A 69,479-nucleotide genomic window follows, 5' to 3' on the forward strand; every position below is an offset into this window, starting at 1 on the left:
AGCAACACAGCAATGCTGAACATTTCAATGCTGGCAAATTAATATTTTCCAGCAGGAAAGTATTCCACCCAAAAAATCTCAACTGGCTCCACAAAAATTTAAAAATGTCTTAATCCCAAAGGGAAGTCAGATAAGAGAGAGTGAAATTTATGAGCTCGGCAACACACCTCTCTGCTGATGGTTGGCAAATAGTAAAAGAAACATTTAAAGAATCAAGACTGACACAATCAATACCTACACTTAAGGCAGGGACAAGCAACTGCAGTCCCACTGAAAACCTGATGACTATCCAGACCAAAGCCCGAGTGAAACAGATCCCAACGCTGTATGGAAACCATTATTGGCTTAGCATGGCCTTTTTGGTGAACAGCCCAAAAGAGATGATAACCGATCTCTTTACTGAAACATCTCTTGTCTCCCTAAATAAAAACATATTTCTTGAAATAAAGTACAAATCGGGGCAGTGATTTGAAGACGGACGACCTGCATCTTACAAGAACACCCTGACAAGGAGGTCTCTCACTCGTGTGCTGATAGTTGCAAAGGTTTAAAGTAACCCTATTCTTCCAATGGGCTCTCTTTGGATGAACAAGGTTTCATAAAACATGTCAAATATGTACAAGCTATCCCTTTGACTGGTTAAGCATCCTTCATACCTATCCAGTCCTGCATTCGCAAAGGTAAACAGCACATACCCTGACTGCAAACTAAGCAGAATCCATGGACATCCAAGCCCACATCAAAGAGAATAATCAAGATGCTAAAGAAAGCTTTTGCTTGATTCAACAGCTGCTGCGCTCGAGGGCTGTTGATATGGAAAACTTAACTTCATCATTGTTATCACTCTTGATAAGTTGAAGAAAAGGCAGGTACCAAAAAGGTATTCATGGGGAACCAAAAATGCTGGATGAACCCGATCTACTGGTGTGGTATTTACCTCAAGGGAAGCATTCCATAAGGGGAGGAAAATAACTTGTTGCTCACATAAGATTAAAAAAAAAGGCAAAAAAATATGAGCTCTGTCACTCTTCACAGGTGCTTTTATTGAAGCTGATAACACAGCTTCCACTAACTTTAGCAACACTGATTCCTAAAAAAGGGAAAACACAAAATCTATGACTTGATTATGCTGCTCACAAACCCTTTTTAAAGTATGCAGTGTATTTCTTTACAACATTCCAGTTTGTTCCTTTCAGGAGCAGAAGTTATATTCTTGCAGGCAATGTTGCTGTGCTCTATTAATATTGCCAGCATATGAAATCTTAAAATGACTAAGAGAGCAACAAGAACTTGAAACAGTGACAGAAGAAAATTATAAAATCATTTTGCACTGCATCTTCCACATTCGACTGAGACGTTCTCCACGGCTGCTGCAGAAGGGCTGAGGTGCCTTTGCTAAGCACTCTCCCATTTTCTCAGAAACGTCTGGAATTTGGATATCACAGTAAATACCCTTTAAAGAGCAGGTGAGCTCTGGTATCTGTGCCACTATGGCACTTGTTTTTCCATGGATCCTTCCCTAAACAAATCACCCCATTTCAGAAAAGTTCCCAAGGGCAGTAGAAAGCCATGACATTATGGGGTCAAATATGCTGCTTGGTAAGCCAAAGATCTCAACAGTTGAGTAGGGTCACATTATCTCTGAGTAAGCATTCTTGCCTTCTGGCAGAAAGCTGAGAGCCCAAAGTTTTACAGATAAGAAAATACTCTTATCCGCTCTATCCTGGCAGAGTTCAGATGAGCTCCTTCCCACCTGACCTCTGTCAAATGACTCTCTATGGAAGGGAGACTAAAGTTATCTCACAAAACAGTGATAAACATGCATTTAGAAAAGTGATGGAAGAAAGAGACAAGAAAGGCAGGAATGGCAGGACATGATGCTGTTGGGACCTGAAAGCACGTGGAGCAAGAATACGAAGTAGAGCACGGAAATTATTGTGTTGATAAAAGCAAGAAAAATACCCAAGCCTACAGCTCTTACTAAACACACATCAGCTAATCCCATTTGTCTGTCTTTCCTCAGCAGAATAACATTGCTAACTGGCTTCTCCGGTTCATACTTTCCTGCCTGCTCTCAGATGCCAATCCCTGGCACTGTTGGTAACTGTGGACAAGGCTGGGGTGGCACGAGAGTTTCCACGAAAACAATGAGGCTCAGGGAGAAGCCCTGAGTGCACTTTTGAGCTGTAACACTGCAATCCACAGCTCAGGTGCTGCCAAGCCCACTAGACCCAGAATCTGCACAGGGGCTCTTCTGAGACAGCAGTATTGTGTCTGGCCTAAAATCACCACAATCAGCTCCATTTAGACTAATTACTACCTACTTGTCCTTACACAGCCAAAGCAAAGAGTAGCTACAACCCACCATTTCAATTTATGTCTTTCCAGTGAGTTATGGAGCAACCAGATGAGATCAGCTGAGGTGACCAAGTAGCTCGCTGCCACTGCCATGGCTCTGTTCTCGGCCATGTGCTCCCACTGTTCCCCCACATCAGCTCCAGTGCTCATCTGGCCTCTACTGAGGTGTTTTAATTCTTCAGTCTGGCAGGAAATGAAAGTTTCCTGCCACATCACCAAGTCATATCAGCTCCCCAGGAGGCAGTTAAGCATCACTGGTAACAGAAAAGAAAGCACAGGGGCACAGAGCAGAAGGAGAAAGGAAATCAAGACTGGTTTTTTTGGCTTGCATCTCTATTCTGTTAGTTAAGCTGATCAAATGATATTATTTTATCCATGCTCAGTCCATGGAAGTCACAAACCAATCTGATTTAAATTACATTGAACTACACTTCTCAAAATGAAAAATAGGAGCTTCTGTAAAGGCTTTTATATCCATTCAGATGTCAGAATTCAAATTTACATCCAAATTTACATAGCCAAAATTATAGTACCCCCTAATAAAGGGCAGTAAAATTAAGGAATTGTGTGCTGAGCCCTTTACTTTTCTTCACTCCTTCAGTTGGCACAGTTAACAGGAAGTCAAAGTGAAGCACTGAAGCAAAGTGGAAATTTTCTACAGAGGAATCAAGGGCTATACAACTTCATATTGCTCCCAGCTTACCGTGTTCTTATAAACTGAAAGACTGAACAGAAAAGACAAGGTATAAACCATCCTCTCTGTCCTTACAGCTTTAGATGAGCTACCTCTTATTTATCTACAGTATTTTCACTGCATTCATCTAATAGCATTACATTAGGCTACATTACCTAATGACTAGGTGTTACAGTACCTGCTTATTAAATAGAAAGCACACAATTCTCTTTGGAAGTTCGTAGAATCATAGAATGTCCTGAGCTGGAAGGGAACCACAAGGATCATCGAGTCCAACTCCTATCCCTGCACAGGACAAGCCCACAGTTCACACCATGTGTCTGAGGGCATTGTCCAGTCTCTTCTTGAACACTGTCAGGCTTGGGGCCGTGACACCTCCCTGGGGAGCCTGTTCCAGTGCTTCACCACCCTCTGGGTAAAGAACCTTTTTCTCATGTCCAACCTGAACCTCCCCTGGCACATCTTCCTGCCATTGTCTCGGATCCTGTTATCGGTCACTGAAGAGAGGAGTTTGGTGCCTGCTCCTCCTCCCCTTGTCAGGATCCACTCCTAGAAGATGACCATTTAAATAAAACAAAATCAGATCATTCTCTTCTACACATTGAAGTGGTTTAGAGCTGCCTTACTTGAGCAGTTGGATATTCTCCTTACACAGTGCACCTCTGGATTAATTTAGTCAAACAAAGTCACCTCTGAAATGTCTTTAGAAAGGAAGAAACATAAAACAGGTGACTTCTGTCAGCTTTCCTGTAAAGACCAACTCTCCACCTTTCTATTGGCCATGCATCATGGGTTAATTTCTCAACCATCTCATCAATTTTTCCATCATTAGCTCATGGAAATCACTGTCATCAGATTTTAATAAGGACAAAAACTTAACAGGATTCCAGAAGCGCTTAACACTACTGGAGAGAGACAACCCACATAAAGCTTACAATGATCAGAAACAAACATTGAGTTTGGGCCTTTGCAAACACCTCATTAACAACAGCTAGAAAGCAGGGTTCTCTGTGGGAAAATTGTCTCATAGCAGCTCACTACATCACTCCTTCATCCTCCCTGTGATAAAAGTGGACCTCAAATTTGCACAGAGCTCAAGTGAGGACAGCAGGACCTGTTTCAATTCTACCATTCCTAAGTTGCTCTACACTGAACTGTAGACATGACCTACAAAGAACACACACTCAAAGCACCAATTCCCTCTGACCTACCACAGGTACCTTAACTTTCCATAGCATCTTTCTTTCTCACAACCTCCTTCACCTCCTCTTCATGGCTCCCCTCCACCATCTCTGGCAAAACTGAGATAAATATTTTGAGACATCCCTCAGAGGCAGCTGGTTATCATTCTGTCATTTCACAGTCCCAGCTGTGCAATGATAAAAACTAATTCACCTTTAAAAATTACATTGGAGTTCTGGGAAAAAAGTGGCTGAGCCCCAAGTCGTGCTGAAAGTCTGGCCTGAAATCACAAAATATTATTTCAAATAGTCACAGCTTCTGATATGTAACTCAGCCTATCTTTAGCTATACACAAAAGATCCTGGCTTTCTATTTTTCTGAGATACTCCAGAAAACGCCAAGATTTGCTTTGTTGACAAACCAATCCAAACAAATTAGCTCCATGAAGCTTGCTGGAACATTAAGCATAAAATGTAGTCCACAAAACTCTTCTTCTTCCTGTGGAACTTCACTCTGAAAAAATAGAATGTTTGACTTTCCTTTTCTTGTAAGCTAATCTCCATGAGAATGAAGAAAACTCTTTGCAAAATACATATAAAGTACCTGAAGGGACATTAACACAGATCCTTTTCCCAAAACATAAATAGTTGTATCTGACACGAGATGCCTTAGGGCATTTACAACTCTCAGCTCACAAGAAAAGAATGAAATAGTCCTAGCGTCTTCCACCTTTCCGGAAAATCTGGTTCTTGCTACTAACATAAAAATAGCTTGTTTTTAAAACAGTAGTTTCTGTCTTGTGTTGTGCAATCTAATCTCACAGGTCTTCAGCAGTGAGTCTACTTGCAAAAATTAAATTATTTCCCAAATGACCTCCTTTGGCAAGATCGCAAGACTAGAAATTATTCTGCAACACCTTAAAACCAAACCAAAACAGTGTAAGATTTTATTGTTCAAACAGCAGTGAAAACAACCAGCTACATTTGGAGTTAAGTGTTCTGCAGCTGTTTCTGATACTCAAATTAGGATAACCAATATCTTTTCCTCCTATACTAGTCCAACAAAGGATGCTAGTCAATACGTTTAATACAACCCAGTCCAACCAAAGATCCACCCAGCCTACTGCCCTTTTTGCAAAGGCAGCCAGGAGGTGATGCCCAGAGAAAAGAATTTAGAAGAAAACTTATTATATGCACATAAACACGTCATATGTCAGCCTCCTATTGGTACTCTCTCACTTTTCAGCTATTTATGAAGGTTATCAAAAGCCAGTCTTGACAGTGGTACTCAATGGGACAATGAGAGACAACAGGCACAAGATGAAAAAAGGGAAGTTCAAACTGGATGTAAGGAAACACTTTTTCATCATGAGAACAGCCAAGCATTGGAGCAGGTTGATCAGAGAGGTTGTGCAAGTTCTGTCCTCAGAGGCTTTCAAAGCCAAAGTGAATAAAGCTCTGAGTAACCTCGTATGAGGTGGTGACCCTGCTTTGGGCAGGATCTTGGACCGTAGACCTCCTGAGATCCCTTCCAAGCTGAATTATCCTATCATCCTATTTTTTTCGTGTGAGGATCCCTTGGTCTGGATGTGGCTTCCATGGATTTAGTTACCCTCAGTTTTACTTTCACATGCAGTCTTTCTCTTCTGACAATTGGTTCCTCCATCATCTGAAAAACCACATCCCTTGCTTTGATCCTAGCTCTGCTGAGCTTCATCTCAGAGCCCCAGTTTGCTTTCAGGTGAAAAATATAAAAAAACATCAGCTGGGGAAGAAAATAAATACTTTTAAAAAACTGTATAATTCACAATATTCCTAGTACATTAAAACCCTTTTAATAAACACCCTGTACCACATTTCCCGGTTTGGAGGTGAGCGGGGAGGGAAGCTACATGTCACAACTTGCTTCAGTTACTATTACTTGCTGCCAAAACCGCTTAGGTGCCTGCACAGTACACCTTTGGAATACTTGCACTGGATTGTTAAAAAGCAAAATAAGATTTCACCCCCAGGCACTGCACAGGCACAGAAGTGTAAGAAGGAAGGAATGCAACAAGCAGTTCTAGTGGAGGTGCAGATGCCAGTCTCAATCAAGATACCTGGACTAAATGGGTACAGAGATGAGTGAAGTTGTCTCTCCACAGAGATGGTACAAGACAGTATCATAGAATCATAGAACAGTATGGGTTGGGAGGGACCTTCAAAGGTCATTTAGTGCAACCCCCTGCAACGAGCAGGGACATCTGCAACCAGATCAGGTTGCTCAGAGCCCCATCCAGCCTGGTCTGGAATGTCTCCAGGGATGGGGCATCTACCACCTCTCTGGGCAACCTGGGCCAGTGTTTCACCACCCTCATTGTTAAAAGTTTCTTCCTCATGTCCAATCTGAATCTCTCCTGTTCTAGTTTAAAACCATTACCCTTGTCTTATCATAACAGGCCCTGCTAAAAAGTCTGTCCCCATCTTTCTTATAGGCCCCTTTTAAGTATGGAAAGGCTGCAATAAGGTCTCCCTGGAGCCTTCTCTTCTCCAGGCTGAACAACCCCAGCTCTCTCAGCCTTTCCTCAGGCTATCACAAGGTATCCTGCTCCAGGGATTAGCAAACAGCTTCAGTCACTATCAGGTTTCTATCAGGTATCCTTTAAAACATGAATTCAGTTAAGGCAGAGTTCACCTTTTTTCTCATGACTAAAGATGCTCTGTGGGTACTTGCACAGCTTTCCATGTGCTGCACGCAAGTAAGCCAAACATCATGCACGAACAGTTTGTACACATGTGTCTAGCATGCTGCAATCTTCTGCATTTTAACAGTGACACCAGAGAGGAAGGTGGTGATCCATCTCCATAGTATTAAAGTCGTATTTGCTTCTCCCTAGGAGTCCAATATTGATAAATCATCTGGACAACTGAGACTCTAGAGACTACAAGGCTAAAAGGAACCACTGGATAATCATACCTAGGTTTTTGGGTTTTTTTTAATCCATCAGGTTTTTAAATACCACTCAGTTCCCTCATAGTAAGTCCAGTGGTTAGTACTTAAATCATTAATTTTGTTTTGGCATCTGTTTTGGCACAGTCTCTGGTTATGCCTCTGTCCTTGCCATTAATGACTGCTTTAGGACCTAGCATGTGGGGTTTTTTTCCTATCAAACTGCAAACCATAAGTGACTCTTGTATCCTTCTTTCTGATAAAATTAACAGACTGGGCACCTGAAATAATTTCTCCCTTCATAGGGTGGGATTTTTTCCAGCAATAAACAACTCTTAGCAGTATGACTGGCAGCAGAGAAAAAACAGCTCATCTAACTTTGTTTCCAAACAACTAACCTGCAACCCTGCCTTAAAATGCTGAAATTCACTGTTTCCAATTTGCTAGACTGTAACTATGGAACAAGCAGAAGAGATCTGGGAAGAGCAAGAGGGGCAACTGCTCAGTGGGCCTTGTGAGAAGGGAAGGTAAATACTTTAGAAACAGATCTGAGATCCACTGAAGGAGTAACATGGCAATTCCTCTTTCCTTGCACAGCAATAATTCAGTGGGAGTAACAGAATCTGCAGCATGTCTGTTTGCTCTTCCTTCACAAAGAGCAGGTCCACTACATCATGAAAACAACTGTGTGTTAGAAAAACCATCTTTGAGAATGAAAACCCAGAGTTCTTAGTCTATACTGAGTCTATATTGTTCATTGCAGATAGTTATCTGCAGATTTCTGATCTGTGCATCATGCTGTTACCTCTTATAGATGAGCTGGCAACAAATTCTTCCATTCACACTTGAAAAAAAGATGTTATACATCAACCTTCAACTGAAACCATTAATAGCAACACAGGAGAAATTCACTGTATCAGCCATCTATCTGTTGGTGTTTGTAGACATCAGACTCTCTTTTTCACTTCATGAAAAAAATAAAATCCTTCTGTTGCACCATAGAAAGCTTCATTAGAAGAATAATGCCTCAGGCAAAGCCTAGAGGTAGAAAAAACTTGAAAGAAACACTGTGCTGAAAAACTAAGTTTATGCAATATTAAACAAGTGAAATCAGGGAAATTGAGGGGGGCGGAAAAAAACACTGCAATCTTAGAGAGTCAGATTCGGAATTCCTTTACATTGTTTTGACATTAACCTATTTCTGCTAATTATGGCAGAATTGCTAGTTACAGCAATTACTCCACTCATACAAATGTAACATACAGAACCAGGCCCACAGTTCTCTACCTGCATCACAGAGAGCTGAATACACAGACCTGAAGTCCACTGCTGCCCTGGGAAACCCCAAAACATAACTGACCTGTTACATTTTCCACGACCTCCCAGTGTCTTGCCATGACCCACTTCCCATGTTAGTGGTGAGCGGTGATGAGAAAGGTCATGAGGAAATGCAACCACATAAACAGAGCATATTTTCTGCATCAGAAATGGCCCTTGGAACAATAATTGTGTTTTATTATTAGATCACACAGAAGAACTGGCTCCTCTCTGGAGATTTGTCTGGTTTTGCCCAAACCTTTCAAATGCATCACTTTGGGGCTGAGATAGTGCCTGAGATATAGATATACACATGCACAAACACACTTTTCAAGAATGAAAAAGGAAAGTTTCCCAAGGAAATGCTCATCCAGCCTTGACCAAAACATCACAGCTCTTTCACTCTGTTATTATTTCCTTAAAACACAGAAGCCAGCTGCACATTTTTGGTTGTACCTCACCTTTCACCTGTTACCGTGAGGTACGTTCAATTTGTCACATGTCATATGAAAGGATTTTTGAAGATCCTCACTCAAAACCAACAGGATCAATTGCCTTGAGAAACCAGCATTGCCAGAGGCACATGGTGCTACTGCAGCCTCAGGCCACCACTGCCCCAATGTCCTTTACTACCTGCAGTAAGGGTTATCTCACCCTGTAGCAAGGGGCAGGAACTGACTGATTACCATCCCTGACAGCTCTTAAATTCATTTTGAGAATGTAATTTGGATGTTGATTTTGCAACCTGTTATTTTCAGGAAGATAGCAAAGTGTGCAGAGGTATGAGCTTGCCTTTAAATACCCAGGGCTTTCTGTCAGCTACATACCTCAAGTTTCGCTGCAAACATTAGTGCTTACCGTGGCTTTTAGGTAACCATGCTGAAAAAGATGACAATCCTTTCGGTACTGCTGGCTCTGATTCTGGTCGATCTGCTAAAGGCACAAGGTGAGTCAAAAACTTATTTGAAAAATCAGTCTTTATCAATTTGTTCTGGGCTCCCCAGTTTAAAAAGGACAAGGAATTACTGGAGGGAGTCCAGCAATAGGCTACAAAAATTATTAGGACCCCGGAGCATCTTTCTTATGAGAAGAGACTGAGAGAGCTGGGTCTGTTCACCCTGGAAAAGGCTGAGGTGGGATCTTATCAATGCTTACAAATATCTGAAGGGTGGACGTCAAGAGGATGGGACCAGACTCCATTCAGTGATGCCCAACGATAGGATGAGGAGCAATAGGCACGGATTTAAGCACAGGAGGTTCCATCTGAATATGAGGAGAAACTTCCTTTACTTTGAGGGTGCCAGAGCACTGGAACAGGCTGCCCAGAGAGGCTGCGGAGTCTCCTTCTCTGGAGACATTCAAAACTTGCCCAGACACATTCCTGTGCAATCTACTTCAGGTGAACCTGCTTTAGCAGGTGGGTTGGACTAGATGATCTCCAGAGGTCCCTTCCAACCCCAAACATTCTGTGATTCTGTAATTTGAAACAAGATTCATATTCCAGAGTGGACTTACTCCCAGATTTATTTTTTTCTGTCCTCTAGCATTCTCTGATCCATAAAAGCAACTATGTACAGGCTTAGATATCCCCAGAAGTAACTTGGCTTTTCAAACCAACCTCCTGATCCATGTAAATTCCTTTAACTTTATTTGCAGATACCACTGTTGCCACTGTGCTTGAGGCAACAAATGTGGAGGAAAGCAGAGATCCCAGCTTGCCACTGAGCACAGAGCTCCCCCCGGACTACAGCACAGACCCACATAAGGAGGAAGGCACGTCACAAGTTGGCAACACTGGAGTACAAGAAGGAGAACAAACAACTTGGGAGCTGAGTGGAGAGCCAAGCACCGAATCTGCCCCTGAGCCGAGTGTAGAGCCAAGCAAAGAACCAGCCCAGAAGTCAACCACTGAAATTTCTGGTAAGACCCATTTTTTCTTTATCATCCACATTATTGTTATCTTACTTAATTTTCTTACTCCAGTGCTCCTATGTTTCCTGCACTAATGGGGCAAAACATAAAAAAATATTGATTTTCCCTGTAGTCTATTTCTGGTAGGGTCTCTGGCATGCCAGAGATCTAGCCACCTTCTGCTCATCTCCTCCTTCCAAAAACTTAAATAAATTGCTAGTAACGGAGAGGAACATGAGACTCCTTAAGACAAATTGTTTCATTATGGGTAAGTGCATTTTACAGCTGTATAGAAGGTCACATTCCCTGTCTGTGAAAGAAGCTTCTCTTGTGGGTTAAGTCAATACTGGTCAATACTGGCTTATAACATGCATTTTTAATGGGGGTGGGGAAGGAGGGAATAAAAAGAAAGAAAACCCCCCTCAATATTTTTATGGTAGAGTTGCATTGCTATGAAGGCCTGTGGTTTGCCTGAGTGACATCTCACCCTGGTGAACCTCAGTTCCATAAAGCTGGGCCAAACTACCCCCTACAGAAGAAAATCTCAAAGAGGAGTCAGAAATTCAGTGACTACAAATCATCAGAGGCTGTCATGTCATCCATCTATATGAAGCTCCCACCTGCAAGGACGTTGTGCCATCACCCAAATAGCTCATCTTGAACAGTGTTACAGTTAAGGCTCAACACTTTGTCCCTTAGAGCTATCAGCAGCTTCTCCATAACTCACAGCAGAACACAGAGCATGGAAGGTGATGCACTGAAGAATTACTTTTGCCCACTCTCACTAATTTCTGCCATGCTTTATTCTGGATAGCAAGACAATGTGACACCAATTTAACCTTCCATATTCCTTTACACTCTCAGTCACTTCAGCTGCCTTATTTTTTGGAAGTGTTTCTCTTGAAAAGATTTCCTTTGAAATGATTTTGCTTTGTTTCTCCCACTTCAACAGCATTGAGGATTATGTCTGCACTAGGAGAACTGGAAGTTATAGTATCAAGTCCAGTGTGGTTTCAGAAAATTGAGAGATCCCTGAAATCATTCAGCACTTATTACCACTGCCATAACAAAGAAGCACTTGGGTAGAATTTCCTGAGCTTACTGTAAGCTATCACCTTCACTACTGTTACCACCAGTGCAGTGTTGAGACCTCCAGCACTTCAGTAACTGGATGTGATGAACCTCAGGAAAACAACAACAACAACACTATCAAGCACTCATGATAGTCACTCCTCTAGCCCCTGGACTTTGGTACCTACACTGCAGTGTAAACTGCTGTGCCCTGTATCTCCATGTTTCTCACTATCACAGCGAGCTGCTTTATCATGAAGTTGACCTCATTAATGAAAAAAGACACACAGCTTCATTATTGTTCTTCGGGTTGTTTTGTTTTGTTGGTTTGGTTTTGTTATATTTAAGAGAGGAATGTCTTATGTAAGACATAAGTGAGGATCTTCTAAATGGCCAGAAGGATCTTCTCAACAATAAAGGTTTGAGGAGGTTTTCCTGTTCTGTTTTCTTACTCTTTACAATCATTTATGTAGGAGCACTCCTAATTTCCACAGTGTTCACAGGAAACAATTTGCAAAGTTGCAATTCCAAGCAGTTCTATCACTCAGTGTAATAGTTTTACTTTCATTCTGTTTTTTATTCTAGAATAAACAGCAACATTAGATCTTGATGGAAAAGCAGCAGCCACAGACACCTGCAGAGTTGACTTCACCACAAAAGAACACAAGAACAGTGACTGCAGCAAGCTGGACAGTGGAGCAGTTCCTAGAACTACAGCTTGTAAGAAAACTGTAACCACAGCCTTCAGTCTTAAGAATCCTGTCTAATTCTTGCTTACTTTACCAGGTCAATTAGATAACAGGTGACCTGTGCTGTTTTGCTTTCCTAATAATCCAAAATAAAGAATGCCATTGCAACTATTTGCTCTGTCATCATTGTAAATCCTTCCTTTGCTCCACTTGAACGAAAACAATTTTAAGGTAGTTTTCTGCTAGGTCTCCTCTCAAAGTTATTTCAAGCAACTGATGCTTGTGTTTTCTTGCGTTTTTACTGTTGTGACCAAGCCTGCATTCAGTTTTCAGGAACCAGGAACACGGTTGTGAAAGTGTTTTCATATAAGCTCCAGAAGACTGCTTTAAGTCTGCTAAAGGTACCATCAGAGCAGGGGGACAGTTTGAAATATAAAGCACTATTTAGCCCATCAGTCTACCAAAGAATAACATTTTTACACAGCTGTGGCTACAACAGGCCAAATTACCTCTGGGTGTTTTCATGGCTTGCAGGTACAACGGCAAACAAGCCATTCATCTGAAAATTTTGTCAGCCAGAACAACAGTAGGTAAAGAACATACACAGCTGCGTCAAAAAATAAGTTTGCTTTCAACAAAAATGTAGAAGACAAACTAAACCAATGAATTTATTGACAACTTACCCATTTCTTTCTTTCTTAATATCCAAGTGCTTTCCACTGCCTGGCATCAATCACAGTATTTGTTGTTTGATATTCTTAGTACTGCAGGCAAGAGGGCAGGCTGAGTGCTGCACAGAACAGAGATGCTGGCTTTCCTCAGAGACAACGGAACCATACAGAGATAATGTAAAATAAATCAAAAGTGCCAGAATGACAAGGTTCTCCAACACAGTTTAGGAATCCACCTCTGCCAAATAACTTAATGCTGACAAATTTCATGGAAAAAAAAAAAACAAAAAATCCATTTCAGCAAGTGAGATGTGTCTATCTCCCCGAGTGCCCGGTGTAGTTAGTGTAGACAAAGCAGTTGTGTGATACTGGAACACAGGGTAAGCAGTCTTGGATTTCCATTTTCTTTTTCAATTTAATTTCAAATATAATTTGGTGTCTTCTAACTTACTAATTCATAAAGTCATAAATAAGTTCAAGGTTTAATGCCCCTTTTGTAAAATTAAGCAGAAGCTCTCTAAACACACCAAACCGGAACACTGGTTTATATGTGCGGATCACCAATCTCTTGGAAGGCAATACAAAAGCCACCAAATATTACAATCAAGACACATTTTGGTTCCAAGCCAGCATGCAGGTTCAGGTTTCATCTCATAAAGCAATTCTTACAGTCTGCCAGCATCGCACTTCCATTTGACCAATAAGGCAAAAACACACAGAAGCTAAAATAGCTTTTAAAAAAAAAAAGTAGAACATCCACATTTCCAGCTTTTTGTGGCACCACGTAACAGGGACACACAAAATAACAATAAAAACCCCTCAAAGCGCATGGTGGCACACAGACTGTATTCCTAAAATATCACTCATATGATTGGTAGAAATTGATAAGAGAAAGAAAATGTATTTGGTGACAAACCCTGTGTTGGGTAAAAACAACTGGTAAATGAAGAAAATCACCACAAGAGGGCTCCAGATACATAAACTTTTAAATAGAGTTGCCTTTAGTGTTCACACAAAACTACCAAGCCACCTAGCTCTGCAGGAGGACAAAGAAATAAATACAGCAAACAGAGCTCACCCTCTTCTAATCCAGGCAATACAAGGGACACCTGCTTTTCACTACTGTCTCTGGGCCACCTATCACATAAGATTGCAGGCCACTGCCCTCACATCTGTGGGTTTGGGGAGACCCCTTCAGAAGGTGCCGAAGAGGATGTTCAAGAGTGTTGAATGGGATACAACAAGGAAAATGATGGAAATCCACTTATTTGAGTCACAGCAAGAAGTGGAATGAAACACCTCTCTCCCATTTACTCATTCAACCCCCTCATCAGGGTAGAAAGGCTGCAAGAAAATTAAAAGTAACGTAAACAATACAAAGGATTAGTTCTTAAAAGGCCATCATTAATTATCATGCAAAAGTGCACCATTAACATGCACTTTAAGTATATCCTGTAATATTGTGAAACAAATTACTGATAAATACTAAGCTGTCTGTTGGGAGTCCAGTTTGTAAAGCTCTGAGTTGCAAACAAAAATAATCTCTTGCAGGTTGTTTGTTCGTAGATTATTCACTAGAAGGCTTCTTGGACCTTCTTTCAAGACTTCTTACACCAAACAGAAAGCCAGTTTTGAGACAGGCAGTTCTTATTCTCCACAGCCAGCCTCTCCCACCTCTATTCCCACATCTACTGCAGAAGAAAGACATCACACAGGCAGGCGGAGTAAGAGTTCTCATGGCAGAAAGGCACCTTTCCTTCCAGCCATTGACAGCACTGTAACATTTCACAAACGCATGGTTGTGCTGTGGTAAATCCATCATACCATGGTAAAGCACTGTCTCCCTAAGCTCCTGTACAGAGAAGCTTGTGCTGTTAACTAGAGGTAGACTTGCATTTCTGCAGCACAGCCAACACATTATTTACATTGTTTCACTGAGCTGGTCCTCCCTTCAGAAGAACTTCCAGGAAAATTAATAGATACTGTGGGGGATGTACCCTGCCATAAGGTTTTGTTACACAACATCAGACAGGGTGTTTTGTTAGAACAACTCACTAAGGGAGATCTGTGAAACTGGCAGGTGAAAGACTGGATGCTGAAATAGCAAAAACCAAAAGCCATTTCTACCCATCTTAACCCCATGAGCTACCCCAGTGACCAGCAGAAATGAGGGGCAGGTGAAGAACAAGCTGCCCTCCACATTGTTGAAAGTAACAGGTAAATATATACAGCATGTGGATAGCGGTGACAACTCCTAACAGGTTACTCCACATGCAGAGCAAGAACAGAGTAGAGCAAAAAAGCACATTTTTGCTCCTCGAGGTTAAGCATATTCAGGTGGAAAAGGGATGCAGAGTGGTTCTGCTGGCATGCCAGCATCTTTACGCTAGTGTTGGAGTAGAGCAGACTGTTGGAAACAGAACAGATAGACACTACAGCTAAGGGCAGCACTGCAGCTACTTTGAACTGTAGGAAGAAGTTTATAGCAGAGTGGAAAGCAGCAAGGGAATATTCTTTTTCCAACCTATAAGCTGCATAATAACACTATCTTGTTGAACAACAGCCTATAAAATATTTAGTGGGTGTCTCTTTCACTGACCAGATAAAATGTACAGCTCAGGGCCAAGAGGTTCACTCTGACATCTCAAAATTTTCCACTAGGAACCTGATGCAAATTAATATCAAACAGCAAATGCTGTCATTGCAGCATACAGAAAAACATTAGAAAGACTTGTAAAACAGCAACTATCCTGAAAAATGAAACAACACAAAAACCCTGTTGATTTTTCTACACTGAGTAAAATCAGCAATAATGACACTAGTGAAAAAGCTTCTCTCTGCTATAGAGCAAAGTAGCAATTAACAACATACCCCACAAACCTCTTCCTCCACCATGCCAATGCTCTAGGATCTCAGGGAGGCTTTGTTTCTGGTAATCCACAAGCAACAAAGCCAAATGCAAGTTCACTGTGAATCCTCTGCAGAGAGCTCACTGGTGTCAAAAATTACGTGGGTGCTGTCTCTCTTTAGGAGAATTCTGTTATCCAAAGCCTCAGGCTGGGTTTTGCACCCAGCAAGACTTCGCGCTTCGGCTAAGGCAAAAGGTAAGCAGATTTGCTTCCTTGGTCTGCTACCGATTGTCCAGTTTGGCCCAAGAGTCACAACATATTAATGCCAATAAACTGCAATTTCAACTGATTTTTCTGGTAATTTTAAAGCCATTGCCCAATTCAGTCTAACATGGTGTAACATACAGAGGTTCCTTTCAGTAAAAGAAGGAAGGCTTAAGTTGGTTTCTATTCATGGCTACCAGTCATGTCCTCAGGAAACCACATACACCCAAAAAGGCACAGGTCTCTACACAAGGTACCTTTGAATCAACAAAAAAATCAGTTTTATAGGATAGGTGAAAGAAAGATTCAAGCTCCATAGAAGTCAAGTCTCAAGTCTATCCTACAGTGCCAAATTGAATCCCTCTGAAGAAGACAAAAATCATAAAGGTACAACTGCAACTGTGCATTAACTGAACTTTTTAATGGATGGATACAATCAATACACTGTAAGCCAGTTAAAAATTTTCACTGAAATCTTATTACCTTACTGAATAAATTAATGGTCAGCTCAACAAAAAAAAAAAAAAAAAGCAAGAATTGAGTAAAGATATTGCCAATCCCTTGGGGAAGCTTCTACTGCCACAGCTGCTGTTTCCACTGATACACGCCCAAAAATGTATCATTATGATTCTTCAGTTTCTCCACATGCCTCCACTGCAGCAGCACCTGCAATATTTCATTGACTAACTCATTTAACGACTTATAGTCCATCATCAGGTGGGCAGCTCTTTGGTAAAGGTGTGGCAAGAGGTTCTTTGCTTTCTGTCAATGCTCGTGGCTGATGGACAAAAACACTGAACTTGACGCCCTGGTTAGCCGCTGCCCTCACAAAACCACTATTAGCTGTCATGGTGATGGCTTTTAAAGTGTCTCCTGTACCAAAAATGGTAAGAGAACGGCTATTGATTTTTGAACTAGCCACTAGTCCTAAGGCACGGTCAGATGGCTGATCTGGCACCACATTAATTCTTTTAACAAGCAACGCAGCTCGTTCTTTCTCCCCAGGTCCTCCCAGCGTTTCCAAGATGGACTGAAAATCTCTGACAGCAGATTCACAGGCAAAGAGCTCTTTCCCCTCCATGAACTCCTCCAGCTGAGGCAGGACTCTCTCCCTCCTTTCTTGAGCCGCTTGCTCTGTTAGCACTTTTTCTTTGAAGATGAAGTAGCAGCCACCATAGCTCAGAGCAGAGACATAAGTTATTAAGGTAGTGATGTCCAAGTTAACTCTATTGCACACATTTACTTTGATCTGCGTGGGAAAAGCAATGCTGGCCACTAAATTCTCCCGGTCTACTCTGGTCACCTGCAGGAGTTCAGGGCCTTCTTCATCTGATTCACTGGCATTAAGGTGCTGGTTTTCAGTAGATGGCTCTGCCAGTAAGTTCACAGCAACGATGTCCCCTCGTACAGATATTCCCATCTCCGTGAGTCTCTCTGCCACAGGACTGGACACGCCGTTGTAGAACGCAAAGATTATGTGGGGATTGCTGTACTCCACTGGCTGCTGACGGCTTGCTTGCAGGAAGTCCTCAGCCTGCTCGATAACACTTTTGTCACCATACTGGCCTCTCCCCAGCCAGATGTTATGCAGGGCCTCAGCCTTCCGACCAATGGCCTTCACCCACGTGTGACCTCCATTGGCGACAACATCTACCACCAGCGTCTGTTTGTCTCCAAACCTGTCCTCATAAGCAAAGACGTGGAGGACACTGACAACATCCTCCAGGTTCTCCGCTGACTGAATAATGGCTTGGAGATGAGTAAGGTTTGTACTCTGCAGATGGGATTCTTTAACAGCCACCTTCCCTGCCTCGACCTTGTGTAAGAAGTTTAGCTCAGCCTTCAGTTTGCCACACAGTTTTGCCCCACCTTCTATTTTCCTTTTCTGGGACTTGGAAAGGGCTTCCGCTCTCTTGATCAATTCTTTGGCAACAGCAATTCTTTCACAAAGCAGAGATTGCTCAGACATGTTGGAAACATTATTCCTATCAAGTAAAAGCAAGAGAGAAGATTGTTATGGCATGGTCAAAAATAAAGACAGTCAGAAAGAGGTCTTTGGAACAGTATACACTGGAGTTTTGTAATAGATTTAATGCAACCACTACCAATATTGTGAAGTATAAGCATCAGGAACCTCAGCACAAGTTCCACTGAAGAGTTCAATTCCTTTCCTTCACCTCTGGGGATCCAGCCTACAGCCCGAAAGATCTCAGTTCTCAGCAAGGGAGAAGAGCAGCATTCAAGTCTCTACACACACCTTACAAGTTGTGGTTTCTGCCTTCCCTCCCCACCCCACCCCCGACATGTGAGCTCTTTACTGGGCTGGTCACTTAGAGACATCTCAACTCTCACAGCTCATTTGCAAAAGTTGTCATCCTGAGCAAAATCAGAAATCCCGTTAATACTACAAGCAAATCTTGCCTCTCCCTCTCACTAGAGTTACCATTAAAACATAAAAGCCACCCACCACGCTTAGAGACATACATAAAAATTAACAAGTCTGGCTCCCAGTAAATATTTAAACACAGCACAGAAGCAGCCCATTATATTTTAAAACTACGGGTAGCACAGCTCTGTCCTCTCCAGCTTCCAACTTATACTGCACATGAGCCCCTAACAACCCCCAACAAAGTTTCAACACTACACAGCATCAAGACAGACAATTTGCAATTCTAGATCCAGGAGGATCTGGAGATCTCCATGTTTTCTAGTTCTACTAAAGATTTACTTCGTTGTATCCAGCAAGTCTATTCCTTCACATCCATATTGCTTTAGCATGTCTTCCTGAGGAAAATCTGTTTGGAATAACTTAGCTGAATGTGGGCTGGCTTCAAAAACTGTAGGATTCAATACCACGGCAAACAATACCATTTTTATGACACACAGCAAAGAGCAACTACGAATAGTGAAATTAATCCATTTTGACTCCCAAGTAGAAACACATGCTCCTGTAATTCTTACCTAAGCTGCATGTTGAACCAAACTGGTACTGCTGGGCAAGACAAGCGCAGCTTCAGCTGAAAACGAGTCTCAAGTTTATTCTTACATGCAAAGCAATAAGTAAATCTACTTGGGCACCTCCCATCACAACCTTTTCATAGGCCTTGAGACCAAGCTTATTTCAAGTTTTCCAGTGAGAGCACGCCCACAAACCCAGATGCTCTGTCAGCACAAAACCGACGAGTAACAGGCAGCCTCACTACCAACCGCAAGACCTCAGGAGAACTACTCCTTAAAAACGATGTGAGGAAAAAAATTAACCCCTTCACCCAGCTCCTGCCGCCACACGGTCCCGCTCAGCCCCGCCTCAGCGCGCCGCGCATGCGCAGCCGGCCCCGCCAGGGACACCGTCCCCACATCCGCCATTAGAAGGAGTCCTTTAGGGTCAGCCCCACAGCCCTCCGCTCCTCAGCAGCCACACACCGGCGCCACTCTAGCCCCCTCCCTACCGCCCAGGACCCGCATCTTTCCTCGGCGGGGAGCGGCGGAAAGAGCCACCTCTGCCGCCCGCCGCCGCCACCTTAGCGCTGCTTCGGGATCACGTGAGAGCGACGCCGGGGAGGTCGCTGCGCCACGTTGGGTGAGGGCAGGGTGCCGTCAGCGCTTGCCCCCAAGCCCCTCTCGACGGCGGCGGACGCGGAGCCCCGGCCGCCACTCCTTCCGTCGTCTTTAGCTGCCATACTTTCCCCGGCAGCTCCGGGGCTCAGGTTGCCGCGGTACTTGGGTCCCTGCACCCCAGTCACTCTCGGGGTGCGCCAGGCCCGGGCCCGCCTCACCGCCCCCGGGCCCGCCTCAGTGGGCGCTCCCCCGCTGCCGCCTTCCCCCGCTGCCCGCAGCCCATACTCGCAGCCCATACTCACAGCCCAGCGGCAGCAGCGTTAGCCCAGGGCAGCGGCAGCAGGAGGCAGCCCGGGCCGGCGTGGCGTGGCGTGGCTCGGCCCGGCCCAGCACCTCCCCCGGGGTCACCGGGCGGGGACAGCCGCCGCTCCCGCCTCAGCCCCCCCCACCCCGACGGGCTGGCTCTCATCCGTGGCGCGCCTGAGTTAGAGCCAAGGCGGTCCCCAAATAAATATTTATTTTATGCCCGAAAGCCTTTAAAGTAGCAATGACATTGCATTAGGCCAGAAAGGCCAGAGACAAGCCAGTTGTGGGCTTGAACCTCGGAGTAGCAGCAGCTGCCACGGCTCAGTGGATGTTTGGTCCGTGAAGTGCAGGTAATAAAAAGGAACCTTGTTAAAGTACTTGGTGCCCAATATAAGTGCCCTCTGCTTGCCCAGAGTTGCTGCCTGTTTCCAAGCACTACCCAGGCATATTCAGAGCAGACATACCCATAGCTTCCAGCCTCCTTCCAGGCTGCTGCAATACTTGTTAGCAGTGTAAGAGAGATTTGCCATCTCTGCACCTGCTACTGGTGATGAAATTAATTGCTGGTTCCTACAGCAAATAATAGTTCTGCTAGTCTAAATGATTTCTCTACTGAGTTTGTGTGGAAAGGTTTTGGTAGCAGGGAGGGCTACAGGGGTGGCTTATGTGAGAAGCTGCTAGAAGCTTCCCCCATGTCTGATAGAGCCCATGCCAGATGGTTCCAAGATGGACCTACACCTGGCTGAGGCTGAGCCCATCAGTGGTGGTGGTTGCACCTCTGGGATAACACAGTTAAGATGAGGGGCGGTAGGGAAATGTGCAACACTAGCAGCAGTCAGAAGAGAGGAGTGTCAATGTGTGTGAGAAACAACCCTGCAGGCACTGAGGTCAGTGAAGAAGGAGAGGGAGAAGGTGCTTCAGGTGCCAGAGCAGAGGTTCCCTGGCAGCACACAGTGAGGCTGGCTGTCCTCATGCATCCCATGGAGGTCCATGGTGGAGCAGAGATCCACCTGCAGCCTGTGGAAGACCCCATGCTGGAATATGTGGATGCCCAAAGGAGGCTGTCACCCTGTGGGAAGCCCACGCTGGAGGAGGCTCCTGGCAGAACCTGTGTAGTTCATGAAGAACAGCAGCCCATGGGAAGAAAGACTTGTGCTGGAGAAGTTAATGGTGAACTGTCTCTCAGGGGAGGGACCCCATGCTGGAAAGAGAGTGAGGAGTCCTCCCCTGAGGAGGAAGGAGCAGCAGAGACGAGTGATGAACTGACCACAACCCCCATTCCCTGTCCCCCTGCATCACACAGCAGTAGAAAGCAGAAATATCAGGAGTATAGTTAATCCCGGAAGGAAGGGAAGGGTGAGGGAAAGGTGTTTAAGATTTTGTTTTGTTTCTCATTATCCTGATTTGATTGGTAATAAATTTAATTTCTGTTTTGCCTGTGACAGCAATTGGTGAGTGATCTCTCCCTGTGCTTATCTCAACCCACTCTATATTTTCTCTCCCCTGTCCAGGTGAGGAGGGGAGTGACAGAGCAGCTTTGGTGGGCGCCTGGTGTCCACTCAGGTTCAACTCACCTCAATTTCACAAGGTGCTACAAAGCCAAGTGAGTTGTAAAGGCCTTACTATGCCTATATCCTCTATCACATTGAAAGCTACTTCAAGTAATAGCCTCACAGCACGTAGAAGGACCCTACTTTCCTAGGTACTGATCCTACCAGTTAAATAAAGCCCAAGGAAATTCTGGGTTCTTGTTGGTGTCACAATATCCCAGGTTCTCTAGAGCAGATAGTAGATCATCTTCCAGGACATGTAAACCAAAGAACATTACCTACTTCAAGTGACCAGCATCTCTTCTTTCAGGTGACTGTATTAGGAACAGGATAAATGAAGCAAAATCATACTTCATGGTCAGCTTGAGTAATCAAGTTTATAATCTGTCATTTCTCACAAATGAACAGTGTTTGTCCACTTTATTCCCCCTTGACCTCACTTTATGCAGTGAGTTGTTTTAAAAATATAAACAAAGCTAATTAGGTAAAAAAACTTAATTGCACTTTTTGAAAATGACCACAACCACCATATAATTTGCTACTCCATTGCACTAGTATTTCTCACTCCTGAAGTGATTTGAATAATACATCCCCAAATTCAAGTTACTTCTTCTTCAATTCCAGGGATTTAGAATGGAAAAAGATGCAAATTAGCTCCCTGTAGTTTAAAGGTTCTCTTTAAATACTAGATAAGTTTAGATACTATTCTAGACATGCAGTCATTTGAGTATGGCAATGATTTGCTTCAGTGTAGGAGTAAGCAGTTAAAACAAAACAAAACCCACACTCCAGATCACCTTCCCCATTAGAACAGCGTAATATCAAGGTCTATCTGCCTACCCCTAAGGAAATTATCTAATACTGCAAATAAAGCCCGAGTTCAAAATATTATGCATATTCTTTCAAAATTACTCCAAGTCCTATGGCATTTGATTTTCTGTAGGGCTTAGGTGTATCAAGGGAGCTTCAGGACTCAGTTCTTAACGGTGTAAAACCCGTCTAACTACCAACTTGGTGGCTCAAAGTGAATAACTGACAATAAATCATTAGGCTATGGTATAGACCTCCCCTTTTCACTTCACACAAGGCATGGAGCGATTAAATATTACCAGATAAACAATGACACATTCTTCACAGAATCAGCCTGAGGAAAGCATTCTGAGAGGGAAGTTGCAACTGATTGTAATTTTGAAGCTTTTTTATCATAAAAGACCATATACTAATATATGGTGCTTTGACAGCCTAGTGACAGCATTCTCATCCTAAGGCACACTTCTCTTTGTTCTCAAAAGGTGCCACCATTTAATAATAATCAAACCACACATCACTTTACTAATTCAAACAGTTTATATTCATAAAAGCACTAACTTGGCACAAGGGGCCATTCAGAATATCTGACAAATGTACTAACTTTATGTTGCCACCCATTTACAATGTTGGTCTGTAACAACATGAAGTAAAACCGGCACCACTTCTGAAGTACACACCATGTGGTAGTGGTTGTCTTATCTTCCTAACAGGGCAGGGGGAAGAGGGCAAAACCCCCTTGACATTTATACCAATTATCAGGTATCTGAAGGACAGCACAATAGTTTCTGTACAATGTGCAGAACAGTTACTACATTTATTAAACCAAAGAAAAAGGAAGAAGATACTGTTTTTTTCACCTCCCTTCACCACCTGTAAAACTAATACTACAGATGGAAGTTGTTCAATTACTAAAACCAAACAAATAAAACCAAACCACATCCCCCAAACCTTGAAACGTTTTTCTGTTTGCCTCATTGTTATAATCTGGGGAGTGAGATAGCATAATTTATTTGAAACTTGCTTTGGTTTCAACTACCCTTCATAGGGGTGTTCTTTGCTAACCAACTGTTTCTAATAGAGGAGGCAATTAAGCTATTGCAATTCATGCTGACCATTTTCTGAAGTGCCTACCTGCATTCTTTCATAATGGTATATAAATATTCAAAGGAGTCTTCTTTAAGAAACCTGAATATTTATAAATATTCTAAATTGAAGACATAGCAGTATAAAGCCAAAGTCTCCAGTTTCAGTTCCTAGTTGTTCATTTTCTCTAGAAGAAGAATCAGAGTATGGATTGCTTTTCAGAGTAAAATACTCAAAAAGTGATCTGGAATAAATCTTACTGAACTGTTTGGACACAGCTTTTATTTCTGACATTAGGAAATAAAACTTCATTTATGGCATGCTTCCGAAATTCTTATTTACCTAACGATAACATAAAACATTAGAAGACAGACATTGGAAAGAACAGAACAATTGGCTGGCACACTACTTTCTGCAGACTAACTCATACTTTGTATTTTCTTTGTTAGTTATAACTGGCTGACATGTAACCTGTCAGGCTGCTCCCATACTTGCTTAGCCCTATCTACAAGCACAGTGATCCAGCTATCGCTTCCAGTTCATTATGGACATTTTAACAGTCAGACTGCTTTAAAAAAATAAAATCTGCAAACAGTAACTTAAATGGCTGCAGTCCAGATTATTTCTACTGAAAAAAAGAACATACTTATTCTGTTTCTTTTGCAGTAAATGTTGTGTTTCTCTGTAGCCTGAATGACTCTACACATGTAACAAATATGTCAATACATACACTCACACACAGTAATATTCAAACATCTACTTCTGCACCTGTGAAAGTTGTGAGGCATAAATTAAGTGCTCTTTTCATTACCGCACCTTTAGAGTTCTCTTGCAAGTTGGAAAATACATTAGTGCAATGCAAGGGATAAAGTAAGCACATATTCTCATTTTGCTTTGTAAATCCTATTGATTTTTATTGATGGTGATAAAGGCCTTTAGTTTTCAGTAAGATATTACTTCCATTATTTCTAGCAATATTTCAGGGTTGAAAAAGTGCAATTTCTAGGGACACAAAAATAACCCAAGTAATAGAAAACAAGTTATTGAGACACAAAGAGCAAGAGGGTCAGAACTGAGATGCTCAAGTTCACACCCAAAATGGAAGACTGTTCTTTTTCTTTGTGGAAGTACATGATCTTTTACACCAGATAAAACCATTTTTGGAAGTTACTTAAAATTTAAACAACATTCCAAAGTGAAAAAATTATCCCATCCACTCAAAATTTAAGTTATCCAAAAGAAGGTCTAATGTGAGTTCATCATGGCTGATATGTATGTGGAAAACTCTTTCCTCAACAGTAAAGATACTGAAATCTCAGCTTTATGCAGATACACAAGCTATGATTAAAAAGACACACACACACACACCTTCCCCCAAAACAGTGGCCTTCAAATTTTATTCTTTAGCCTTTTCCAAGCTGTCATTGTAACTTTACATTTTGTACAGTATTTTGCGTACAAAGATTTCATGTACCACGGGAAAGAATTATCTGTAATAAGATTCCATGTATTACAATATTAGGACTGTTGCATGATATTTAAAAAATCTCTCAGACAAACCATGTAGAAATAAGTATGCAAAAACTGCAAACAAAAACATTGAAGTAGCCAAAATTAAAAAGACCTTTGTGTGTATCACACAGTCTTGCTCACTTTCTACTAGGCTATTGCAGCCAGGTAGTCCTTAACCTCAGTTGGAGTGAGCCTCCTAAAACCAGCTTCATTACAGATGCCAACTTCAATGTTGTCTTCTGTCATCTGCCCTTCAAAGCTCTCCTATTAAAGAAAGCACAGTTTGATTCATCGTATCAATGATGTCAAAACAGGAAGAAACTCATTTATTAAAAATTTTGTTAACCTTTAGTGTTAAGATAGCTGTGTGAATGGCATCTTCAAGCTCCAAATCTTCATTGTATCTGTAAACAGAAGTTCATGTATTTCAGCATGGGACAAAGACCTTTCAAAATCCTAATAATCCTAGAGTCTCTAAAAACCCGAACACTACTAAAATCTTCCTACTTCTCATGCAAATATTATTTGAACTTTGACTGTTAATATCACAAATGTAATTATTTGTAACAACAACAACAACAACAAAGTATTTCACTACTTTTCCTAGTGACACAGTACAGAACAAGATTTCTGCAAATACACTGAATATAAATCTTTATTGCACTGAAATAATTCTCCATAAACACAAAATCTGGAGTTTAAATAAAGCAAATTTCCTGTACATGTATAAATAAGTAAACTGGAAGCATCATATTTTAAGTATTTTAAAACTTTGTTCTGCTCATCTAAAAGCATGCATTTTTTATCTGGCTGTCTTAAAGGATAATCTGTTTGTTCTGGTTCCATGTAAGACAGGTATCAAATACATTACCTTTTCTCAAGGAATGTTTTCCCATTGACATAATTTTTTCCCATTGCTGTTGCTTTCCACGCAAAGTAAGCTCCCTGTAAAAGCAACAATCTATTGAAATGTTTTGTGTAACTTAGTCAAACATTATGTATTAAATTACCTAGTAAAAAGTACACAAGCAATTATGAAAATACTGAATGTCCTGAGAATATAGGAGATTATTTTGGATCACATTCAGACTAACTTGGTATGGAAACATATGCTGTGGAAATATACAAAACATCCGTATGGGGCCTCACCTCTCACTACTTTGAAAGATGAATTTAGTAAGTCCTTAGCATAGTCTTGATTTGGGATTCCCTAAACAGAAATGGTATGTTTGCCCTTGAAAATGAATACAGTGAGATCTTGCCTGAGGATCACTCCATGTATTCTTCTTTTTTCAGATCATGTAATGTAAGCAACTTGTTGCAAACCAGCCATCTGATTTATCTTAGCTACTAAGAGGATATTTAGCCGTCACTTCTATTCTTTCCTCTGGCATGAAGACCATCAGCAGTTCCACACTTCAATCAAGCTGTCTTACACAAGGCATCTGTGCTTTTTACCTTTGAGCATCAGGTAGTTTTAGAATTCAAATTTCTGAAGCTTATCAATGGTCACTACAGTGACCGCACTTTCTGTTTGAAGTGTTATAACTCTCACATGCATCAAATGGCAGTTTTTCAGAGGTGCAGTGCGAACATGGCAAACAAACTCACTTAAGTTAACCACTGTCATTAAATACTAAAGCACATGCCTTACATGTCACAATGAATGAGATTTTGGCCTAACTCCCATCCAGTTTAGGAAATAACTATTTCAGCAGGATAAGCAGTCATTTTTCTTTTCATGGTACTTGTTGCAGAATGCCACTCTTGCTGGCACAACCAATGAGGTGGGAAGGCATGAAAAAGGATGATCATCTCCCTCAAAAACAGCTGCCATCCCTCAAGCAGTACAGGAGCAGGTAAGCACAAAATGATCCAGGCTTGCTGCAAGCACCTATTGTAATTGACTCATTCTGTCTTCTGAAGTTACCTTAAGGGATCTTTTGTTCTAGCTCTGCCTTCTTCTTCTCACCATTGAAAGTATTTCATGAGTGCACAAACTTTTGGATGTTTTAGAAAAGCAGCAGAATTCACAAACATAAGATACTTACAGATGGATCTGACTGAAACAAATAGGGCCGCCCTTCATTCCAGCCACATATTAGCAGTGATACACCAAATGGACGAACACCACTACAGGAGGAAAGGAAAAAAAAAAAAAAAAAAAGAAAAATCACAGTTGATAAGCGAAATTTATTCAGTGGAAACCAACGGCGACTAAATTATTTTGTATGTGTTAGCCTTCCCCGAAATGTTTCCTGCCAGCCCAGAGCTGTGATCAGGATCGACTAGGCAACCAACAATACAAAACCAAAAGTATGCTGCCTTGTCTGACATACTTGTTTGCAACATCTGAAGACCTGATCTCACCCACTGACAGTCAGTGCTCCTACTGCTGACCCATTTCTGTGGGCATTCTCCATTCAAAAACTAATAGCCTTTCTGACACCGAGAATTCTACCACCAGGTAGCTGTTATTCCTTACATTTAAACAACATAATCTTTCTCGAAATTTAGAAAACCACATACCCAGATTGCGTGTATTCCTGCATCACAGAAGCAATTCTCTGTACTAGCTGAGCTGTTGGAATGGGCTCATGATAAACCAAGAAATACTGCTGGGCCAGCTTCCGAGCTCTGTGCACAAGTACTCTAAAACAAACAGAAAAACACAAACAAAAAACCAAAACACCACACCAAAATCAGTATGTCAAAGAAATTTCAACTAGTTGTTACAACTAGAACTGAAAACTCATAATAAATACTATGATAAGGAATTATACACCTGGCATAACACCAATGTAAGAAAACACAGACTGTCCTGAGTTATCTGCATCAAGTAACCTCTGAAACACTTAAAACTGAAACTACGGTTGAATTACAGTGCTGTTCATTCCCTACTAATTCTTTAGATATAATGTTATTTGACAAGGCATTGAATATATTAAAAAAAACTTAAAGTGAACTTCATATACAGTGTAACACAATATAAGATTCTGTACACTTAGAAAGAAACAGCCAACTGCTATCTGTTTCTGTTTCCTACATTTCTTGTATGAAAACGCATCTAAATGGCAACCAAATAAAAATCTTTTCATACCTGTAATCTGGACCCATACCACTGTACACTAAACCTATATGTTTGGTAATTGGTTCTACTTTATGGACACTCCTTTCATCATAAAGAATCGACTTCTGCTTCTTCTCAGTTGCCAACACCACTCCATTTGCAGCTAGAAAAAACAAATTTTTTTGATATATATTATATTAAAATTATGGAGAGCAGTCAAAACACAGAACAAGTTTATCAGACTGCAAAGAATTTAGCTCCTCCCTTTTTTAAAAACCCAAGTTTGCAATCACATTAAACAGAGATATTTTCATTAATCCATCCAGCACATTGTTTCTCATTTTAAATAATCCCATTCTAAATATAATGAAGAACATATTAATAATTGAGCAGTTAAAGTAACTTCATGTGTAATTTCTATATAAATGGGCACACAGCTGAAGTTATTTACTTAAGGGACAGCAACACTCAAAAATGAAGGTCTATTTCTACCACCTGAGTGTCTTCAAAATCACCCAAGCAATTTTCTTTTCCTAGCATGAAGCTCTATGCTCCCTTCCTTCTTTATAAAAATTATGGAGTTGTAGAAAAAAAAAAAAGGAAATACAAAACTAAATATGTAAAAATCTACTGAAAGAAAAAGTACATAGTGGAAGGCAAGACAAAGAAAGATCCATTACAGAGTCCAAACTACTTTAGGTATCTCAAATGATACTTAGAATCCTGAATAGTTCACCAGGTATGTTCTGAACATACCTTTAATTCCAACCGATGGAGCTCCTGCAGCCACTGCAGCCAAAGCATATTCAATCTGAACAAGTTTTCCAGAAGGACTGAAAAGTAAAATGCAAAAGTAAGCCTAACGTAATTCTGATGTGCTTGAATCTTTCCCACAGCAATCGGACAATAACTTCCTTTTTAAACCTAGGATCAGCATATTCTAACCAGAATTTAAAAAAAACCTCACCAGTCTGAAGATTCACACCAGCTGCTAAAAGAACTGGGCCAGTTCAGCACAAAACTCACTGCTGCACAGTGCTACTGGGACACTCACACAGCACCTGCCTACAGCTCTGGCAAAAACTAATGCATTTTGGACAGCAAAAAGTGACTGGGATGCAAGTAGAAGGGGAACAAGTCCATTCTCCAACTTCACACCATTTAAAACAAGTTTTCCACTCAGTGGGAAAACTCTCGTGAGCATGTCATGACTTTCAACTGAAATGGCATTATATGCATGGTTTTCAAAAGTTTTCTAGGCAGTGATGTTCATGGTTGCAAGGTATGAGCAAAACGCTGCTGCTCTTTTTGAGTGAAAAGCACACCTCATGCCAATGGCACCAGATAGAAGCAGCTTCCATTCCACGCCCAGGTATTCCTGCATTTTGTTCTAATGATCCACGTTGCTCTGGTAATGAACACAGAATTATCAGAACAGAGCAGCAGGTGTCAAGCTGACACAGTAACTCATCCAGAATGGGGGGTGGGTGGAAGGATTCACCCACAGTCCATGGGAAAGTGGACAACGCAGAGCTGGTCACTCACTGGACAAATGATTTTGCAAATGGGATCTGTTCTCTGGGCTGTTTTTCAGACACAGCTGTTCTAATAGATAAAGAACAGAAAATTATGTAACTCAGTGCTTAGAGGCGTCAGAAAACACAAAGCAAGCAATAATCACTTGATGTAGTTATTTCTACACGAAGTAAATGTAGGTGACAAAGTCATAATTGCAGCTCCTCCACTACAAAATATCAACAAACCAGAACAGTATTTTTCTGTACCAGCAATTGAAATGTGCAGAACATTAGCAAAACATGTTAAAAGCACAAACTAAAATAAATAATTCTCAGTATAAGGAAAAGGTGAATGAGGGAAAGTGTAGAGTAGTTATATTTTCTTCCATGTGAGCATAAAATCAAATGGCTTCAAATTTCAGAGCAAGCAGTGATTCTGTACAGTACAAAAACTTTCTAACCTCATTAGGAAACCACTTCCAAGAGCTAATAAAGAGTTCAACCTAGCTGAGTAAAGCAGGTATATTTGGCTGCATCCATCCAATACAATGATTCTCTTCCTAGTTATAGATTGAGAACTGCTTCATTTGCTTAACTACAACAAGCCTTTAGTAACCTACTTGGCAATTACACAGCATTACTCTCCTCCAACATTAAGCGGCCACTTTAGCAAAAGCAGTAGAGAAATTCTTACAGTTTTTCTTTTTGCACATGTATATTATAATTCAGGATACCTAAACAGCTTCATTAAAAACAAAAAATTCCCTTTTCTGTGGATTAATCTTCAGGATAGGTATTAGAGCACCACTTTAATGGCTATCACTCCAATAGCACATTCATTCTGTGCATGCAACCATCCTGCACTTCTGCTGCGCACAACACGAAGTGCTAGGAAAGCATGGCCTGCAAAGTGCAGCATGAAGGGAAACACACCACATAAAACTCATTTGATAGCTTCTTCCCCTTCCCACATCTGCAAAGCTCGTTCTGAAACATGCTCTCAAAATACCATAGTTCAACGATCATCACGCATTTCCAGTTATATCAGCGTCACAAAATCACTACTCAGCCAAAAGTTTGTGTGGATCCTAAGTTTCCCAAGCTGTTCCCGCAAGCACTCGCTATAAAGCGCTACCCGTGACAAGACAGACCCCAGGGTGGCCCCAGAGTGACTTGACTCATGGCACCGAAAGAGCACAGAGGTGGCGACTGGCCCGGTGCTCCCGGCAGTTCTCTGCTTCCGAAGGCGAAGCCGCCTGACCCCCGTCGCTTCCCCCACGCCCACCCCTTCTGCCCAGGTCCGGCCACCGCCGCCCCGCAGCGCTCGCAGGCCCGGACCCGCCGGGGACGCGATGACTCTGCAAAGTCCCCACTCCGTCCTGCCCCGCCGCCGGAAGGCCGCTCCGCCTAGGCTGTGCGCCGTCCCACCCTTTGCCCCTCCAGCCTGTCCGCCGAAAACCCAGGCCCACAGGCCTCTGCCCCAAGAGCACCTGAACGTAGTGAGGGAGAAGCTGTAGCCGCGCTCCGCCATCTTGGAACAAGCCGCTCTGCTCCCCAATAGCTCCCTCTGCGCAGGCGTAGCCGCCCCCGCCGCTTCCTGCACGAGGGCACAGCTAGCACGCTGATTGGCCAGGAGGTAGAGCGGACCGGAGCCTGCGAGGGACATGATTGGCGAAGATGCACGCTGCGAGGCATGCTGGGAGTTGAAGTCCTTGAGTATGCCTCTCACGGCCCCACCCTCCTGGTAGCGCCAGGAATGCTGGGACATGAAGTCCAGGTTTCCATCCCGGTTATGCAGTGACCGCCTCAGAGCACTCGGTTTCCCAGCAGGCTCGGCGGCAGGTGCGCATGCCCAGTGCGCCCCTGGGCCAGCGACCGCCCTCCTATCCCCCGTAGGCCTTGGCGGGGCCGTGAGGGACGATGGCGGCTCTGGTGATGGTTTTCTCTCCACTGCCGCGGCTTCGCGGGCTCCTCCAGCGCTGCTGGGGGCGGCTGGAGCGCGGCTTCTTGCCGGGCTTCTCCGGGGGCCAGAGCCCGCCCTGGGGTAGGTACCGGCCTCCTCCCCTCTGGGCTGAAGGAGAGGGCGACACCGGGGCTGCGGGGCCGTTCGTACCGTGGAACGGCGGCGGGAGGGGCTGGTGAGGGAGCGGGGCGAGGCGCGCCGCCGGCCGCTCCTACCTCCTCGCTATGAGGGTGTCAGTAGCAGCTGTGTCGTATTTCACAGAATCACAAAATGATTGGAAGGAACCTCAAAAGATCATCCAGTCCAATCCCCTTGTTGGAGCAGGAACACCCAGATGAGGTTACACAGGAAGGTGTCGAGGCGGGTTTTGAATGTCTCCAGAGAAGGAGACTCCACAACCTCACTGGGCAGCCTGTTCCAGTGCTCTGTCACCCTCACTGTGAAGAAGTTTCTTCTCATATTTAAGTGGAACCTCCTGTGTTTCAGTTTGTACCCATTGCCCCTTGTCTTATCACTGGTTATCACCGAGAAGAGCCTGGCTCCATCCTCCTGACACTCACCCTCTACATATTTATAAACATTAATAAGGTCACCCCTCAGTCTCCTCCAAGCTAAAGAGACCCAGCTCCCTCAGCCGTTCTTCATAAGGGAGATGCTCCACTCCCTTAATCATCTTCGTGTCTCTGTGCTGGACTCTCTCCAGCAGTTCCCTGTCCTTGAACTGAGGGGCCCAGAACTGGACACAATATACCAGATGAGACAATATTCCAGATGCGGAATTATTATTATTATTTTTTTTTATTCAGGACCAGCACTAGCAGTCCAAGCTCCAGCTTTTCTGCCAGAGCCAGCGAGCGACGCTAGAGAAAGTAACGAGGCGCCCAGCCTCTTAGACAGCATCTTGTGGATGGCGGCGCCAAAGAAGAGGCGCACCATTGAAGTGAACCGCTGCAGGCGAAGAAATCCCAACAAGCTTATAAAAGTCAAGGTAATCACCAAAGTTCTATGGGCTTGCCACCTTATTCACTGAAGTAATTTTGCTAATGGCGAGCACGCGTGCTTGAGTAAGATTTATGCAAATTGTTTCTCATCTCACTTGTTTTAGGGAGGATTGTCAAACTCATTTTCAGTGGGGGCCACATCAGCCTCTCAGTTGCCTTCAGAGGGCCAAATGTAATTTTAGGACTGTACGAATGTAGTAGTTACATTTACAGAGTCCCAAAGTTACATTTAGCCTTTTGAAGGCAACAGCGAGGCTGATGTGGCCCCCACTGAAAATGAGTTTGACACCACTGGTTTAGAGAGTCATTGTAGTGGTCAATACTGACTCCAAAAGCTTTCTGGAACTTGTTTATAAACTTTGCGGTCTTCAAAATACTTTGTAACAGGTACATTCATCATGCGTGACTGTAGTCAGTGGTTAAATAAAAAGTGACAGTTTAAGTGCAAAACAACAAAACAGGAATTTTAGCTGAAGAGCTAGTATAAATGGAAAAGCTTTATACTTTCTGTGCATCTCATTGAGTTGATAAGTCTTCAGTCTTCTAACCATCAACAGGCATAATGATTTAGGTATTGATTTCATAGACTGTTTTTAGTAGAAGGCATTTGATGTAGCGGTACATTGTAGGATACATAGACCAATAAGTTTTGAAGAGGCAGGTGAATTTGCATGATATTTCGTTTAACCTTTTTAGTTATATGTTATTTTTCTCTGTTTCTTTTGTTGTTATTGTTCAAATTAGAAAATTTACTATTTTTCACTGTTTTTCAGAGGAACATAGATGTTTGCCCTGAGTGTGGAAACCTGAAACAGAAACATGTCCTTTGTGGCTATTGTTATGCAAAGGTCAAAGCAGAAACTCGACTGATACGGCTGGAAATACATAAAAAGGAGGGAGGACCATTTAATACTCCTACTGTAGAGACTGTTGTCCTTTATGATGGAGAAAAGCCCACAGAAAATGACAAGGGCAAGCGAATCATTGAAAGAGCCAGGAAACGTCCATCTTGGTTTGTTCAAAATTGATGCTATAGAGCTAATGCTCACAAAACCAGTTACCACAGCAAGAAAGATCATGTTTTTCAAGAACGTTTTGCTTGTTTTGTTCACTCAACATTGATATGGAAAACCTGTGAACTTTTGGGAATTCTTCTTTAATCGTGTGTCATGCCATGCGGTGTTGCAGTCAGGTGCTTTTTCTGTAGCGTGCAGTGGGAAATGCTTCTCAGTGATACATCATAGCAGTCAAGAACTAGAGAGAAATCAGAATCTACCTTGGGTTTGGACATCTATGTACAGTACACTGAATAACTTTTATGTTAATGTGCTATGCTGGTTTTGTAAATAACTTTTTTTTTTTTTAACAAAGAGAAAACATTCACATGTTAGATAAAGCATGTTAAGTTTCCTAGGAAAATCTGCTTTCTGGTTTTTGCTGCTTCTCTTTTGGAAGACAAACAAAGAAACAATGCCATTTTTGAAACCAATGTCGATTAGATACAGAGGATATTTACAAGGAAAGACACAGTCGCCTGGTTATTTCCATGGCTCTTAACAGAATCTGCCTGGATCTCTCCACAGTGCTGCTGTATGAGATACTCAGTGATATTCCTGGTTTTGAGTGGCTGCCATGAGGTATTTACACTTTTTCTCTACTGGGCAGAAGGTTGAGTGCTTCTTGCTGTTGTCAGTATACAAAATAATTGTCTTAAAGTGATAAAGACTTTCCTTCATGACCTCCCCTTCCAAGTGCACTGTGATTTCTTGAGTGAAATAACCAATTCAAATGTAATGACTAAAAATCTATAAATTAGGTAAGGAACAAAAGCTGATTCTTTGCAACCGTTGCTGGTAGGGAGTCTGGATGCTCAATGTTTGCTTGGAAAAATACAAAGAGCAGCATACAATGTCTGCAGAGAGGGGGCAACTCAGCCCTCTGCTGTGCATTATTGCTCTTCAGTGATAGAGTTACAGCACCTCACTGTGGATTTGCACTTGGGTATTTACCTGCACTGGAGCACCTTTGCATTTGAAATCAAGACTTCTCAATTTTAGGTTGGGATTTCAATATAGAAACAGCACTGTTTGCTCAGCCAGTCTAACAGCTTTTTGCTGCCAAAAATCCAAGTCTAACCCTGTGTTTCCTTGGCACTTGGGTGTATCTGCTCCTGCGCTGTCGTGGTTTGGGGAGCTGTGCTGACAGAGAACTGTTCCAAGGCTTTCCAGAGCTTGGTTTTTAGTGGGTACCTCCCTGTAACTTGGCTTGTGTCAGGGTTGCAGAAGTGGCAACGTGGGCAGTAGGACATATGGAAGTGGAGGACACAGGACCATGCTTTCCAGAATAGCTTTTGTTTGTTTGTGGCTGAGCCAGTTAAGCCTGTGAAAGGAGTGGGCTCATGTGTGCTGTAACGCTTCACTGCTGCTTTCCTCGCTCTGGGTTCCATCTTCTGGGACATAACTGGCAGGAACAGATGTTAGTAGAGATGTAGCATTTCATAGTCTAAGCTATGCTTAGTCTAATGAAAGCTCCTAAGTGTAAATTGGTATCCAACCAAAAACATAAGTTCTTTTTGATTTGTCCAAACAGGATTTATTCCAGTCCTATGTGTTTTTCAGTTACTCAGAACTGTAGCCAACAAAAGGTGGCAAGCAGGAGACAGAATGGAAGGTTTACTTTTGCCAGTACTGCATGGGGCGAGACTAACATATTGGATGTTGCTTTATCCATGCGAGCCACGGAACCTGACACACCAATGTGATGTTCACAGAGTTCGCTTTATTGTCGGACCGGGCTAGCTTTATAGCAAAGCTGCCCTGTCCACGCGCCTTACAACAATGTGATTGGTTGTAACTCGTGTTATACAATAACATGATAGGCTGCATGTACTGTCCACTCGTTCTGCACGCATGTGCCCGGCGATTCCTCACTCATTATTACCTTCTAATGGTGCTCCTTTAGTCTCTTTTGTCTTTGGCTTCACCTCTCAGCCAGGCTGGCGACAACCCCATCCCCCTGGGGCGGGGGGGGGTCTCTGCCGCTACAATTGGGGATGAGATTAGCCAAGCAACAAGACAGATACATTGTCTTGAGGGAAAGGTGTGTATGTATTTTAGGGAGAGGTGTTTTTTTGTTCCTTTGTCCACATGTAGGTCCAGTTACACCTTACTGTCTTAGTTGCTTTTTATATATTTATATTTTTGACAAAGGTTCTGTAGAGAAATAAGTGAAATTAGTCTAGGATCTTGAGAGTCATGGCTTAATTTCTCAGAAAAAGGAAGTTATTATTAAAAAAAAAAATAAATCTCAAAACATGAGAGAGGACTTGGTTTCTGCTAATACAGTAATAATTATAATTGGCAGTATATTGCATTCGTTTATTAAATTATAGTATCAGAGAAGCAATTAAAATGCTTTATAAATAGAGTTCCTATGAAACATGAGTGAAGTCAGCCTGTGTCAACACTAGACATTTTAAAGTCCTTGCAAGGTCACAGTTAGGTAATGGATCATTTCACAGCCAGACTGCTTATGTTAGTACTGCATTTGTGCAATCCAGACAAGAGGAGATGCTTGGCAATGTTTTGTAGTGGCTTCTGAGTAATGTGAGGAGAACAAGGCATTAAAATATCTGGTATTCATGGTCTCTAAAAGAAAAAAAATACTTTCAAATACTGAAGTTTCATATATGCAATTGACATAGCACTAGTTAATTTTCCAAGAAAGAAATTGTCTTCAGTGAGAGCCGGAACAATTTAGTTTAAATGACTTTTCCTTCAAAAGAAGATGGGTAAAGGAAAGCTCAGTTTCATAGGTTTATTTTACTAGCATTGATGATACAGAGCTCCATTACTATTAAAAAAATAAATAAAAGCCAGAATTCCTTTAAAACATGTAGCATGGTGTTACTTCAAATAAGCCCTACTTTTAATGTAGTTTTGAAAGAAATATAAATTGCAATAGTGATAATATATAAACATACACGTTTTGAAAGAATGTAAATTAAAACTAACAAAAACCAAGCCGGTTATTACAAATATGGTACCCCAGCATCCATTTAGGAACAAAAACTGTATGCCTCAGAGGAATTTCATTTCAATACACTGTGAACCTGCTGGTGATTGAAAAAGACATTATTTTTGTCTGAAATTTTTGTATGATTAAATACATGTTATATTTTATTATGTTTTTCTTCTATAAGGATTTTATTTTAAAATTATTTTAGTTTAAATTTTAGAAGATGGTGTCCTAAAATACAGGGATGCAAGTTGCTAAAAGATTTTGTATCATACTAAGATCTACAGAGATAGAGGTGATCTCTGGTGGTGATCAATTATTATCTCCATAGAGGCTGATAAACCAAGTTTCTCTTTAATCTCCCATTTAGCAAGGAAATTGTAATAAAAGGTTTCTGCACAGTCCTCATCTGTTCTGTGGATCACACCATGTCAGCAAGATCTCGCAGTTGATACCAAACATACTTCTTCAAAGCAGTAGGTGGCAGAGGAGTGTAGCTTTCTGGTAGGCGCAAAAAAAAGAGCCGAAGATCACTAGTGAGACGGGAGACAGTGTCAGATTCAAGAAATTTGAACCTGGGTAGGCAAAAGATCTGCAAAAAACCCCAGAATTTGCTAAGTATGAAGCAAAATACAGTAGTTGGTATGAAACATAAACTAATCTATTGTAATTCATTGTTCCAACTGCATTTAATTAGGTCTATACTGAGAACTAATGTGCTGGCCTTCGAGTATATTTATGCACTTCTGCCCTTTGCTGGGTGAATTATTTTAAATTGCAGTTGTACCTAACACTTTGCCCTAAGATAGTGGAGTTCTCTTTATGCCTCTTAATTACAGATGGCTTTCTGAAGTTTCTAAATTTTGTATGCCTGGTATATTCACTTAGTTAACATTTTATTTATGCAGCTAAAAAGCCATGCAAATAATAAGTCTGGCAGCATTCCAATAAATTTCAAGGTATAACTGCCTTGAATTTGCAGAGCCATAAGGATCAGCTTGCAAACAGCAGACACAAAGTAGAAAGAAAAGTAAACCAATGTGGTGTTTAAATGAATAATAGTAGCTCAGAAGGGAACAGAAGATAGATGCTCTGTCCAAATTCTAACATGTTTTGGAAGCACAGGACTGATAAAGGTGCCTGTATCTTTAGAACTTGTTAATTAGTATGTAAAAATATATTAGCAAAATCCTTCCCTTCATCTCACATGACTGCACTGTGTGATTTATACAGTGAATTTATACAGTGAATGAGGATCAGTAAATACAAGTAGTTTCCAAGTAATTTGTGTAACAACCTGCCAAAGGCTTTAAGAATGGGGCCAAATGAGAGCAAAATCAATGAATGAGGGATGAGAAGGAAGCAGGCTCTGCAGCAGAGGTGGATGTAGTTTTGCCTAATCCTAGGAAATTCTGTTGAAGTCAGTGGAGTATAGTTCAAGACAGAATTTGCTGCAGCGTGCTCAAACTCTGGACACATGGACATATGAAAATATATGTATTTTTAATGCAGAGCATGTACCTGTTAAACTGCTGCTGGACACCAACAGAATTGAGTTTACAGCTGAAAATTAAGATTGCATTTGATGAGTGTGGTATATTGAGTCCAACCAGTTGATGCTCAACTTTTGATCACAAAAATGATCAGAGGGCTGGATCAGAGCTTTCCTATGTGGACAGTCAGAGAGAGTTGGGGTTGTTCAACCTTACTGTGGACTTTCTGCACCTAAAAGGGGCCTATAAGAAAGATGGGGACAGACTTTTTAGCAGGGTCTATTGTGACATGGTAAGGAGTAATAGTTCTAAAGTAAAAGAGGGGAGATTCAGGGCAGACATGAGGAAGAGAGGTGATAGATGCCCTGTCTCTGGTTACATTCAGGGCCAGGCTGGATGGGGCTCTGATCAACCTGATCTAGTTTAAGATGTCCCTGCTAATCGCAACGGGTTGGACTAGGTGACCTTTGAAGATTCCTTCCAACCCAAACTGTTCTGTGATCTTATGAAAGGCTTAGGCTGGAAAACCCAGCAGGTCCACGGAGCTGTAGTCATTTGGTGGGGGGAAGGAAAGGAGGTTGGCCCCAAAACTGCACTGAGACTGCGGCTAGTGGTAGCAATAATGAGAGATTAGGACTCAAACAAGTCACTAGATTTTTGTTGCTCACAATATAACTGAGTTTGGATGGATTTTCAGGGATGGTGAAGGATGTGCCACCTCCTGACAAATCTCACTTCCCTGCTCCACAAGTCAGGTTTGCTGCAGCTGGCAAAAATGCCTGCAGCATCTCACAGAGAACGGTTTGGGTTTGGTTTTGCTGCACTATGAAGAGGTTATTGTGACCCTAAAAGATAATGCTTTGAAAGCACATTAAGACTCCACAGCTGTGTTCCTCTGTTTTCGAAGTGTACCAACCATTTTCTGGTTTTTGTTCCTACAATAAATTATTAGAGGCAAGGGCTGTCTCAGATTATATGTTCAGAGGTAATTATGAGAAGTCCCACCACTTGATTTCTAGGTGCTACAGTAATAAAACCCCATTTTTCTTGCCATACTACTAATTTTAAGGTAAAGGAGTGACAACAGGACTACAATGCCAGCTCCTTCCAAACCCTGATCTCCATAAAGATTCATTGCGTCATGAATTGTAGCTCCCTTTTTCATCTTGCAGCACCACTTTCAGGCAGGATGTGTCAAATTTGCCCATGTAGAGATTCCATACGCCATTTGTATTTTAGTTTGCTTTGTATTTTTAATAAGTTTTTCCACCCTACACTTAAGAACGTAACCAACCACAAAACTTGCATTGAAGAAGTCAAAGAATCACTTTTCCCACCTCATATCAACTGTTCTGTAACTACACTTCTCACTCCACAAAACCTTTTAAAATGTTACTTATTAAACAGACAAATGGTTCGTTCATACATGATAGCATGAGGTCAGCTGAATTCTCTTGAGCTGATGGTGGAGAAACGTGAATTGTTCTTGAAATGGTTTCTGCAAACTCCTTCATTTGAGCCACAGCACAAAGTTTTGCTGAAGTCTGATCAAATGGTTAATTGCAAAGACAAGCCCAGCTCATTAAAACTATTGTTCCTCCATCTCTGAGAATGAGGACTCTTTAATGTTACCTTAATATACAATAGTTTCACCCCACTTATACACAATCTGAAATCATATGGTCAACATATGATGATTTCTGCCAGGAATGCAGTGTGTTTTACTGTAGGTTGGTTTTGAGTGCTTTTGGTTTCGTCATCCCTAAAAACACTGATATTTTCACAGGAATAAAAGCAAAAATCATATGTTACCTTTAGACACCACATTGTCATATTAGAAACTCTGAAACCACCTAGCTAGCAGCTTATTCTGTCCTAAGCCCATTCACACTATCAATATTTGAAATGATTTTGCACTCTCTTTGAACAACTTTACATAATATGATCTTCCTGTCACTGTTTGTTGCCTTCAGAGCATTTGAGGTTTTAATAAAGACATACTTCAACAAAATGCATCAGGTAGAAGCTTGAGGGTGTAAATGTTTTAAGGACAGAACAGATTAAAACCAAATAACCACACTCCCTGACTAGCAGACATAGAAAAAGGAATAATGCTTCAAATTTTCAGAAAATGGAGCCTGATAGCACAATTCCAGATATCCTTGGGCAATTTCTCAACTTGAAGAAGAAGCTGCTCCCCAGCCAGACTCTTCCAGGAAGCTAAAATAAAAGAGGCTACTAATTTATTTTCCTACAAGGGCTCATGTAGAATGATTATGACTATGTACCACTCTGCACAGAGGAGCAGGTGGTCTCAGAGATTGATCCGCATGGTTCTCAGCACCACGTGTTACAATGCTCTGCCAAATCTACCACCTTCCACATCCCTGTCAGGCAAATATTATCTTGTAGGTGACACGCAACAGTCGGCAGGCACCCGTGTTGTGTTGTCAGTGTCTGTCCCTCATAAACAGCTCCTGAACTGTTGGCCCAGAGGAATATGCATTTTCAAGGCAATTAGATTGTTTAAAAAAAAATAATAATAAAAAAAAGAATCAAGATAAAGCTGAGAGACCAAAATTACTGACTTGCTGAAGAGAAAGTGCAGAGCCTGACTGTCCTGCACTCCCAGGGAAGCGAGTGTGGGGCACGGTGGCAGCACAGGGCACGCAGGTGTCCCCTGGCACAAAGGTCAGAGTGGCATCACTGCAATGGGAGGAGAGGAAAGAGACACCTTGAATAGGAAGACAAGGATTGAAAGCCACAGGACTTTGGGCTGTGTGAACCCCATGGCTGACCCAATTGCTTGTTTTTCAATACAGGCCAGTGAAACTTACCTCTGAATTCCCTAGCAAGTGTGAAGTACACCTGGCCTGCAATGAGGTGTTCTCGGAAGGATGAGCACTGTACACAAACATGTGGCTTACAGAGGAATGGCATGTTATGAATCTCTCTGAGGATGAGAAAATAGTTGTTCTGGTTTTGGTACTTCTCTCTTATTACCAACATTGTGCTAAAAGAAGCAGTGGTATGTCTAACTTGTTCATAAATAACTTACACTAATCTGAAGAAAGAAAATTCAATCTTTTCAAATCCTCCTGATCACAGAATCACAGAATGTTAGGGATTGGAAGAGACCTCGAAAGATCATCCAGTCCAATCCCCCTGCCAGAGCAGGAACACCTAGACAGGATATACAGGAACATGTCCAGGCGGGTTTTGAATGTCTCCAGAGCACAACTTCCCTGGGCAGCCTGTTCCAGTGTTCTGTCACCTTCACTGTGAAGAAGTTTCTTCTCATATTTAAGTGGAACCAAACATGTATTTGACTCCTTTGTTTTGACATCTGTGAGGTTCCACCAAAGTTCATGTTCCCCAGTGTTTCTCTGCAAATACCTCCAGCACAAACGTTTATCTTTATTATTATAAATTCATGAGGCAAAACTGCAACTGTGTCTATTTCTTTTAGGTGGTCTGATCACAGTTGTGGTCAGGTTAAACCTGTCTCCTCCCTGCTGTGCAGTGGACATTTGCCACCCCCACGCATCCCATGTTCTCGGCCTCTTGGAGGCCACATTGTTGCTGTGGGATGCTCCCCACTTGCTGGTTCCTGCCTGCTGCCCACTGCTGCCTGGTGTTGTGCCAGCCCTGGCTGGCAGCTCCCTTGCCCACCAGGTTTTCCAGGGTTGAGCCATCATTTTCTTCTTTTCTTAGGGGGGTTGTTGTCCTCAGGAGAGGTCTCGTGCAGGTTAGGGGTGCTGGCTGGTGCTGGGCGCTTGGCCTTGGTGCTGCCTGCCTCTCCCCATCTGGTCAGATCCACCCCGATCTGCCTCAGCTGCATCTCCTCCTGGAGCTGGTCCATGTGGGATGGAGGGCACTGAGGGGCATGTGGGGGGCTGGCCAGGCAACTCAGCAGTGGGATCTGCAGGGGGCTGAGCTGAGAACTGTGCAGATGGTCCTTCTGGGGATCCTTCCAGGGACTGGCCACAGGAGTGTCCTCTGCAGTCTGCTCTGAACTTTCTGGAGATCTTGGCTTCCAAGTCTCCAGGGGACTCATTGGAGGCCAGCTGGGGAGATCCATCACCCCAGTGCCCATCTGTCCCTGAGGATCCATCAGGGGGCTGTCTCGTACCCCCCAGATGGTGTCAGTGTCCTCCAGCATTGCCGCTGCCATGCGGGCCTCATGGTAGTCATCATCCGTCCCATACTCCAAGAAGTCGGGGACTTCACTGAAGGAGATGGTGCTGACCAGGCCATCGAGGACATCAGCGAAGACGTTCTCCCCATCCAGGAGCATCTCTGCCACCACTTGCTCCTTCTGGCAGCTGCTCTCTGCCCTGTACTCCAAGAGATGGGGGAGCTTGTTGAGGGAGGTGGTCCAGCTGGGGACATCAGGGACAGCAGGGAGAATGTCCTCACTGTCCCACCCCACTCCCCCTCCCATCTCCTTGGGACAGCTGCTCTCTACGACATACTTGGAGAGGTTGGGGAGCTCACTGAGGACCTCCGCAGTTGTGCAAGGACCATTGGTGGTTATACTGGTGTCCCTGCTGTCCTCTAGACATGCCACCAGTCCTTGGTCCTGGGAACAGGTGCTCTCTGCCGCATAGTCTGAGAAGTCATGGAGCTCCTTGAGGCTGTTAGGGAAATCAAGAATGTCAGGGATGGTGTCCTTGCTGTTTCCCAGACTCGCATTCACCACTCAGTCCTTGGGGCAGCCATCCTCTGCCATGTACTCAGAGAGGTCAGGGAGCTGTCTAAGGAAGGTGGTAGAGTTGGGACTGTCACTCATGACCTCGCTGTCCTCCAGCCCCGCCACCGCCACTGGCTCTGTGGGGCTGGTGTCCTCTGCCCTGTACTTGGAGAGATCGGGAAGTTGTTGAGGCAGGTGGTCAAGTTGGGGGTGTCAGGAACATCAGGGATGGCGTCCTCACTGTCCCCCAGCCCCACTGCCACCACTCGCTGCTTTGCGCAGCCGCCCTCTGCCACGTACTCGGAGAGGTCGGGAAGCTCGCTGAGGAAGGTGGTCAAGCCAGGGCTGTCAGGGACATCAGGGACAGCATCCTCGTGCTCCAAGGTGTCAAGCCAGGTGAGCAGGTCGTTGATGGTGGTGTCCTCGACCTGCTCAGCCGCCTTCACGGAGGCCTTTTCTGGCTCCTGCTTGGGCTGATCCACCAACCTCTCCAAAGCTGCCGGCGTGGGCACTGGAGCTGAAAAAGCAAACAGAGCCAAGCCAGCCCAGGGTGATGCAGCTTTCCTCAGCTTGGCCACCAACCCAAGGGCTCTGCCTTCCCCCAAAACTCACCTGTAGGCTCCATGGTGGTTGTGCAGGCAGACGGAGCCAAGGGGGACTGGTGGGGGCTGGCAGCAGGGATGTTTTCTTCGATGGCCACCCTGTCCTTGTTGGAGGCCTCCCCTGGCTCCTGGGCGCTGCTCGGCAGGGTGCGGGGCACAGGGGGGCCCTGCACCCACTGAGCTGCTCGGTCATGGCGTGGTGGGGAGCCAGGGCAGGCAGGGACGGGCAGCTGGTAGGAGCCTGTGGGGTACAGGGGCTGCCCCTGGACCATGGCCAATGGCTCCAGCCCCATGGGCTGGTTTGGGACCAGTGTCCCCGTAATCACCTGCTGTCCCCAGGTGTAGTATGGGGGACAAGGAGCAGGAACAAAGGGGAGCTGCACCCCATGGGAGAGCTGCATTGGCTGCACTCCATTGAGGAGCTGCACCCCGTGGGGGAGCAGCACCCCTTGAGGGATCTGCATCCCGTGGGGGAGCTGCACTGGCTGCACCCCATTGAGGAGCTGCACTCCTGGGGGGAGCTGTACCCCTGGGTGAAGCTGCATGCCATGGGAGACCTGCACCCCTTGGGGGAGCTGCATCCCCTGTGGGATCTGCACCCCTTGAGGGAGCTGCACCCCCTGGGGGAGCTGCAGCATCTGCCCCAGGGCCTTTGGCACCCCCTGCCAGCCACTGGCATGTGCCAGCTGGTAGGTGATGGTGTGGACCTGGGCAGGCTGGGAGGACACCAGCAGCCCGGGGACAGAGGGCAGCACAATTGCAGTGACCGGTGGTGCCATCACGGGGGTGCTGAAGGTCGATGCCGTTGGCAGACGTAGAGGGAAGCTCTCTGTTGGAGGAAGCAAAGAAGGGTGATGGGGTGAGATAGTGGTGGGTAGAGCCAGTTGTGGGGGTTAACCAGAGGGCAGGATCACCAGGATGAGTGAGAGCTAGTGCCTGACTTGCCACGGTCAGTGTGGAGTTTGTTGGGGGCAAACTGGCTCCATCCCCATTGCCATTTTTCTGCCAGCACCTGCCTCAACCAGCTTTGGGAGGGTTGGCGTTTTCATACCACAACTCCCCATTGCAATGATTTCTTATCCTGCTGATGATGGCCTGACCTGACCTGGCCTGGCCTGGCCTGTCTTGAATGATGGACTCCCATCCTCCTCATAAAAAGCAGCCTGACATAATTTCTCCTTGTGTTCAAAGTACTTCTAGACTGGTGAAGAATCTCCCATCACAGGCAATGGAACCCACTACTGACACTGAACTATGGCAAGGAAGCTCTCAAACCTCCCCCAGGACCAATCCTGGTATATCACCTGTCTTAGCCACGGCACTCAAACGGGATGAGGATGAGGATGTGGATGAGGATGTGGATGAGGATGAAGATGAAGATGAGGATGAGGATAGCCTCGTTGTTTACTGCTGCTGATGGCAGTCAGAGAGCGTCACAGAAAGTCGCTGTCACTGAGCACAGAGAGCACTCAGAAATCCAGCAAGACAGGTCGACTGTCAGCTGCCAGATGGCCTTGGGGAGAGAGCATCGAGTTGTCATGGAAATGCACCATGACATCACAGAGGCGTTGGGAGCCTGGGTGACGTCATCTGTGCTGTTGTGTCACCTGGCTGATCTGGAGCCTGGGATGTCCCACAGGGCTGAAGGGATATTGGCACCTGAGGAGATGAGGAAGTGGAGAGTGGTGATCACACCTCTAACTTACAGAGTTTTCTTGAAGCTTTTCCACAGCTGTGGATATGTGCCTTGAATAAGAGCCTTGCTTCCTCCTGTTCCTTCACACTTTCATGAAATTATTTTCTTTTTTTCTTCCCCTTTTTTGTCCTTTCCTTTCCATACAACTAATACACTTGAATCATGCACAACTTGGAAAATTGTCCATTTGTTCTACGCAAGCAATTTTTTCCTTCTAATTAAATATTTGGAAGGCTTTGAGAAGTGCAGATGTTAGCTCACATACAGAATAAAGGAAGAGTTTGGGTTGGAAAGGACCTACAAACCTCATCTAGTCCAACACCCCTGCAATGAGCAGGGACATCTTCAAGGAGATCACGTTGCTCAGAGCTCTGTCCATGCTGGTCCTGCTATAAAGTTTGTCCTCATCTTTATTATAGGCCCTTCATATTTACGGAAAAGTCGCAACAAGGTCTTCCTGGAACCTTTTCTTCTCCAGGCTGCACTGCATGCAATTTGACTAGGAATCAACCACTTTATTCTACAAATATGACAGCCTGAGTGAGCGTATTCTGAGCTCTCTCTGCTAGATAAGCTGGCTGTATGGCAATGGTTAAACTACTCACAGGTCAGTGGAGGAGCCCAATTTAAGTTTCATATTAATAATTTAGCTGAAGTAAGTGCATATTAAATATATGAATCATCTAGAAGTAGAATGTTGTGGGATTTTTAATATACTTTCTGCTTCATGTTACTTAGTAAACTGGATTTGCTGAAATCTTAAGCTGTAGGGGTCTGCTCATATTTACCAAAAGCAAGTACAAACTACACTGAACAGTTGCAAGATGAGGCCTGCTTTGCACTTGGCTGACAAGAAAACGATTTATTCAGACAAAACAGCACCTACAAGGCTATGGACCATAAACAATATCTGCAGCTGAACAAAACAAAGGCATATATAAGATCAGTGAAAATGATCCAATGAGAAGCAAGAAGACCCCAAAGTGAAATATTGCTATTGGACTGAATCATGGTATAAATGGTCTGTAGAGATATAAAAGTCGATGGTTTTCTATGCTCGGGTTGGACCTCCGTGCAGGTACCCAGCTTGAGCCAGTGGTGGTGTTGGCACCTGTCTTATAATTTGGCTGATTACCCCTCTGCAGGTGGTTTGATTGAACGCAAATACAACATATATTGGGATGCCAATTGGTGTCTACACATCTTTGAGAAAACAGGGGAAATTAATCCTATTTAGGTTTTGTAAGGATTGACACAAGGCTTGATTCTGCAACTTGTTGTAGGACCGTGCATTAAATAAATTGCATACTTGTAACTTGTAATGTGTGTGGTTTCACCTGAACTAAGTTTCCAAGCCTCGGCTGCTCGTTTCCCCTCTAATTTATGTGGACGGGACACCCCGTGGCCCCTGCACAGCAGCCCAAGGACACCAGGCACTCTCCTCCCCTCTGCCCCTCTGGGCTCCTGATGGCTGTGGGGATGACACCACTGGCAGGGAGCTGAGCAGCTGGAGGGTCACGGAGACCTCCCCGAACCTCCTGGGACACTGTGGCTGCTGTCCCATGAGGGGACCCCAGGCCTGGCACCAGGAGGGGCAGCTGCAGGGCAGGCCCGGTGGCTGAGGGGTGGCCTTTCTGTCTGCAGAGCAAAATGGCCCTGCAATGGGGGCCAATGTAGTCAAATTGCATACAGCAGGAAAAGTCTGCATGAGACTCCCTGCACCCACAAGGCACCGGCATTCAATGTGTCGCTCTGTTTCCCTGTGGGTCTCCTGGGAGGAGTTCTTGGACTGGTTGCGGCTCAGGCCCTTCCCTCCTGTGGAGCCCGGATCAAACTGCTGCTGGTTTGGCTGGGGGGGGGGGGGCATGGGTTGAGCGCATCTGCCACCCCCTTTGACCACAGTCAACCCACTTCATTCTCTCACAGAGTGGTAGTGTGGTTACCTCTTGCCTCTACATCATAAATACGTGGCATACTGTGGTTCAGTGGTAAGAGTCCGATTGTTTGATAAACCATTTAGTTTGAAGGCTAGTATCATCTATGTACAGTGTTAGCATGCACGTGAACTTCTGTTGAAACAAATAGCTTCAGTAATGTAGAACATCACCATTAAACTATATTATCGAGGTGTTTCTCACAACAAATCGAGATCCTTTGCTTATATGTGTACTGGGCTTTTATACATAAAATGGTTGTAGGTAACAAGCACAATAATGTCAGCGTTAACAGAATTACAACTGGATGAAGCATCACATTTAAAGTTTCTCTTGTGGTTGGTGACCATCCAAATAGGGTCTTTCACTTCAGTCCCAACTGGACATCATGTACCTTCAGCAGCAAGAGGATGGTATATTGTACTTTCATCTTACAGGGAGATGCAAGACAAAAAGATGAAATAGACTGTTCTCGTCAGGGTATGCTGGACAGATTATGCCATTAGAAATGTGGGAAAATCCATTGTGCGCTAATTCTGCATTTTGTAGCATTGCTTTTGTCTTTGTCTGTAGGAATCTTAAGGATATATGGTGCCTTTACGGTGCCTTTACGATTATTCACAGGCCTAATATCTAAATACAGAGGTTCTACTCGTGGTTCATGTGCTTTTCTACACCCCAGCTACAGTCGCTGGAGTGTACTTACAATGTTCCTCCTCACCATTCTCACACCATTCCCATCTATTCCACCCCCCTCACTCAAGAAACTGCTTCTCCTGGGGCCAGCAAAGCCGGAGATGTTCACCTGTGCTTGTGAGGTGTAATGCAGAGCAATTTATAGAGATACAGAATAAACAGATATAGGAAAAGGAATCAACATATCTTTACAATGATGTTTTAACTCAGGTGTTGCATTCATTTTGTCAAGGAATTCAATGAGTCATTCATGCAGGCATCATCAAGAGATTGCTCTGTTTGATGCAAAAAGTCTTGGAGATGTTAAACGTTGTCCTTCATGTTTGCTGACGCATCTGTAATGTTGAAGCAACAGATGTTTTTAAAATGGAAGTAGCTTTTTCATCCATTACCTACTCAAGGAAAACAATAATCAAAAATACTAATATCAAAATACCTCAGCACAGTATAATTCTGCAATACAGCTACCAGGTTTGTGGTGTTGGCCAAACATATTGTCAAAAGATGTGCGGCTGTCGGTCTTTCCTTAAGGCAAAAGGCAAATGAGTCGGATCCATCCGAGGCGAGGCGAGGCGAGGCGAGGCGAGGCAAATGCAAGCATTGACAGCACTGCAGAGCAAAATGGCCCCGCAACGGGGCCCTCGTGGCCCTGTGGGCCGCCATGCCGGCCACCGCAGCGTTCGCTGGGGACGCCGCGAGCCTCTGTTGTGGCAGTTGGAGCAGAGCCGTGGCAGCCGCGCCAGCGCTCGGAGAGAAGAGGCCGCAGCGAGCAGAAGAAAGAAGAGGAGGCTCACGGACCCCCCGGCCCATGGCTCCGCCGCCCAAGAAACGGCGGCAGCCTGTCGGGAGCAGCAGCACCGCCCCCAGGCGAGAGGAGGAGCCGATGGAGGTTGACCCACCCCGGGAGGAGGAGGAGCAGCCCATGGACATCGACCCGCCTCGGGAGGAGGCGGAGCCGATGGACGTGGACCCGCCCCTGGCAGGGCTGCTGGGGCACAACAGCGGCATGGGCGGGCTACCCCCAGCGCCGTGGTGCCCGAAGCGCCGCAGGACAGCAGGGGGCTCTCCCAGAGCCCCCAAGCAGGCGCCTGGGCACGAGCGGCGCCGCCCCCGCAGCCGCCACTAGCCACCTCCGGGGCATGGGACGGGATGGGATGGGCCGGGCCGGAGCAGCAGCCGCTCTGGAGCCGCAGGTGAGCCCGGCTTCCCAGCCCGCAGCCCCGGCCCTCATGCTGGGGCATCTCCTCTGCCCTGGGGCCTGGGGAAGAGGCGAGGAGAGTCGCTGCCATCTTCTGGTCGGCAGCCCCAGAGCACCGGGAGGAGTCCTCAGGAGCCCCCACAGACGGCCAGGACACCCAAGGGCAGCGCTGGAGCTGGAGCTTGCCTTCCAGGGAAAAGGTTTGCACATGGCACAAATAATTCAGACTTTTTCTCCTTCTCCCTGTAGACGTGTATCCAGACTCTAGAGTTAATAGAAATGTGTAGATACAGAAAACAAAAACCAGATATGTGTGTGTGTGTGTGTGTGTGCACAGAAGCCCGCCGGAGACCGCAGGACGCCGCTGGAGAACATCGTCGGAGACCAAAGGACAGCGTGGGATCTGCACCTTGCCTTAAAAAGAGGAAAAGTTTGGAGACAAAACCTTACGAGGTATGCTTTGTATTCAGAGCCTGGTCTTTTGGAACCCTTCTCTTACTCCTCTGATTGGGTGAGATTCAAGGGTCTGGTTTACTTCTGTGTTCTCTGCTCCTCCTCTCCTTCCCCTCTTGCTGTTTTCCTCCGTCATCTCTGTTGTGTCCTCTTGTTACGTGCAGTAAGTTTCATCTCTGGCATTTTGTTTTCTCTGCCCAGGTTTGGTCATGAATTCTTGACAGGACAGTTGGAAGCAGGATTTTCCGAAGGGTTCTTGCCCCCAAGGTCCGTGAGGTCAGAGGCCTTTGGGCACTCTCCCAAGCCCAGGAGATGGCTCCAGCGCAAGGTAGGATAGGATAGGATAGGATAGGATAGGATAGGATAGGATAGGATAGGATAGGATAGGATAGGATAGGGCTTGGGCAGGTCCTGGGAGGCGTGAGCAGCCTGTGGGACAAGGAGCCAGGTCTGGCTCCCATGCTCAGGGAACAGCCGATCGCCAGCACTGGGGTCAGGAAAGAATTTTTTCCCCCGGGGCAGATTGGCACTGGTCCCCGGGGGTTTTTTGCCTTCCTCTGCAGCATGGAGCATGACCACTTTGCAGAGCTCCTCTGGGCCCTTTTGGCTCGGATCCTGCCTGCTGCTCAAGCACCAGGAAGATGGCCTCTCGTGCCCTGCAGCTGGGGGGAGGAAGGCTTTTTTTCCCCCAGGTGGGACAGCAAGCGTCTCCAGGGGTTTTTTGCCTTCCTCTGCAGGGCTGAGCACGGCCCCTTGCCACGGCTTCTTTGGGCCATTTGGGCTGGGTGCCTGCTGCTCCACGAGGTGGCCCTTAACTTAGCTAGAACAGCACACCCAAACCAGCATAGAACAACTCACCTAAACCAACCTACAGCAACAGCAAGCAACTAACCAACCTTCAAGAACCTAAAATAAATAAAAAGAAACACTTTGTATCCATTGTGTTTTGTGTCCTTGAAAGTGTTTTTTAGAGAAGAGGGGGGAGAAAGGCGGGCGGCAGGAAGGAGGGGGGAGAAAGGAGGGGGGGCAGGCGAGGGGGCAGGAAGGAGTGGGGAGAGGGAGAATTCTGCTTTGTTGTGCCTGGAGTTCTGCATGACAAGCCCTGACAGAGCCCTGAGGCCTCCATACCTGAAAAATATTGCACTATTGCCTACTCCCCATCACATATCTGTATCAATAGCTGCACAGGAAGGGCTGATTTGGAAACTCTACCTCAGCAAACAGTTTGCTGTGCAAGCCATGGTCAGAAGACACGGATAGGAAGGTCCCAGTGTTAAACAGCCCAAGAGAGAAAACCCGCTGAGTCCCCAAACCCATGGGTGCCAAAACATTCACTGAAGTGGGAGCTGTCTAAGGAAGAGAAAGTCCAAACACAGTGAGTCGTTGCCCCAGGTGCCAGCCAGAAGGCACCTTTGTGTCATTGAACGGGACATGGTTACAGGCAGTAGCGCTACTGGAAGTGAGGCTGGACTGGCAACAAATCCACACTGTATTTTTGCAAAAAAGGGACACGGTTAGGTTGATTACTCCTCTGTCTTGAACATGAATCCTACTTACTGCTGGTTTTCTAATCCTGACAATTAACACATCCCCAGATTGGACAGTCTTTAATGGGAGTAAATATCATCATTCTGAAACAGATGAGAAATCTGGGGTACACAAGAAGGATTTGAGCAAGGTCATGTAGGAAATCAGCAATAATGAAGGGACAGTACATGGTAGCTGATGCCAAAACCCTATCTTCTGCATTTCTCTGCCTTCTTAGTATAATGGTGGTCTGTAGGCTCAGAAAAAGGATCTTGCATAAGAAGGAATGTGGGTTTTGTTGTTTGCAGGTACTCCTTAACAAATTGTGCTGGTTTGACTGAAAGTGAATTGATTTTCTTCATGGTCTTAGAAACCTTGCTTTTTCACAGCTCGCACAGTCATTATTTGGACTTAGTGTGAGAACAAGAGATAACACCCCAGCACAGAACTAATGTTTGTAATTGCTCTGGTCTGAGAGTCGAGGACATTCTGACTGCTCTGCCCACAGATGTGACATATCGAGGAAGGGGGGCAGAGAAGGGACAGAGCTTGACTGACACCCAGGCTGATCAATACAAGAATTTCATCCCATTTGTGTCATGCTAATTATTTAAGGAGGGAGGGGATCTCTCTCACTCTCTCAGGCACTTTCTCTTGCGCGCATAGCTTTTTTTCTTCACTCTTTTTTTGTCAGAGCTGGGGGAGTTCTGGTGCGGGATGCTTTGTTCGGCTCTTTGCCATTTTGCAGAGGCCTCTGGGCTTTTCTGCCTTTTTCCTTTTTTATCTCTTTTGGATCAACTGTGGGGACCAGGTGCCCCTTCCTGGGACTGGCTACTCAGAGTGGACAGAGTTTGTTAGAATTGGTACCTTTTATTTCTATTTATATGTATATATTTGCTAGTAGTATATTAGTATTTTGTTATATTATTACAGTGTGTTTATCACCAAGTTTCTCACTTCCCTTTTGATTCTCTCCCCTATTGGGGAGGGGAAGGGGGGGGAGGGGGGTGTGAGCAGCTCTCGTGGTTGTATTGCTAGCTCAGTTTAAACCACGACAAAATGGTAAAACCAGTGTAACTCAATATTGTTTTAGATCTGGGTAGTTTAAGGAGTCCTTTTCCAGGAGCATGCAGGCCACACTTCAAGACACTCTTCCCCTCTCCAGACAACCATTTCTCGTTTCCCTCATGCCCAGACAACTGCACTGTGATGGCAGCAGGACTCACTTATTACTTTCTCACCAGAAGTAACTTTTAAACATGTAAAATAACGGGGTGTTTAAAAAAATCAAAGTCTTTAACCACTTTTGCAAACAAACAGGATAAGATAACTAACAGGATTTTTCAAAAGGCATCTTCTGATACTTCAGTCTGACTCCTAGATTCTAAAACAGGACGTTGCAAACTATGATTTATATATTCTGCTTATTTGTTTTCCGGCGACATCTCATCCATATGTGCGCTATTACTGTATTTCACAGAGTTGTATTGATTTCAGAAGCAACGGTGATCTCAAATGTTAAGAATGAACTGTCGTTTCCTCTAACACAAGTAGCTGTGAGCTGTTATCTAGATGCATATTATACTTAACGAGATTAGAGACTTGTGATCCCTAAGAACACAGTGGCATAGGTTGAATAAGAAATCTTTCCTAATGAAGCGAACTGTCTATGTTGCAGCTCTTAGACCCGAGATATCACTTTACACATTAAGCTACATGAGCCTCCAATAACACAAAATAACTCTGTGTTATGCACATGTAATTTAAGAGGACGAATGCACAAATCAATATACGCAGACTAGACAATTAAAATGCTTGGAAGGTTTTGCAGAACTAACAGAAGAGAGGTAAATAACTAAAGAGGAGTAAAGATATATTGCAAAGATATGTTTGCCACTGGATGTTTTCCCACTGCTTTCTTACAGATGTTTAAGTTACAAAATAAAGCTTTTGTACTTTTGTCTTCCTGAGCTTTCCATTCTTTGTGAGCTGTGAAATATCTGTGAAAAAAATGAAATGCCATCCTAATCTTACGCTATGATATCAAAAGAAACTGCCACAACGTAACATTCTGATTAAACGACACTTGAAGTATTAGTGGATGTCTTCTGTTTGAAGAAATACTTCAAGGTAGTAGCTCTCTTCCACAAGTTCTAAATTTCAGCACTAATTTCTCAGAATATTCACCACATCCAGCACTGAGTCATTTGACACTCTGTAGACACAAGCTAGAACAATTCACTACTTAAGTATGTGAATATTAGCTATACACGTGCATTAAACAATGTGTATCCAGAACAAATAGACCACAGAAATTCAGCTACTTCTTTACACTTGTACAGCCATCATGTAATTTTGGCTCCTCCCTAATCATTACCATAATAAATAACAATCACACAAAGTTTGATTTAGCAATTGCTTGGCACGAACCTCCTTCATGGCCTGCTGGAGTGCAGACTAAATGACAGTTCCCCTTGCCTTAAAATTCACATTTCCATTTCTAGACTGCCTTGTTACTTGATTTTTTATATAAACTTGATGGGGGATAGGGTGGGGAAATCAGCAGTGCAAGAGAGGTTTAATTAAACCAACAAACACATCCACTTTGTCACTTGGGACTATTGCCATAGGTAAGTGCTTTTTATAGGCAGCAGTCTAAGAAACACATGCCAATTATTTGAACTAAAGTGGATATGCTCTGCCTGAGTGCTCATGACACCATCCCATACTCTGGGAGACTCCAGCATGTCAGAAAAGTAAAGAGAAAGATGGGGAAAAGAAACATCACAAAAATCAGTTGCAAGTAAAGTGCCGTTTCTCGTTTGTTAAGGAAGATCATGGATTAAGCTAAAGCAGCTCTTCCCCAAGAGCTTCACACCAACAGCTCTGACCGAGGTTCCTGACCAGATAGTTCTTACCCCTCATCCCACTCTTGGTGCAGAGGACAACCAGAGTTCGGCACAGAACAGCAGCTTACTTTCAGCTACATGTTTAACATGAGACAATAAATGTTGTTATGGGTAGCTGAGAAATGTCATTCTTGTAAAATCAGTCTTTCACATCATTTTGGTCTCTAGAGAAAACTCCCTGAATTTGTTTGCTTTTCTGTAGATTAGCACGGGTCCTGCAGCTAGCATACATGGCTGAGAAGTTTACATTTTATGCAGCTGTTGTCCATAGAAGTAATTCCCTTTTAATCTCAAAGGGAAGCAACTTTTCCCCAAGGTACAGTTAAACCTTCGCAAGAGGAAACTATTAGCTTTAAATTTGGTGTAAATTTCAACTATTTAGAAGGCTTAACAGCATTGATGACTTGGAGCATGAAACTGAAGGATTTCACTTTTAAAGCTGCCCCTGTTGTTTGCATGAGATGCTAATTTAACCTTGGAGCAAGAAATACATGCTCTTTCAGTACACACCTTAGAAAAAGCCTGTTGACTTAATGGGACACATGCCTTTCCTTTTTATGTAATTCGAAACTTTAAGAAGAAGCACAATGAATTTTTATGTGAAAACTTGACTTCAGTTTAATATTAATTCCTCTGTGTTCAATAACAGATGTTTTCTTGCCTACGTGTTTCATTTAGCCACATCTTACTGAAAATTGGCATCTTCAGTTGTGATGAAAACAGGTGATTTGGCAGTATCGTGGATTTCTGTTACAAATACTCCCTGGCAAAATTCTCATGTCACGATTTTGGGGTTCAATTATAATGCTATGCTAGACGTCATTTTCTTCTTGTGCTGCTAGGAAACATTCATTTCAACTTACTAAACATGCTGCATTATGGTATACACATAGCTTACTATTCATAATAACTTTGAAACTCAACATAAGATAAAAATAATTACTTACAATATGGCAAAACCAGTTGGTTACAGCTAAGCTGGATGTGGAAGTACTGTACATTCTGGCTTCACTCCAATGGAGTGTGGAAACTGCAGTTCAATTTTCATTATTATCAGCTCTGTGCACTACTCGGATCACCTAAAAGTTGAAATTTCCTGTTGATGAGGTTTAAGCAAATTTCTTTTGATTGAGCTAGAATTTACAATCTGATATTTATGACAGTTCTTATGCTTTGTGGGGGAGGAAACAGTACATGATCCATCAGAGAGTTTGCCAGGAGAAATTGCTCACTCAAAATTTATTCACAAAAAATGTTAGAAGAGCAACTTCACAAGATTTCACTGCTTTGCACCATGTAGTTACAGCATTTCTAAATGAGTGCTGAGTGTACTGAAGCCAGATTTGCTGCTTCACAAAAACACGATCCCACTTGAGTTCAGTAGGGTTTCTTCTGCTCTTAAACCTGAATCAGGCACTTAAAAGCTTCAGTACACTTGTAAAGTCAAACCTCTGACAATTTACTTATTCCTATCATTTCTGATACCCAGGATACATGAAAATAAAACTTCCACCTCGACAGTAGTCATTGAGAATGATAAGAGTTAATCTAGACCACACAAATGGAAAAATACCATGTTAGCCAAGAAGCCTTTCTTAAGAGGTTGAAATAAACTTCTCAGGATCTTTTAAGCTTCCAGGTGTGAAATAATTAGTATAGCTTACAGATGTGGAAGAGAAATATTTTGGTATCATAACCGAAGTATTCTTTTCTCTGTGAACTTGAAGACAATCTATAATATTGCATAGGCACTTAAAAATGCGTTGTCTCTGCTCTATTCTCATCCAACATTTCATTTTAGATATTTCAAGAAACTTGGTCATTGTCTATCCCATAAAACAAGAAATAGATTATTATAGAAAATCTCCTAACATAAAAAGTTAATGCATTAGACTAGCTGTGATACAAAAATTATTTGAGATACATATATGTTTGGCTTCTGATGAATTATCTAGTTGTTTGCAGTCACTAGGATTTCTCTCAGTAATAAAACACTGGCAATATGCCCGAACACAAGAAACTATTCATGCAGCACATTCATCCTTTATGTAGTTAAATGAAGTTTTTAAATCACAAAAAGATTTGGCTGTTATGTAGTATGCTTAAACTATACAATAATGAGAAGACCATGTCTCTCATGCTTTGTTCTGTCTCAGAATCATCTCAGCTTGCAAAGCAGATCAGTTTTCTAGAACACAGATAACAAGAGCTCACACAGACTTTTCATTTAGAAGGCCAAAAAAATAACAGAGATAACATATCTTTTGCTTCAAAATTGTGGTTACAGACAGCTATTTTACCTCACTTCAAAGCGCTATGAAAATCGAAAATTACTTTCTTTAAAACTATGTTCTTCTTTTTTTTTTTTTAAACAATCTTATAGCTTAATCCTTAAAGTATTTTTTTTTCCAAGTTTTAATTTTTTTCTGATGAGAATCAACACAGGAAAATCCTAAATTGTTTAAGCAAATGAAGTATTTGCTACAGTTGCACTTGACCATCATCCCATTCTTTCCAACAGGTGAACAAGTGCAACCAAGTTTCTTTCAAGAGCCATACAGAAGGAGAAAGTACAGATTTGCTCTGTATGATAGCAAATAGGTGAAGGAGCTGCTACTGATTTGAAAACTATATGGGCTCTGCTGTGTCAGTTTTGATCCGGGAGAAGAAAAACAGCCCTTATTGTTTCAATATTTAGGTCCACATTTTCTCATTTGCAAAGTAGATCCATTGCTTGGAGAGACTGATGAGAATTACCTGGAACAAACACTATTTCAGCATAAGATCTGTTTGTTTCCTGGCCAAAGAGTAGTATGTCTTGGTTAATAACACTCCACAATTTCATCAACCTACTTCTGTTTCAAGGGGCTCAGTTCTATTTTATGTTCCAGTAACACATTCCTTCCTAATTCCTATCTCGGACTTAGAGATGAGCAGCATATAATTTCTTCAGTGTCTACTTATCACCCAAGGAAGTCAACAAATCTCTGTTCCATAGCTACAAGGAGTTTTCAAAGATGTGACAGTTCCCTCCAGGTATCAACTGACCTCAAAGAAGGAGCAAAATACAAAAGGATCAATACATGCGAAAAAGACCTTTGGTATTAGGGAACTGAGATGAACTGGTGCAACTTTCTTCCTTAGTGATTTGAAAAGAATGCTGTTTGACTGCTGCTCATACTGATAATCCACAAAATATTTGCTACACTTTTTAGCCAAAAGACTAAGGCAGTGCCATCAGCAACTTCAGAACATACCCTGAAACAAAAATCAGATACTACAGCTCAAACCCTGAGGAAACAGCATCAATGACTAAGACAGCTGTAACGTGGAAGGCACGGTAAGCGACAGTTGTAGAAGTTTATTTATAATTTATCGTGGCTCTGTTTTGAATACTGACATTTTCCACTGCTTTTATTATATCTGTTATTATGAGATCATTACATCCCCTATCAGACAAGTGTAACTTTCTTAACTTTGAAATAAAAACTTCTGGACAATACACAAAGTTACACAAGCGAGGGAAGTACACAGTGATTTCACAGGCAATTTGGACCTGGGCTCCTGACTTGCATTTCTGACTTTTAAACCTCTCTCCAAATCATTTGCCATCTTTCATTAAGATCCAGCAGCAGCTCTCTCCTGTGCCTCTTGCTTTCCTTTAGTCATCCAAAGCCCACAGAGCTGCACTGCAGGCTTGAAGAACAGTATGCCAGCCTCATGTCCTGTTTCTGTCACTTAGTTTTTATGTACCATTTCTCAGTAATTAAAACACTCAGTGATTCCTCATCACACATAACACTTCGGACAGTACATCCACGCATTATTTTAGCAGCATTGTATTTACACAGATTAGCTGTTGAACCCTCCAGATGATGTCTTGCCTTTCGAGAAGGGTGTAGTACAACTGCTGGGATTCTACAGAAAGTCCAAAGGGGAACAAAAGTCCGACTTCAAAGTCCAAATTGAAAGCCAGCTGGTTAACCTGTGAAGGGTAATAGTGAAGAGAAACAAGTGTGTTTAAACATCTAAAAGGCAGCTATGAATAAAAACTCTTGTGTACATCCACTGCACACAGGACACAGAATAATGAGGCTTAAGTTAGAAACCCGGAAAACTTAGGGTATGTAGCAACCTTTGCAACAGCAGTAATATTAATGGAATTTTTAAAGTACAAATTAGACAAGCATTTGTAAGGAATGATACGGAAAACTGATCATCCTCCTTTGGGATGCGAGCAACGCTAGACTATCTTTAAAGGTTCTTCTTTCCTCATTGCTGCCCCCCTGTGTGTTTCCGTGGTCATCACACAAGCATCATCATCATATCAAGGATTAACAGCATTTGGATGCACAGAAACTGGCTTTAGAGTGATGTCCACAGACCTTGGAGTCAAGATCTGCTCTTTTTCTCTCCCAAGCTTGAAAGCTCTCTTCAGTTTAAGACTGTTTTCAAAATACTGAGTGAAGTAGAAGTTAAATGCACACACTGGAACATGCATAGAATCATGTTAAAAACAACGCAATGCAATAGTTCTACACTGGCTAGAAATCTCTGAAGTGTTCTGATGAAGACTCAACTTATTTCTAGGAAACAAAGTCTTTGGGGCCAAAATCAGCATGATGTTCCAATAAAATTTATTTTTTTTTTTTTTATTTTTTTTTTTTTTAATTGATGTATTGAAAAATGCTGGAGAAGGAAATGGGGACAGAAATGAAAACCCATTCAGGGAGTCAGTGGTATAGACTATCACCACACAATCTAAATATGGTAACTGCAGCTCATATATTCAGAACCAGCGAGTCAAAAGTCGCACACTCCCTGGGACAGGGAAGGGTCTTGCTCCTTTAACAGGCTCGAGCAAGAAGCTCTCACTGTATTTTGAGCTAAGACACAGTGAGCAGAACGCAGCTTTTCTGACAGATAAAGCAAGACAAAAGGATCTAGTGCAGCAACTTCTTTGCAGTCTCTCGCTCCTGAGCCCCCTTCTTCAACTCTTCTTGCTTCTGGAGACAGGAAGTCAAAGCATGTCCTGTCCCTGGGAGCCCACACAGTACTTGTCCATGGGAAGAGTCAGCACCTGCCATTTGTCTCCAAAGACCTTTATGCACAGAGATGAGTGGAGCAGTGGATCATGGAAGCATAAGCTGCAGTGGACATGAGTTAGAATCAGTTCTTTTCTTGTACATGCTGATAAAATAAAACCAGCAATTCCTTACTTCATAGAAATTCTCCTAAAGTAGCAGCTGCTCCCAATATCTGTCAAGTTTTTAATATCACAGGAGAACAGAAGCAGCCAGAAGAACATTTCCTCTAATGACTGCTCTGAACTACACAGGCACGCACAGGCAGCTCCCAGTGCAATTAAACACACACAGCACCACTTGGTGGTGAAAGCAGAATCACCACTGACATGAAGAAGAAGATTTAACACCAGCCCTCTTTTAGGTTTGGTTCAGTTTTGTTTTTCAACCCCTTGAACACAAACTAGGTCTGGTCTGTCTGTCCTCACTTGCCAGTTGAAATAGAACTATTATTTTTCCATTCCATCAACCAGTTATGAAACTACCTATGGCTTGTGCACTTACGGAACAGAACACAATAACTAACAAAAAGAAAGGCTTTTATTCAGAATAGATCAGTGCGTCTTTACAAAAAGTCATGAGTTAAACACACAAAGTCAGTGTTATCATTAGCAACGCACCTTCCCTGAAGAGGAACTCCTCATCTTTTATCAAATGTCAACTACAAGAGTGTGTAAACAAAACAAATCAACACACACCAAAACCCACCCAACACCCCAAAAGCTCTATTTAGATTATACATCTACATAACATGTCTTCATAGATGATAACTGTTGAATTCATACTTCAGGTCCTTCTCCTCCAGGAACCAGCTATGAAAGATAAACACAATATTCTGTTAGTGCCACACATTTGAGTTCTACAAACCCATACGCGACAGTTCTTGTTTTACAACATTTTAGCAGATGGAGACTGCAGGGTTGACCACAAAAGCGGTTTTTATATTCAATATGATCTTACTCTCCCAACAGATGAAGTCAGTTACTGCCAGACAAGCAGACAAAGAATGCTTAACAAAACAGAAATGAGTTCCCAGAAAACACACATTTTGGCTTTTGTCTTTGTTATTCACTTCAAGGAAACAATTCTGTCTAGAAACGCTACAGTTCATTTCTAAAAGGACAAAGAACATGCTTCCTTTCATGAAGCATTTCTCCAGTCACTCATTCTTCCCCAGACTGGTGCTAGACTGGGAAGGTGGTTTCCTCTTGTCAACTTCTAGTGCTATGCACAGACCAACAAGTAATAGAGCCTGAACCCTTCTACAGGCAGCAGGGAGACAGGCAGCATTGCACTTTCCTGTGAAGAAAGTAAAGAACTGACCAACAGAAAAAGAAATACAAAAGGAAAAACACAGATAAGGGACAAAAAGGAGAGCCACTCCTTTCACTGCCATCTTCCGAAGAAATAGCTGAACACTTCTAGAGACAAAGAGCTGAGCTGCCCTTGGGACTGACCTAAGAAAAAGACTAAAGCACGAGTTTCCATGTGGGAAAACGTGTCCTCAAAAGACACAAGATCTAATACAGAAACATGTTGATGTCTCGCTGAAAATTTGCACTCTCACGAATCACCAGCTTCTGCTTCAAGGACAGCACACCACCAGCTTCACTGGATGGGAGTAACTTTTCCCCATACAAGAAGCCAGAACATGCACCATTCCTTAAGGATGAAGAACAATAAGCAGAGCAGAAAGAGGCTTCAACATTAAGTCAAGATGGCACTTGCTCAGACACACAGTGAGGAGGTGCAAGGTGGACAAGACAGCAAAATGGAGATTATTCCTTCCTCGTTCGCACACAACTGCCTTAGACTCAAGTCAGTCTTACTCTTCTCTTCCCACAAAACTAGGAATGCCCTAATGCAGGAATCTCAAAGTTTGCAGCCATCTATGCAGACAAGCAAAAAACTACTGTGGGACTGTTTTTCTGGTACTTAGGAAGTTGCAGAATTCAGCTTAGGGATGCATAATCACAATATTTAACTACTGTTTCAGAACTGATCTACATATATCAGCACATGATCAACTAAATATTGGAATGCTTCTGAATAGGTATAATCCAACAGATGTCCAGATTTTCTTTTCGGAGTATGTAAAGGGACAACTCTCTGGGCATCACATGCTGTCATAATTGCCAAATGACTTCAGGAGCTCATAAACATCCAAACTGCTGCAAATACAACTATACATACGATAATGGATGAAATGCAGATGTATCCCATCCTACACTGTTATGCAGGCAAAGACTCATGAACTGTAGGAACCAGCCTACAGACTGGGCAACAAAGCCAGTGGTTCCCTTGCACATCTGAAGATCAGAAAAGCATCCAGCAAAATAAAGTTAGGGCTGCGCTCTCTTAATGGTTTGGGGTTGTTTTTTTGTTTGTTTGTTTTGTTGGTGGTGGTTTTTAGTTTTTTTTAACTGTAACATGTACCAAGTAAGGCAATAAGATCACTTTTCCAGCACCACTCACACACCGATATGCCCCAGAAGCTACCTAAAAGTAGCTTATGGAACAGACCTGTCTGGAAAGCTCAGCTTGAAATAGTTGAACTAAATTACCAATTGCTTTACAGGCAGAAAAAATAAATGCATGCAGCCTTTGAACAATGATGACTTACCATTGTTATGTTATTTCCATTTAGCAAAATCTGGTCTAGCTTTGTGATTCTTCTGCCCTCGGGTGTAATCTCACTGAAGTAGCATTAGAAAAAGGAAGTAAGAACAAATAACCAGGGACAATGACTGCAGTCTCGAGTACAGAACTGACATAAATCTCTGTATTAAGATGATATTTGCTGGAACTAACAAATACATTAGTCACACTGCAGCGTAATCTTGATAAATTTCTTGACCCACATGGGTCAAGAAGGCTACCTGGCAACCAAAAAGATCCATTGCACTATTCTGCTCAGCACATCAAGATTTGCCCTCTAAGTCTCAGTAATTTCTTGAGTATCACCAATAATCAAAACAGGTTTCAAATAGCAACATGGCATGACCAAATAATAAATACTTTAAGTCCACTAATTATTTTAATCTTTACCTAGACCTTAAGGAAATGGAAAACCAAACTAACTACTGAGAAGTTCAACACACAACCCACGCCAAATAAAGGCTACAAATTAGGAACCCGATTACAAGTATAAATCATGTAACTGCTACTCTATGACATGGCTGCCCTGAACAGATCACCCCCTAGAGATTCAGTCCAAGGTAGAAACTACTCAGCTGGCAAATATTCCAAATATATAAAAATGTTTTGCTTACAGATCTTACAGCAAGTTTTTCTCAGGAAACAAAAAAATAAATAGCAACAACAAGCAGAAATAATACTTACAATTCTGTAACATCTTCTAGTACCATATCTGAAAACGCACTTTCAAGGAAAATATGGCCTGGCATTTTAAAATCAAACCATCTGACAGTATTTTCATTTTATACCAAACTGTGAATTTATGTGTAAAATAAAAGTATCAGAATAATACACTTGATCCATACAAAAGGGTTCTACCCAGTGAATTCAAACCTCTCAAAAGCGATAAGGGAATGGAGCCAAAGCATAAAGTAGACAGCCTTAAACATTTCCACCCAAGGATACTGACAAAGTCATCAAACCCTAGAAGTGTTCCAACAATTTCTTTATCACTCTTCATCACGATATGGATGCGTGAACCTATGCATTTGTCCACAAGTTCTGTAAATGAAATAAAACAAAAGGCACAAGATATTATTTTGTAAAACATACATTTCTTTGAACAAAAAACCCGCGACATTGTGACGGCAAAAAAAGTAATTACCACAAACAATGGCTTTAAAAAAAAAAAACAAAGGCACGAAAGACACCGGGAGGCCCCTCCGCCTCGGCCCGGTGGAGATTTTCCCGCACCGGCCGACACCGCCGGCCCCGGCGGGCACACCCGCTCCCCCCGCTCCAGCTGCCCGCCAAGCGGCGGCGCCGACCGCGCCACCCACGCGTGCCCGCAAGCGGCCTCGGCCTCGCCCTCGCCCTCCCCGCCCGCCGGGCACAGGACGGGCCCCAGCGCAGCCCCGCCCGGGCACCGGGAGAGCGCGGAAGCGTCGCGGCGCCGCTTACCGAGCGGCAGCAGCTGAGAGGGGTTGGTGGTCGCAGTGGCCGCCATGTTGGACACAGACCCAACCAATCGCTACCGCCTCCCGCAAAGACCGAGCCAGCAGCCCCGACGAGCGGATAGCAGAGCCGTCGCTCCTCCACCTCGGCGCCTCCTCCCGGCCCCGCCCCCTGTTCCGGTAAACGCGGGAACGAGCGGGAGTCGCGCGTTTTGTCTGTCTCCCGAGAGAGAGTTAGAGGGAAAACTCTTTCCACCCCCTGTCCCTTCTTCTCCAGCCGGGCAGCCTCCTTGAGCTGCCGCCGCTACAACCGGTGCCAACAGCTCGGTGGTCCCGATGTGCCACCCCACCCTTAAATCGGTCTTTTTATTTTGCGCGGAGAGTTTTCAGTGCTGTATGTCATAGCTATTTCATGTGCTCATTTTTTTTTTTTCCATCCTATTTTCTCATCAATTCACAAGAGGGTTGTTGCAAGAAGGACTTTTGGAAATGCTTTAACATACATATAACTGGCTTGGAGCCGAAATAGCACTGCCTCTTCGAACATGTTTTGCATTCTTAATACTACAGCACTAAAGAAAATTAGTATTTTGACTTCTACAGCCATTGCACATTCTGCAACGGGTCAGACTCCAGAAGAACTGAGTCTTTATAAGCTCTGTCCTGTGCCTCAGAGAGTGGTGCTCCCTCCAGAAACGCCTCCACCTTTCAGAAGAGGGACAGCTGCTGGCGTCCCGGGGCTGCAGGGTGGGGTCTCAAACGAGCTGAGTTCCCAGGTAACTCCGAACACTTGGACTTTCTGCTCCTGAAGTGAAATACAACCTTGGCAAACACCTGATGCTGCTGCCCGGCTGGGCTGGGCACAGGAGCCCTTCTCCGTGACCAGGGCAGGGAGATGCAACGCTGTGTTTGACTTGCTGCGGAGCTGCAGGGCTGGTGTGTCATCCTGCAGCAGAGGGGGATGAAGTGCCAGCTGGGGCAGTGACAGTGACTGTGCCAGTCAGCACAGGCAAGTCACAGGAACAACCACGAAGCCACACATGAAATGCAAAGGGTCCATCACAGGAAAGAGCACTAGATCAGCACCCGGTGGATTGTCCCTTAGTTTTCTGTTGACTATCGGTGTTATTTATTTATATTTATTTATTTATTTATGGTCAGTTTTTTAATCTGTTTTGGGATTTTTTGGATATTAGTTTTCCTTTATTTTACAAGGAAAAATGGTTTGGGACACATTTATATTAACACATGGTATAGGGCTAACACTGTTTTTGCCAGTGCCGAACCAGACTCTATGGAATGTAGCTTGGGACTTGTTACAAGGGTTTGCGCATATTTGGAACCAGAGGGACCAGGGGATGTGTGTTGCCCTTCCTGGTTCTGTGGCAGAAGAATTTAAATTTACAATGGTTTGTTGGAATCATACAAAAATATTGGAAAACGAGTTTAAAAAGCCTTCATCAAACATGGGGAAACACCACATGAAGATTAACCAAATCCACTTTTCTTGAACAGTGTGCACACATACGCAGACACGTCGCAAGAAGAAGCAGAAGCCACGAATGCATTGCAAAGAGTAAGTTTTATTTTAGTTACCTCTCTACTGGGGGATCTCCGAAGTCGCACCTAAGCTCCCAGGCAGAGGTGACACAAACGGGGACGCAGGCGCTGGTCAGTTCAGCCCTGCTGGAAGATCGCTGGGCCTGCTGAGCTCGCCTGTATTTCAAGGCTTCAGGCAGGCGCAGCCTCCCGCTCTTTGTCACAGCAAAGCAGGAATCTCAGACACAGTGATAAGGTGCCTAGAGTTTCTCACAGGCCTAAGTTATCTAACACAGAGGTTCTACTCGTCAAGCACACAAGGTCAGTAAAACAATTAGTATGATATATGTGCTTTTTCTACAGACAGGTGCAAGTCACTTGAGGGTATTTACATTTAACTAACCTCCTTGCCAAATCTTCTGCTATATCCCCATGCAAACAGAAAGAGGAACAGCTGTGGAAAAGTAACAGGACATGGACTGAAATCTCAAACATTTTGTACGAACTCTCAAACAACACTACAGGGTGTTTCAAAAAGATGTCCCAATTTCAAACACAGTGTGAGCTCCAATTGGGTCCATCTTTTAGAAACCTCCTGTACTTGGGAGAGTTATGGAAACAAACTTGAGATGGGTCCTATGTTACCTCTGTTCCTGTTCCTCGCACCTTAGTACCATGATGGGATTCCCACTCTGAAGGTGATTCTTTTGAAGTGAATAAAACGTCTGTTGGAAGGAATTGCGAGAATTCAAATACATGATTATTACACCTCTGGACAAACATTTGTGTTAAACATGGAGGCAAATGTTGTGCACACTGTAACTACTGAAAACAAGAATAGGTTTTGGAGAACGAGGCAAGTACATGTTTTAAGCAGTTGGACAAGATATGTCTTTGGAGAAATCAACAGGTGTGAAAGACGACTTTGCAAAATCTATTTGCTTTAGGTATGTCGTTGATAAAAGAACATGGGACCCATAAACAGCGGCAAGTTCATGAGGAGAGGGTCACTCTGTCTCTCTCTCTTTCTCTCAGGACTGATGGTCTCTTCTTCCTTTCTTTTCAAGTTGTTAGGCAGCGTAAGGCTTACCCCAGTGTAAAGTTGGTCTTTGCATGAATCTGTGTAGTTTATTGAGATAAACACATCATTTGGGTTCTAGATATAATTCTTAGAGGCTCAACATATTTTTTGTTTTAACATTGTAAGTACATTAAGCTTTTGTAACGATTGATGCAAGGTTTTATCCAAAGGGGCTGCAACTTGTTGAAGGACCATGTATTCAATAAATTGACAACTTGTAACTTGTACTGCGTGTGATTTCACCTGAACTAAGTTTCCAAGCCTCGGCCGCTCATTTCCCCTCTAGTTTATGGGGACAGGACACCCCGTGGCCCCTGCGCAGCAGCCCGAGGATGCCAGGCCCTCTCGTCCCCTCTGCCCCTCTGGGCTCCTGCTTCATGCCGGGGCATCTCCTCTGCCCTGGGGCCTGGGGAAGAGGCGAGGAGAGGCGCTGTCATCTTCTGGTCGGCAGCCCCAGAGCACTGGGAGGAGTCCTCAGGAGCCACCACAGACCGCCAGGACACCCAGGGGCAGCACTGGAGCTGGAGCTTCCTTCAAGGGAAAAGGTTTGCGCATTGCACAAATAATTCAGACTTTTTCTTTCTCTCTCCTTCTCCCTGTAGACATGTATACAGACTATAGAGTTAATAGAAATATATAGATATAGAAAATGCAAACTAGATGTGTGTGTGTGCACAGAAGCCCACTGGAGACCACCAGAGACCGTCTGGGACCAAAGGACACTGCTGGAAACCACAGGACACCACTGGAGAACGTCGGAGACCAAAGGGCACGATTGGATCTGCATCTTGCCTGAAAAAGGGAAAAGGTTTTCACATTTCACAAATACTTAAGAACTTTCTTTCTCTCTCCTTCTCCCTATATATATGGATATACAGACTATAGAGTTTACAAAAATATGTAAATATAGAAAATAAAAACTATAAATGTGGTACGCACAGAAGCCCACCAGAGACCTCTGGAGACTGTTGGAGATTGCAGAAGACCGTGGGAGACTGAAGGACACCGCTGGAAACCACAGGACACCACTGGAGAACTTCGGAGACCAAAGGACACCGTGGGATCTGCGCCTTGCCTAAAAAGAAGGAAAAGTTTCTTAACATTTCACAAATACTTCGGACTTTTTCTTTCTCTCTCCCTCTAGAAAACATAGAAATGCAGTACAGGAGGGAGGGAAAAAAATTCTTCTTTTTAACTTAAAATCATGTAAATGCTATCTGCAACATTAAAAGAAACCTGCTCCTAGTGACGCAGCTCGTAATAAAACACAAAAATTTGTATCAGTAGTAGTGTAACATTGTATCTGCTGAAACTGTGGTTTCGGTAGATGTAAGCTGGGGAATATATAGGCTGCAGGAAAGTTTGTTGACAGAAACCAGGAAACTTTGATTTTTTTCCCCAGTTAACTTTTTTTTTTTTTCCCCTTTCCTCTTCTTCCCATCCCTGTTTAGACTCAGGACCTTCCAAGAGCTATTGCAGCAGATCACACACTTCTTCTGAAGGATCCAGATGCTGCAATGATGCAGAGAAATGTGGCCTGCTGTCAGAGCAGACCTGATGTTGAGGAGCAAATTAGAGATTGGAGACAAAACCTTATGAGGTATACTTTTTATTCAGAATCTGCTCTTTGGGAACCCTTCTATCACTCCTCTGATTGGGTGAGATTCAAGGGTCTCGTTTGCTTACATGTCCTCTGCTCCTCCTCTCCTTCCCCTCTTGCTGTTTTCCTCCATCATCTTCGTTGTGTCTTCTTGTTGCGTGCAGTAATTCTCATCTCTGGCATTTTGTTTTTCTTCCCAGGTTTGGTCACGAATTCTAACAGGGCTGTTGGAAGAAGTACTGGAAGTAAGGCTGGACGGGCAACAAATCCACACTGTATTTTGGCAAAAAAGGGACGCAGTTAGGTTGATTACTCCCCTGTCTTGTAGATTACAGGGACTGATTTGGGGTCAGCACCCCAAAGGCTTCCTCCCAAGGGTGCTGAGTGGACGGGGGGTTGGCAGGGCTGCACTCCCGTGTCACAGTGCCAGCACCCGGCAACGCTGAGGTCACAATGCTCCAGGCAGGATCAAAAGGAGCAGCCGGGTCCCATGTCCACTGCCAGAGCTGGCCCGGGGGCAGCCCCAACACATCCCGGAGGAAGCACTTGAGGAGTTGGTGGAATCACAGGGCAGGGGCTGAGGGAGGAAGAGCTTGCGTGAGGCTGCTGGAGGTTCTCCACTGCAAGGTGATCTGCTGGCAGGGCCACCTTCCAAACTCAGCTCATGGATGGAAATCCTTTTCAGCTGGATAACAGTGGAGAGACCAAGAGAATTCCTTCTGGAGGAGCACAGCAGAGCTCACCATTCACATCCCCTGCAGAGCCAGGCTCGGGAGCCGTAAGAAATAGGAGGTAGAGGGGTTGCAAGGGGTTGCAGTGCTTTGGAACACCCACTGGTGTCCCACCAGGCACAGGAAGGATTCTTGACCCCAAGATCCATCAGCTCAGAGTAATTTGGGCACTCTTGAAGTCCGGGAGATGGCTCCAGCTCAAGGGAGGATAGCATAGGCTAGGCTAGGCTAGGCTAGGCTAGGATAGGATAGGACCAGGATAGGATAGGATAGGTCCTGGGAGGCGTGAGCAGCCTGTGGGACAAGGAGCCAGGTCTGGCTCACATGCTCAGGGAACAGCCGATCGCCAGCACTGGGGTCAGGAAGGAATTTTTTCCCCCGGGGCAGATTGGCACTGGTCCCCGGGGGTTTTTTGCCTTCCTCTGCAGCATTGAGCATGACCACTTTGCAGAGCTCCTCTGGGCCCTTTTGGCTCGGATCCTGCCTGCTGCTCAAGCACCAGGGAGATGGCCTCTCGTGCCCTGCAGCTGGGGGGAGGAAGGCTTTTTTTTTCCCCCAGGTGGGACAGCAAGCGTCTCTGGGGGTTTTTTGCCTTCCTCTGCAGGGCTGAGCACGGCCCCTTGCCACGGCTTCTTTGGGCCATTTGGGCTGGGTGCCTGCTGCTCCACGAGCTGGCTCTAAACTTAGCTAGAACAGCCTATCTAAGCCAGCATAGAACAACTCACCTAAAGCAACCTTAAACAACTGCAACTGACCAACCAACCTCCAAGATCCAAAACCAATCTAGCTTCAAAATCTTCAAACACCCAGCCATCAACAACCTAAAAAGAACCTTCAACAATCTACAGCGTACTACCTGAACCAACCTAAATCAACCTCAAGCAACTAATGGAAACCAAAGTCAAACAAACAACCCTCAATGACCTCCAAGAACCCAGCTTCAACAACATGAAGCCTCTGAGAAACAGACAACCTACAAACACACAACCAGCCTCAGACAGCACAAAGCAACTGAAAACAACAAACCCCAAACAACCTCAACCAAGCTAAGCCAAATGACCAAAAAAACCTAAACCACCAAACAACCAAAACCAAACCCACGAAAAATCCCAAACTAAACCACCTATTCAACCTAAACCACCAGAAAACACCTGAACAATCTCAAACAGCCTGCCCAAATCAAATCCCCTAACCCAAACTACCCAAAAACAACTAAACCAACATCAACCAAACAACCTGAACCAATCTCAACACAAACCCTTCATGCAACCTCAATGATGGAAACCAAACCTACCTAGACCAACCTACCTAAAAACACAGACATCCACCAACCTACCTAAACTGCCTACTGAAAACAAACAGAAACAAATCAAACCAACCTCAAAGAACCGACCTAAAACACCCAACCTCAAATCATCTAAACAACCTCAACCAAACCACCTACACTAACCCCAAACAAAATACTGAAAACAACCTCAATGAAAACAACTTCACATACTTCACCTAAAACAACCAAGGGAAAACAACTTCAACCAAAAATCACCTACATCAAGCTACCTAAACCCACCAGCCTTCAACAACCCAGCCTCCCACAATCACCCTCAAAGAAGAACCTGCCTCAAACAAACCACCTCCAACCACCTCAACAACCTCAACCAAGCTACCAAAACCAAAAACCTCCCTCCACCAAAACAGCCCCTGCTTGGAAGGGCTCCAGCCCGGTTGCAACATCCACAGCTGCCACTCGGCACCTCTCCTTGCAGGCAACACCAGCGCCTGGCAGGGACCAGATGCTTCTCGTGCATCCCTGTCCAAGAAGTACAGCAGCAAA

At 43.7% G+C, this 69,479-nt stretch overlaps 6 protein-coding genes and 1 long non-coding RNA gene across 9 annotated transcripts; 3 read left to right on the forward strand and 4 right to left on the reverse strand.

The window, feature by feature from the left end:
- Positions 1-13,291: 13,291 nt before the first annotated feature.
- On the reverse strand, positions 13,292-19,908 carry C2H7orf25 (chromosome 2 C7orf25 homolog). 3 transcript variants are annotated; one of them, XM_065831379.2, is made up of 2 exons: positions 19,795-19,908; positions 13,292-17,919 (listed from the first exon to the last, which is right to left on the reverse strand). In XM_065831379.2, exon 2 carries the CDS (start codon positions 17,901-17,903, stop codon positions 16,635-16,637), a length of 1,269 nt encoding a protein of 422 aa, XP_065687451.1. In that variant the 5' UTR covers positions 17,904-17,919; positions 19,795-19,908; the 3' UTR covers positions 13,292-16,634. The 3 variants fall into 3 exon arrangements, with proteins under 3 accessions (XP_065687451.1, XP_065687449.1, XP_071660871.1); XM_065831377.2 differs by lacking the exon at positions 19,795-19,908 and adding an exon at positions 18,896-19,361; XM_071804770.1 differs by lacking the exon at positions 19,795-19,908 and adding an exon at positions 18,040-18,207.
- LOC136098904 (uncharacterized) lies at positions 19,826-26,168 on the forward strand. Its single transcript, XR_010651002.2, has 3 exons — positions 19,826-20,148; positions 21,310-21,401; positions 26,050-26,168. It is a non-coding gene; the product is annotated as an uncharacterized lncRNA (long non-coding RNA).
- Positions 24,611-30,936, reverse strand: PSMA2 (proteasome 20S subunit alpha 2). Its single transcript, XM_065832668.2, has 8 exons — positions 30,831-30,936; positions 28,580-28,656; positions 27,854-27,986; positions 27,283-27,405; positions 26,805-26,886; positions 25,625-25,698; positions 25,100-25,157; positions 24,611-25,017 (listed from the first exon to the last, which is right to left on the reverse strand). The coding sequence occupies exons 1-8, from the start codon at positions 30,869-30,871 to the stop codon at positions 24,901-24,903; spliced, it is 705 nt and encodes a 234-aa protein (XP_065688740.1). The 5' UTR covers positions 30,872-30,936; the 3' UTR covers positions 24,611-24,900.
- Positions 30,937-31,212: 276 nt separating this feature from the next.
- On the forward strand, positions 31,213-33,723 carry MRPL32 (mitochondrial ribosomal protein L32). The gene is made up of 3 exons (XM_065831747.2): positions 31,213-31,384; positions 32,110-32,291; positions 33,078-33,723. Exons 1-3 carry the CDS (start codon positions 31,261-31,263, stop codon positions 33,330-33,332), a joined length of 561 nt encoding a protein of 186 aa, XP_065687819.1. The 5' UTR covers positions 31,213-31,260; the 3' UTR covers positions 33,333-33,723.
- Positions 33,724-37,625: 3,902 nt separating this feature from the next.
- LOC139827247 (uncharacterized) lies at positions 37,626-43,605 on the reverse strand. Its single transcript, XM_071804771.1, has 2 exons — positions 43,120-43,605; positions 37,626-43,024 (listed from the first exon to the last, which is right to left on the reverse strand). The coding sequence occupies exons 1-2, from the start codon at positions 43,571-43,573 to the stop codon at positions 42,603-42,605; spliced, it is 876 nt and encodes a 291-aa protein (XP_071660872.1). The 5' UTR covers positions 43,574-43,605; the 3' UTR covers positions 37,626-42,602.
- A 4,372-nt stretch (positions 43,606-47,977) lies between these two features.
- On the forward strand, positions 47,978-50,019 carry LOC139827321 (uncharacterized). Its single transcript, XM_071805507.1, has 4 exons — positions 47,978-48,628; positions 48,739-48,833; positions 48,971-49,086; positions 49,288-50,019. Exons 1-3 carry the CDS (start codon positions 47,978-47,980, stop codon positions 49,050-49,052), a joined length of 828 nt encoding a protein of 275 aa, XP_071661608.1. The 3' UTR covers positions 49,053-49,086; positions 49,288-50,019.
- A 9,109-nt stretch (positions 50,020-59,128) lies between these two features.
- LSM5 (LSM5 homolog, U6 small nuclear RNA and mRNA degradation associated) lies at positions 59,129-62,851 on the reverse strand. The gene is made up of 5 exons (XM_065831267.2): positions 62,705-62,851; positions 62,210-62,305; positions 61,949-61,976; positions 61,230-61,302; positions 59,129-59,418 (listed from the first exon to the last, which is right to left on the reverse strand). The coding sequence occupies exons 1-5, from the start codon at positions 62,748-62,750 to the stop codon at positions 59,386-59,388; spliced, it is 276 nt and encodes a 91-aa protein (XP_065687339.1). The 5' UTR covers positions 62,751-62,851; the 3' UTR covers positions 59,129-59,385.
- Between the last annotated feature and the right edge of the window lie 6,628 nt (positions 62,852-69,479).

Source organism: Patagioenas fasciata, chromosome 2, assembly GCF_037038585.1.
Source record: "Patagioenas fasciata isolate bPatFas1 chromosome 2, bPatFas1.hap1, whole genome shotgun sequence".
Taxonomy (NCBI): Eukaryota; Metazoa; Chordata; class Aves; order Columbiformes; family Columbidae; genus Patagioenas; species Patagioenas fasciata.

What these genes read in the sequence shown, in the direction of transcription:
- MRPL32 (XM_065831747.2), top strand. Translation starts at nt 31,261, where the DNA reads ATGGCGGCTCTGGTGATGGTTTTCTCTCCACTGCCGCGGCTTCGCGGG. An exon ending in GGGCCAGAGCCCGCCCTGGG is followed by an intron (nt 31,385 to 32,109) that starts GTAGGTACCGGC and finishes TTTTTTATTCAG; the next exon opens with GACCAGCACTAGCAGTCCAA. An exon ending in ACAAGCTTATAAAAGTCAAG is followed by an intron (nt 32,292 to 33,077) that starts GTAATCACCAAA and finishes ACTGTTTTTCAG; the next exon opens with AGGAACATAGATGTTTGCCC.
- LOC139827247 (XM_071804771.1), bottom strand. Translation starts at nt 43,573, where the DNA reads ATGCAGATCCCTCAAGGGGTGCTGCTCCCCCACGGGGTGCAGCTCCTC. An exon ending in AACCACCATGGAGCCTACAG is followed by an intron (nt 43,025 to 43,119) that starts GTGAGTTTTGGG and finishes TTGCTTTTTCAG; the next exon opens with CTCCAGTGCCCACGCCGGCA.
- LOC139827321 (XM_071805507.1), top strand. Translation starts at nt 47,978, where the DNA reads ATGAGTCGGATCCATCCGAGGCGAGGCGAGGCGAGGCGAGGCGAGGCA. An exon ending in CAGCCGCTCTGGAGCCGCAG is followed by an intron (nt 48,629 to 48,738) that starts GTGAGCCCGGCT and finishes TCTGGTCGGCAG; the next exon opens with CCCCAGAGCACCGGGAGGAG. An exon ending in GCTTGCCTTCCAGGGAAAAG is followed by an intron (nt 48,834 to 48,970) that starts GTTTGCACATGG and finishes GTGTGTGCACAG; the next exon opens with AAGCCCGCCGGAGACCGCAG.
- PSMA2 (XM_065832668.2), bottom strand. Translation starts at nt 30,871, where the DNA reads ATGGCGGAGCGCGGCTACAGCTTCTCCCTCACTACGTTCAG. An exon ending in TGTTTCAGTCAGATCCATCT is followed by an intron (nt 25,699 to 26,804) that starts GTAAGTATCTTA and finishes TTGCTTTTACAG; the next exon opens with GGAGCTTACTTTGCGTGGAA. An exon ending in CAGCTATCTTAACACTAAAG is followed by an intron (nt 25,018 to 25,099) that starts GTTAACAAAATT and finishes TTTCTTTAATAG; the next exon opens with GAGAGCTTTGAAGGGCAGAT.
- LSM5 (XM_065831267.2), bottom strand. Translation starts at nt 62,750, where the DNA reads ATGGCGGCCACTGCGACCACCAACCCCTCTCAGCTGCTGCCGCTCG. An exon ending in AGGGTTTGATGACTTTGTCA is followed by an intron (nt 61,977 to 62,209) that starts GTATCCTTGGGT and finishes GTGCGTTTTCAG; the next exon opens with ATATGGTACTAGAAGATGTT. An exon ending in CTAGAAGATGTTACAGAATT is followed by an intron (nt 61,303 to 61,948) that starts GTAAGTATTATT and finishes ATGCTACTTCAG; the next exon opens with TGAGATTACACCCGAGGGCA.